The 71,532-nt window shown below is 47.7% G+C and overlaps 1 protein-coding gene and 2 long non-coding RNA genes across 3 annotated transcripts; 2 read left to right on the forward strand and 1 right to left on the reverse strand.

The window, feature by feature from the left end:
- Positions 1 to 21,244: 21,244 nt before the first annotated feature.
- On the forward strand, positions 21,245 to 28,759 carry LOC117795936. Its single transcript, XR_004620129.1, has 2 exons — positions 21,245 to 26,387; positions 26,868 to 28,759. It is a non-coding gene; the product is annotated as an uncharacterized LOC117795936 (long non-coding RNA).
- LOC117795937 lies at positions 24,913 to 26,249 on the reverse strand. The gene is made up of 3 exons (XR_004620130.1): positions 26,200 to 26,249; positions 25,939 to 26,011; positions 24,913 to 24,991 (listed from the first exon to the last, which is right to left on the reverse strand). It is a non-coding gene; the product is annotated as an uncharacterized LOC117795937 (long non-coding RNA).
- A 28,857-nt stretch (positions 28,760 to 57,616) lies between the features above and the next one.
- Positions 57,617 to 71,034, forward strand: TSHZ1 (teashirt zinc finger homeobox 1). The gene is given in 4 exon segments (XM_034642170.1): positions 57,617 to 57,653; positions 66,530 to 68,706; positions 68,708 to 68,946; positions 68,948 to 71,034. Coding segments are annotated over 4 exon segments (3,195 nt in total). The 5' UTR covers positions 57,617 to 57,631; the 3' UTR covers positions 69,705 to 71,034.
- The last annotated feature ends 498 nt before the right edge of the window (positions 71,035 to 71,532 follow it).

Raw genomic sequence — 71,532 nt, forward strand, 5'->3', positions numbered from 1 at the left:
AAGCCAGGACAATTTAGGTAGATTAGAGCAAAGGAAAAAAAATATGTGCATAGGAAGGGTATTAAAGCTGACAGATGAACAGGGCGAGGGACAAATTCTCCTGCAGCAGCTGTGACTGCCGCCGTAATCTTGACAGGTGTCAATTAAGAATTACTGCCTGCTGGAGCCATTTCTCCAGCCCAGCTGTCTGCGTGTGAAAGAAATAACACTTTACCCTTGTCACTTTGTTAGTTCTTAGCTATAGCCTCAAAATGAGTGTTGGTGTGCTAATCGATAACCAGTGTATTAGCAATTTTGCACATTGATTTATGAAGGGGGAGCAGCTCCTCCTGTACAGTTATTAGCTGCTGATTAAATGTGCCTATGCCCAGCTAAGGGTGGATATATGTTCCCTGAGAGGCCAGGTCTAGAACAATCTTCTACGAGACTATGGTTGAAAACACGTTCATCATTGTAGGTCGTTAACAAGACAAGCCCCACTTAGCCAAGGGCAGGAGCCGCACCTGTCCACGGCGGGGGCCGCGGCCGAGGGTGAGCCTCCCTGTCCTGGGCAGCCTGCGCCCACGTCGGCCCCTTATTGTTTTCTTGGTTCCTCTCGGAAAAGCCTATAAAAAGGAGATGGTAAATTACTCCAGGACAAGGCTCAAGTTCACAATGGACAAAGAACGGAAAGCATTTTATTGGAACTTTCTTGGGAATGAGGGGGAGCCTCCCTGAGACCTACCTGACCATGAGGGAAGCCAGGCAGCACTCCTTGCTGTGGGGACTGTGTCCTGGGTTGGAGGAACCATACCCATGGAGACACTTTGCTTTTTATTCATTGTTTTTTTGTTTTGGTTGTTTTTTTTTTCGGAAAAATTACAGTAACCACAATAAAAATAGATAATGGTATGCAGGATGAAGAATTAAGATAACTGAAGACAAAATTTATTTGGAGAGAAGGGTCGAGAATATTTGTGAATACCTTTGTGGTGATGTGGTGGAAAGAGCTGAAATAATTTCTAAAATGATACAGTACTTGGATTGATGTAGGGTAACAGTAGGCTGCTGGCAGAAAAGAACACTGAAGGGGAGAACGTGACCTAAGAGATCGGGCTGTAAAATGTAAATAGCAGTTAGAACGTTTGATATAGTTAATGGAAAGGTGTAGCTGGGCAGAGAAGAAACAGGTAATTTTTTTAGTTTTTATCAATAGGCTTGATAGAGGATGCCCTTACCAACAAAATAAAGTACCGCTGTATTTTTCACCCGGGAAGGTATTTATTTATTAAGTTGATAACATTTTGAAAAGCAATGAATATAATTTTTGGGACAACAGTTTGCTGGAGCGATAGCACTCCTTGAATTGTATACAGCCCTGCATGATCATTTGTCCTTGAGATACACTAAGCACCGTCGTTATGACATCAGTTAGGTGAAGTAAAGGTTAAATCGTAAGTAGTTCAGGGTCTTTTCTTGCTATAGAATAATTGTCGTCTTTGCCATGCAGTCTTTGCTTTTTTATATAGCCTTGGATTAAAAAAAAAAAATTGTTGAACTCTTTCTTGCAGACTTCTTTTTGGAAGGAAAAAAAAACACCACCCCAACAGCCCAGGATTCTTTGGGAATGCAGAAGCCCCTTAGCAGCAGTGATATTTGATCCTGGTCTCATTGTTGGGAATTTTTCTAATAATGAAATAAGTGATGGGGGGTCATTCTCTGCACATGTGGTGATGTGTGTATGGTTGGGAGTGTGCCTTGTACTATGCAGAGCGTGTATGCCAGGCTGCTGACGTGCACGCGCGTGTGGGACATACTTGCCCACATACCTGTAGATATGGAAATACCTGTAATTTATGCACAGCCACACAGGCAAGTGGCACATCCCAGGTTTGCTGTGATGCCATCCCGTCCCACTGTTTCCGGAACCCCTCCCAAAATGTAAAAAACCCCCAGTACTGTCAGGAGTGAGGGGCCTCACACACATTGCACAGCAAACTGCACACAGAAAAGTTTGGCTGCATTTAAAATCCAGTTTGTTAATATTTCCTACTAGAGGAGCCTTGTAGAGGCATGAAAATCTGTGCTTACAGGCCGGGTCCTTCTGCATTTACAGCACTGTGTGCTCTGTGTGTGAATAAAGCGATAGTTGACAGTGACTTAAAAAAAAAAAGATTAGGGTTTTTTTTATATGCCTCTCTTCTTAGGATTCATAGAAAACAGTGAATTGTGGATAGATAAGCAGCTGAACCAACTCCCTTTTCCATTTTAACTTCACTGGAGAAATATATTGTGAAATTTATGTACTTGGAAAAACCCAACAGAGCTGCTTACTGAGAATTGGAATAAACAGGCCTCCAGTTACCATTTTTAATGGTTATTGTCAGGCAAGGAAAAGAAGATCATTCCTAGAGAGGTTTTTGAGCTCAGTTATGGTTTGGTGCTTTCTTGATTCAATCACCTGCTTGGATTTTCTGGTTTGGGAATATCTAGATTGGATTTCTATTTTAATTAGCGTTAAATTGTTTATAGATTCCATTGTTTCACAGGAAAATCAAACTAACACATTAAGGTCGAATCACAACTTTGATGTTCTTTTCACTTCATATTTCCTAGGAAGGCCTATTAGCTAAACTGCTTGCTTAACCTTTTCGTGTTTTCCAGTCCCTTGTTTCTGGATCTGCTTTTGTTGCCCATGCACCAGACCGCAGCAGCAGTAAGCAGTTTTTTTTTAGGTGATAGACATTTTTTTTCCTTTCTATGTCCATTGTGTCTTTCTGAAATTCTGTGCCAACACGAACAAGGATTTGTCTCTTGTTTTTAAAGGAAAAAAGTCAAGAATCCGTTACCTTATTGTAGATTTTGCCATTTCTATTTTCCCGGCAAAATGTAATACAGGATTTCCTGATTTTTTGTGATTGCGGCGCATTCTGCAGGAAAATAGCCAAGTAGACTGTCTCCCAGCCACCAGTCACAGGGCTGCTCCCCGTGCCTGCGTTTCTGCTTCCAGCAGGGCCGCTGTTAACCATCTACATATTGAACCCTGTGCGCGCTTCCAAATTTGAAATACGGGCATTTCTGCCCCAACTTGCTAGCTGCAATTTTTTAAAGGTGTGTTCCATGGCTCCTTTCTGGAGAAAATTAGCATATGGTAAATATAGGTCAAGTACTTACATGCTTATAAATTCCACTCTAAAGCTGGCTTGGAGGTGTGGATATATAGGAGGGGATGATGAGCTTGGACTGAATGGAGGTTTAGAAAATTTGGTTGTAAAAAATATCCCCAGTTTTTAGTGAAAAGTAAAGTGCATCTTCAGCAAGATCATATGACGAAATAAATTAAATCAGCAGTGAAGGTCAGTATACATTCTGACTTGGGAATGTGAACTTTTCAGAAACCTGTATTTATTACATTTTACTATTTTTAAAAGCCAGCTGCAAGATTCATAGCAAGAAATGGCACGACATACCAATGAACACTGCACCGAAGTGAGGGCTCTTTTCAAAATGGTTAATACGCCTTATTGGCAAGACATCCCTGGCGCTGGTGTCATTGCTACAACACGGCTTTAAAATATATGGATTTAAAATGCAAGTATCGTGACTAATATTTATTTCAAGTATAGAATGTGTCACAGCACTGGGGCATCCTACTATCAATGCAGTAAACTGTGTAATACTCTGTAAGAGCCTGCCCTGCTCCAGTTCTTAGCCACATGAAAATAACAGTAAAACATGTCTGTTTTTTCCTGCTAAGCTTTATTGTTACCTGGGAAGGTACTGGCATCGAGAAAAGCCAAATACGGACAAATAATGTGACCATAAACAATACCTTAGCGTTACTATGCTGTGCAGAAATCTCTTCAAACCACCACCCCCAAACTTGGACTATATGTATGTACATATATATATACATATATATATATTTTTTTTTTTAATTTAAAAATTTTAAAATTGAAGGAAACTGCTCTAACTACAGAAAGTAATTGGAAATAAACACTCTAATAAATATTCTAAGTCAGCCAGGAAGAAATTCAAATTGTTGGTACTCGGTGAATTGTGTAAGAAGCACTAATAATATTAATGAACACAGTGTGTTGGGGGTTTTCAAAGGAAGAGGCTCACAGAGGTCGGTGTGTGCCTGCGACCAGGGAGGGGGCTGCCTCACAGAGTGTCATTTCCTGCGCCAGGAAACTTGTCCTCACCTCATTCAGCACTATTGAACTTGTATTGCTTGTCAATTTCAAATCAGTAATCAGCACATATTTTGGGAGAAGCGAGCAAGATGAGTGTCGTCCCCAGGCGAGTTGGAAAACACATAGAGGTGGTTTCGAAGCATGTTTTTACCCACTTTTCATGAACTGGGAAAATGCGTGTCCCCAAAGCTCTGGGGGAAGACCCAACTTGGAACTGCGTGGATCATAAAAGAGCCTTGTCTCCTTCCCTGTGCTGCATCCAGGGAAGCCCCTGGGGTGTGTGGGGGGGGCGTGCTGGCTGGGACCCTTGAGCAGTTCCAGGTTCATTGCTGTGACACCCACTGTGCCAGCCCCATGGGGAGGTAGGAGGGCCTGGCTTTTGCTCCCTTCTCCACCACCCCTCCCCCCACCACTTATTCTGAGTTGCCTAATGGGAGATGCTGAGTGTTTGCAGTAGGTAGGCTCCATTGAAAGGAGTCCTCAGACTCCCCACTCACCCCCTAATTTTTGTGGCAAGAAATCCAAATCCAGTAGGCGCTGCGCACATGGTAACCGGATCCCGAGGTTCTCAGGCAGTTTTCTGAAAGTGGGAGCTTGTTGTGATGTTTGGCTAAATTTCTGGGAGTAGCTGGCTGAAGGCATTAGGCTGCTGAGAGGCTGGCTTATTCCCAAGGGGTTTCTGCAAATTAATCACCCTGTGAGCTAAATTTGTTTATAGACGTATTTGGAATGGAGGAGATCGCATGGGACGTATCCTCTGCATTTGTTCTGTGGAGCACCTGCTCCAGGTACCACGGCACGGCTCCCCATCTCCTCCGAGTGATTCAGGACCTGATACCTCGTGATGGTTGCAAGGGTGATGACAAAGATAATCATACATTTATGCCTCCGTTTTTCCTCCAGGGAATTCAGGGCACTCAGTTATCTCAACCAGAGTTGAGTTGGTGCAAGGGATTTAGGGATACGTGGAGATTATATATATATAAATTTGTTTGTCTGTTTCTATAGCAATTGCTTCTTAAAAATAATTTAGTAGTTTAATACAAAAGCAGTAGATGGGTTTTATGTGCTCGTATAGGGAAGATTTTTTTTTTTCGGTTTCACACATGTTCAGTTTTAATGGGTAATAATTACATCTTTGTGTTTTGATGTCAGAGGCTGGTTATGAGGCCTAATTCTGCAAGCAGTCTCCTCGTTGATTTGCTGGGAACTGCTGATTTCAGAGAGAGAGAGAGGGTTGCAGCCTGGGAGCCCTTCTGTTTTCAAGACAAGTTAATACTTACATGGGTCCTCAGTCTCCTGTCTACGGACACGGGTGCTTCCCTGGCCTTTCTTCTCCAGGCCCTGGAGTCCAACACACATATGGGGTTGTGGTTGGGTTGTTTTTGTTTTTTGTTTTGAAAGGCGGATCCCCCACCCCCCAAAAAACAAAACAACCCCTCCCCACTGACCGCCGCCCAGACCAGCCCAGTTTGCAGGCACCCTCTTCCCAGCCCCTGGCTCCGGCGTGAGGCGTGCTGGCCTGATTGTGGAGCACGGCTCTGTATGTGCTGGGAAGGCAGTAAAAATGAGCACTAATCAATCTTTCAGAGAGAAGCAATGGGCATGCGGAGGCCGCTATCCTGTGACTAAACACACCCCTTTTATGGACTGTTGCCACTAATAAAGGCAGCTGATTATGGAGGCAGAGACCAAAGCTTGGATGAGGTCAACCCTGACTGACAGTCATCAGTCATTCTTAATGATACTTTTTCCCGTGCTTTCTAAGGGATTCTGAGCAGAGTGCAAATCATTCGGGGTCATTCATAGTTCATGTACCCACAGATGGCAAAGGTTTTGAAAGACTTCGGTTTAAACTTGTAAAAAAAAAAAAAAAAAAGATCCTCACTTTTTTTTTTTTTTCCCAAGGAAGGGAAATACCCCAAAACAAAACATAGATTTTTCTTATTGGAACGTTTTCACGTTCTTTCAACCTCATAGATGTTTTACACACTACAGTGCTTGTGCGTTATTCAAAGAGACATAAATTTGTGTTTTATGACGTCTGTCTTCTTTAATTATCACCTTTGATGTCTATTGGTGACTAAAGAGAGCTTAACAGGATTTCTGTCTCTTCTTAAATTTCGTGTCGTGAAACCCAGCAAGTCCCTGACACATGTGTGTTCCTCACCTTCAGGATTATTTTATAAATCCCTTTCTGATGAGCGGAAGTGTCAAATCAAGGACAGGTCATAAAGTAAAAGTATAAACCTTTTAAAGAGGGACCTTGGTAATATATAAACATTCTGCACACTATCTGAATTTTTTATGGACTAAAGAAAAATTATATTTCAGCTGGAGGAAGGGAGAAGTTTAAACATCAGCCTGTGTTTTAATGTATGATTCCCCCCCACCCCCCCAAGCTCTTATTTATAGCCGAGGAAGAAACCATTGGCTTTAGGGGCTATTTTAAACATTTGACTCGATTTGGAGCCTGCCTGTTAATTGTACAGGTTTAAATTCAGAAGGTTGACTTTGAATAGATTGTTGAGTACAGTGTCCTCTAGGGGGGAACGCTGGGGGTGGGGCAGAGGTCTGGGGCTTTGTTCTTTTCCAGGTTTTTTCCCTTCCTTCCTGAAACCTTAGTTTCCTTGTCTGCAAAGGAAGGGTTTAGATTATTGGAGGATCCCGAAAGCATTACTGCTCCGCCACCCCGCGTGTGCCTTGAACCCATCTCATCGACCCTTGAGTTGGAGGAAGCAGTTGTCATGAAGCAACAGCTGTCCTCTTCTGTTTAAAAAACAAAAAACAAACAAACAAAAAAACTGGTTGTGCTCAGCGAATTTGTGTTTGGTAAAACTTGAGTGCATTTTTACATATAAAATTGGAAGTAAGCTGAAATCAACAACTTCTGGGCCCTTCTGCCATTTTCATGTCAAGGCATATGGAAATATGTCACTGCGCGTAAGACCCAGAAACTGCACCAGGTGGAAGCATTGGGTGCAGATGTGCGGGATGGCGGTGCGCTGGGCTTCGGAAACGCTTCCTGGGTTCACTTCCTCTTAAATCACACAAGAGGAGCCTGGACTTGTGGCTGTAGCTTTTTAAAGAGAAATGCTTCCTTGCCTTTGTTACGGAAATATGGGGTATTTTGAATTGAATTGAGCAAACATATCTTGACCATCCACCCTCTGCAAGCAAGGCATGGCTCCAAGTGAGTAAACCCTGGGGCTCCGGGGGATGCTGAAGACGTGGCTTCTCGTGGCTTCTCGCGGCTTCTCGCGCTTACCTGTCAGCGTGGCAACGTGACTTTCCTGACTGGGTGGGTCTATTCTCTGCATGCTGCGTGCCCTGCGACCTCAGTGTGCCCTTTAAACATCAGAAATGGCCTCACAGTCTCAACACATCTTCTGGACACGAGGAATTAGGATCCCACGGTCCTGGAAAAGCAGGGCTGATGGTGAGCTGCTGACAGACTGCAGCTCTTGCTGCTGGTAGGGCAGGGTTTTCTAGGGGAGGGATGCGTTGAGGGGTACCCTCGTGTGCACAGGCAGAGGGGTTGACGGAACCCTCTATCCTGGTGGAGGCTTTCACTTCATGGTGTTATGAAGAAGAGGGATACCTCCCAGCTGGAAGAGGTTGGTTTCTTCGTTGTGGTTTTGGTTTTTGTTGTGGTGTTGTTGTTGTTTTTGGTTTTGTGTTTGGTGTTTGTGTTTAGAACTCAGCCACATGAGAGCCACTTGATTGAGGGGAAGGTTTGCACTTCACTCTGTGTGAATGTCAAATGTCAATTCATTTGGTAGAATGTGAGGTTTAAGTGATAATCTGTGGTAAACAATTAGTTTGGGAATAAATGCTAGGTCAGGGAAAATCCCCAGGGATTAGATTTGAAAACTGTAATTTAGTAGTATGGGGGGAGCGCAGATGGGGGGAGGCTGAAAACCAGCAACACATTTTCAAGGCAAAGCAATATGTACAAGCATAAACATTTGTTTGTAGTATACAAATGCCTTGGATATCCAGAGGGAGTTAAGCCCTGATAGGAAGGCAAGTATTTGGATGTGGCTGTTACATTTAATTTTCCTTGTGCAGTCAGCAGATACTGTGTCTCCAAGGAATGAGTCTTTCCCTCTTTCCTGCTCACTCCCCTCTGTTTCTCTAGAACCTTCCAGCCCTTCCTATTGGTGAGCCCACTGAGTCTTTGATTCCTTCCTGATTGCCCTCTGGAAGACATCTATCAGACACTGTCTTATCTGTTTGTAAGGCAGCTCAGGCCCCAGATTTAAGTCATGGGTTCTGGCTACAAGTTAGAGTGTGATTAATAATTGACTAATGTAGCTTTTATTTATCACAGGCTAGCACATTTCGCCATTACTGAGTTAATTTATGTTAAGTGTAAGCTGTCGTTCAATCTGTTTTTCAACTTTTTTTTTTTTTTAATCCTAAGTCTATCTTTCACTTTTTGAGAAACAAAATCCTTATACAGGGCACAGGCTCACTCGGTGCCAAAAAGTTGATTTCCTTTTCACTGGAGCCATACATCACCAGCCCTCCCAGCTGCACTGTCAGGCTGTGACAGAATGACATGTGTCATTTATCAAAGGGGCCAGGCTGGGCCTTGGGAAACGCTGCCGACAAAGCCTGAGAGAGTTCATTTTGCAGTCCCCTCCTACCCTCTGTAAGCCCCTTGCCAGGAAAGCCTGTGATGTTTCTGTCTTCACAGCATTACTGTAAGTCCTTCAACCTTCACGGAGTTAACCCTCCCCACCTCGGCAAGCAGCAACTGCTGCCCCTTCCTGCCAGGGCGGCTCTGAGACCCCAGCGAGCCTCTGTTCCTGTCCAGGACCCCCCCCCCCAAGTCGCTGAGTCCCTGCACCCCACAGAGTGCGTCTGCCTTGCTCTCCCCACTTCCTACAGCAGGCTCTAAGAATTCAAGCTCCAAATCTCCCTCCGTGAGACAAGGTCAGAGACAGAAAGAACAGGGATAGAGTTTCCCTTCTGTCGTCCCCAGCAAAAGTTCGGTCTTCTGTTTATCTTAGGGCCTCCCTAATAAGTGTTTTACTCTAGGCTACTTTGGAAACCACCCAAGAAAACCCCATAGATGTTTCTTCTCTGTTCCTTAGAAGCCGTAGCCCCCTTCCTGCCCTCAGAAAGACGGTGATGAGGTTTGGGTCTTGCACTTGCTCCAAAGGGTTTTTTTTTTTTTTTCAGGAGGCAAAGAAAAGGCCGCCCTCACCCCCAGACTGTTTACTTTTTAGATGAGTCCCAAAACAACCAGAAAAGATCCGGAAAGTGAAAAGGAAAAAAAAAAAAATGCGTCAGAGGGGAGCACAGTGTTAAAATATAAAAAAGCATTTGGTTAAAATGTTTCTTCCCCCCCTTGAAGGGAAGACTTTTGCATTTTAATCATGTGTGAGAACGTGAGAAAAGTTATTGTTTCTCCCATCCCTACCCCTTTGTACTTTGTATAGTCCCTAGTACTGAAGTTATTTACAGCTTCAGATATCATTTAAAGAGATAGCTAAGCAGACTGTTGCCTCAGCCAGGAACTTTCCAGAAAGAAGTCCTATAAATTAGCCATTGCTCAGGAGTGGCTGTTTCCTAGGCAGAGCTGGCCCTTCATTTGTCTACATAAGGCTAATTTATTTTTGCAGCCAGATGTGAGCTGACAGCCATCACTCAGAGCTTCCTTCCCCCACTGTCACGAGGTCGGGAAAACAGTCACGTTTCCCATTTTACAGAATCCCCATCAACATTATTGAAGATGGATGTATCTTTAAAGCAAAGATTGATTGTGGATATCGGAGTTATGGTGCCATTTATCATGGTGAATATTATTTAGACTTGGGTTGTACAAGGCTGTAACTTGAGACCCAGCCAGGGGAGGGACAATCTGGAAACGCGAATCCATGAACTTTAATGGATGGATGCTTTTTTCAAAGCTCAACTCACTATAGTGTGATTTACTTTTCTTACAGAAGGGAAACAAGCATTCCGGTTTTAAAGGGACAGCATCCCCGACTGTCCTGTTTGGAGGGCCCCCGGCCCCCACACTGAGGATAGTCAGGGTGCAGGCAGAACTGCTCTCGAGTGCGGTGGCACAGCCCGTGGCCATGCAAACGTGTGTCAAAGACCACTTTCAAGATCTTCCTTGTCCATTAGCACCCTGATAATATTAGACATCCAGATGCACCCCACAGCTTACCACTTTTGGGGACCCAGGAAAGACTATGTATTTGAAGCCAGCTCACCTCTCCTAAGGGCTACAGAAAGCAGCCTTTTATATGTAAGAGCCAACGAAGAAGGAACTCCTCTTCCTTGTCGGGAGCATGAGGCTTTGGCCAGAACGGGTGGTAATCTCCAGATGCCTAAAGGTGGAATCATATGCAAGAGAAGTAGCCCTGTCGACCTACTTAATACCAGTCTTTCTCGTTTCGCTTCCGTATGGCATGGGTATTGACGTTTGCTCAGCTGGGAGTTCTAAGGAGCTTCCTGCATAGGATCAGTGCCTCAAACGGTGAACCTTCCAACGATTGGTTCTCATATCCTCTATTCTTAGAGAACTGTAGAGCTGGACAGGCTAGTGAATTTGTTTTTCCTTCTCAGGGCGGGGATCCCAGAAATTCACACATAATTGCATAAGCCCAGGAGCCAGGGGAGACTCCCTTCCTCCGATTGATTCAGCATTGCCCCGTGTGCTGCTGCTTGGGTCTGCAGGACCACTACCTGGGTCACGGCTCCTTTGCCCTTCACTCATGATATTCGTGGCTAATGTCTCATCCTTCCGTTTTAGGGTTTTGGGCTCATAGAATGGAGAGGGGAGCTCCTAACAATGAGTGGAGGGTGGGCTGAGGTTGGAGCTGGGTCGGGCAGGTGCTAGGTAGCTACACCCTGCCATCCCAGCGCCGGCCCGACACGGGGCCCCAACTCCGGGCGTTCCTAGCAAAGCTGGATCACGCTGACCTGCACGGGGCTGCCACCACTGGCCCCAGAGCACCACGTGCCATGGCAGCTATGATGCCGCTTGTGACTTCGAATGCATGCCCTCCCTCCCCCTTTGGGCTTTTAAATATAGACAGTTCCTCGCGACTGTGCAGCCTAGTGAACAAAAAGTAATTCTTTCTTTCTAGCATTGGAAACTTTTCAGCGTCTGGAGGGTGCATAGTCTGTCAGGGTGAATGTAACGGCAGACAGGACACATGCCACGTGACAGGGTCCGTCAGACCACAAATCTCTGTGCGCGAAGCTTCTCCCTGCTGTGTCTGTGTCCCAGGGGACACTAGGCTCTGTGGGGGCAGGGCTGCGCAATCCTCCTGCCCCCGGAGCCTAGTACCGCTCCCCATCATGCTTGTCCGGTGGCTGAGCGTGCCCAGTACAGAAGCTGGCTCCCACCAGGACAGCTGAGTGGGGTCTGAAAGGAAACGGGGACCCTTGTGCATTGAGAACCACTAACCCACGTCTGGTCATGGGATGGTTCTCTTGGAAGCAGCTGTCCTTATAACATTGACACACCTTTAAAGAAGATAATCAAAGTCCACTGTAACAAAAAGCAAGGGACAAAGGAAGGGTGCAAAAGATTGCTGGTCCCCGCTTGTGAACATTACGTGAGGGGGTGGTGAAATGAGACCTGGAAAAATCGGGGGTCTCTTTCCTCGCCGCACATCTCCGGGTAGACTCGCTCAGGACTCTGCTGACGTTGGAGGTTTCACAGGACGCGTGCCAAGATCTCCTATCAGTCTTATCATGGTGGACAGGTCTGTGTTTATTTGCAAGTTAAAAGCACATTCTTGGCCTTTTAGGAACATATGAAATGTCTGCAAACAGGAAGTAGTCCGTCACATTCGTATGAATCACGGCATCCATAATGTGGGCTGAGGTCAAGTCGTTACACTAAATACATTGTAGCCATTATGAATGCATGGGGTCCTCCGGCACGTTGGTGAGGTGGGACACGGGGTCCTGGCGAGGGTGGCCGGGCGGAGCGGTGCCGCTGCGGGACTGGCCGCGCCGGGAGCCGGGGATCCTGGGGCCGCGGGCGGTGCGTTCACACGGCACACCTTCCCCAGGGCCCCGGGCGCCCGGGAAGACAGCAGGCGGCAACAAAAGTGGCAGGACTTCGGCAGCCACAAGCGTGCATCCGTAAGGAGGCCAAATTTATCACGGCACATTATGGAGTGCAGCAAATGTCATGAAAACCATTGTTTTTTAATTTTTTTCTTGGAGCATTTGAATGAGGTGATTTATGGTAGTTATCCATCTTAAGGGTCATCCGTCAGTTTTTAGTTGCTAGGCAATCAAACCAGCAGCTGTTTGCTTTGAATCAAGCTGAAAAGTTGTCAGTCACCACACGCAGGTATGACCTTAGTGGTTGAAAACATCATGTGTGCAAAATTAAAGAGACGTCGTCTTTCTTCCCTGATTCCCCTGACTGCCCTGTCATTTGTTGGTGTAGCACGAGCCCTTCCTGGCTCCTACAAGAAAAAAAAAAAGAACAAAGGAATGGATGGAAAATTCCTTGACTGGAAACTCGAAAATACCCTTAAACACTGTGTTTCACCCCTTCTGCGTTTGTGCAACACTTACTTAAGTGAGCACCACGGGGGATGGGAGGTGGACCCCATGATTTTTAAGATTTCAATCAGCCAGTTACACACACGCACGCGCACACACACACGCAGAGTTCGCTGGTGGGGAAAACCAAACCCCAGCAATTCTCAGTGTGTGGCCGGGTTGGAGGCCTATCTGATAGCATTTTCAGGCTGGCCTGGGTGCCATGAGGTGAACTGCAGTTTCTGTCCTGTCGGTGGGACCTTGTTGGGCGCTGGGTGGAGGGCTGCCTGGAAGTGTCACTCCACGATGCCCGCTGGCTACTCAGCCTGGAGTGGACGCCAGGCCTCTGTCCATCACTGGATACCTTTGCCCGTCTCGCAACTATCTGCTCCTGCCTGGCCCGTGTGTCATCTGCGGCCATTTGCCTGGCGCTTCTCCAACACAGGACTTCTCCCAGATCCTTGCTTTTCTGTCGGTCACCCTGGAACCTCTTGAGTCTCTCTGAAGAACGCTTCAGCTGACACTGAGAGAACATTTCTTGGTATCAGTAGCTTGCTAGCTCCTGTGTGAACCGTGTTACCTGCCCGTACCCTGTAATTTTAGATACTCACAAGACCTTTAAAACTTAGCCCTAGTAAGGAAAATAAATGCATAGTCAAACCTATTTTTAGTAATGGAAGCTAGATTTCCATTATTTGTTGAACCTTCCACGTGGGAATTTTTCCTTTGTTTCTCAGTTGACTTTGTAATGTAACTACAGAGGTAATTTTTATCAATAAGGCCAAATTTGGGGGAATCCATGTGTCATAGAATAGTATCTTCTTTATTCAGATTTACCTGGGTGGTTTCTACTTACTTGACTTTGCTGGTGGATATTTAGCCCATGTGGCTGTAAGATGTTTAGCATGTGTTTTGGAAAGTCTAAAATAAATTTAATTTGAGAATTAGGTTTGCCTTACTTAATTTGTCATCAATTATTTTGTTTTCATCTATTCATTTGGCAGGTGTTTCTGAGGGTCCAAAACATTCCTTCCAATAGCTAATTCCGCACATTGGAAAAGTATTCCAACTTAGGTTTCTCACGTACCGGGTCTCTACTGGACTCCAGGGAAACTGTGAGGGGAGCCCTCCATTCACGCCAGATAGCGGACGGGGAGGGACAAGGGAGCCCCCACCACCCCTTACTTGAAGTCCTTGAGGCCGGATATGTTCTGGAATTCAGAATTTCTCAGATTTTTGAAAGGAAATTTGGTGTATGTACTGTATATTTTTGCAGCATCCTCAGCTTAAAGAAACATGAATTTTTCTACAGCAAAGTGTATGATTATTCACACGGCATTGGGTGAGTAAGACATAGACACGCTACCGTCCATTCAGGTCAGGTTCTGGTGGACTCAGATCAGGTTAGATTTGCTGTCATCAAGTCAGGAATCTTTGTTGAGTTCTCAGACCTATTCGGATCTCGGAAGGAGTCTCGGGTCTGTGTTAGAGCACAAACCCATTTCACCGGGCTGCCCGTCTCCTTAGCAGTTGTGAAGTTCTGAGCCGGCCTCATAGCTGACTGTGTGGTAGGAGTTCTCTTTGAAGTTTTTCCTCCCGCACCCACACAGAAAAGTGATCCTCGTTACACCTGCAGCCTCCCCAGCCCTACCTGGTTATCTATTTAAAACTTGGAACTATAGAAGTGTATTTTACTCCCAGTATGTTCTCGTGCATCTTGTCAAGTACGGTCTTTTCTCGCTTTGTGGGGGCATCTGGGATGAGTACTAGCTCACAGTTCACTTAGGAAGAAAAAAGTGGAAAACTTCCCTTAACGACGCTGCAGTGTTAACGTCCATCTCCATGGTGCATATATAAATAGAGTGCGAGAAGGAGTACTTGGCCAATGATTCCAGCTCTGGAAGAGACACACCAGGGTGCCCGCTGCGCTAGGCCTGTGGGTTCTGGATAGCCCGTGTGAGCACGTGAGAATCACACACGTGCTGGCACCGCTCCTGTTTCTTCAGGGTTGGGGGGAAAGGTGGAGTCTGCCTGGTGCACTGACAGCAAAGCACTGCAGTGGCTCACAGACTCTTGGGGCTTAAGGAACCCCTTAAACAAACTTCCTTTCTGAGGGGTCATACCGGCCTGCTTCCATTTTTCACTTAGAAAGACTGTTGCATACTTCGAATTGCTGGAGAGCCTACGTTTGCAGGGCTGTTCCGCGGAACACCTGCGTGCCTGCCTTGCTCCCCACGTAGGATGCAGTTCACCGGCTGGTAAGACTTCCTTTATGCAGTCAGTTGGGAGGATTGATTATTTGATCTTTAAAATACTTTAAAAAACCCTTTTTTTGGAAGCACTGAGTGTAGGGTTATTTGTGCACATATGTAGATCCATTTTTGTTGTGGTTGTGGTTTTCAGAGCTCTTTGAAATGCAGGGCTACACCTGGGGCTTTGTTCTCTTTCCTATTCCAGGGAGTATCATTGAGAAGCTGCTAATTTTAGAAGGGCCTCTGTCTACATAGACAGAAGCTGAAACATCCTGCGTAAGTCTGGGCGATCTTCCGTGGGCCGGGCACCTGTAGCGCCCGTAGAAGAATGGTGGCCGGCCTCGGGGCTGGCCGAGGACAGCCAGAGCCAGACTGGGGAGCCTTGACTGGGTACTTGAAATTCCAGTTGCTCGTTCCCTGCACCCCTCCTCCTTCCCTCTGGCTGCCCTGGCCCCTCTTCCCAGCCGCTGCTTCTTCTCCTCCTGGACTCTGTGTCCATTTACGTCTCTCCCCAGCCCCTCCACCCGTGCTCAGGGACACTTGGCTGTTCCTCATCAAGTTTGCGCACAGTTTAAAAGTTATTTTGCAGTATCTTGAGCTCTTCAGAGGACAATTGCTCTGAAATCTAATAATTCATGATAAATACAGTTCTGGACGATGGAGTAGCGGCGATGCGTTGGGGGTAATAACTGCTTTGCCAGGGCTTTTGGGTGGTTATTTGAAAGGTTTTTTCCCATTAAATTTTGTGTTTTTTGTATATGAGATGGCTTCATGATGGTGCTTTTATGCTAGTCGGTTGGTTACCAACTCAAATTAAGAAAATACTGTGTGACTCTTGATATTTCCATTAACTTTTCTAAGTATGACATACTCATACACACACGTTTCTATAAACTTAGTTCAAGGGTATCAGGAAAAAGGTGTTTTTTTTTTTCTCCTCACATTTGCTGTCCATAAAACACTGGAGGGACAAATATTTTAGGTGGTTTTTAAAATAAATTTTAGATACTGTGCTGTGTGCCCTACCTTTCATTTCGTTTCCTCAGTAGGCCCAGCACATCGAAAGATTTTTGTCTCTTGAAAAATTGCTTTTACTGAGTACTAACTATTAGTTTCTTTCCCTTTGTCATGATAAAGGTGTGCACCCCAGCCCCCTGCTTCTGGGCCCTGTGGGTATTTAGTGATCCACACCGGCGTGCGGACACGTTTGACATGCACTCATGTGAGTGAAAGTGAGCCTCAGTGGGGCCTTCCTGAGCATACATCAAGCTGCCTTAAATCCTTCTTGGAATAAGGTGGGGGAGTAAATAAATAAATATTGACGTTGAACATATACTTCTCTTGGCTTCTTGACATGTGGACTTGGGTCACTGACTCTCATTATTACCTTTCTGGAACTTTCTGGGGGGACCCTGGTTGGGCATCGATGCTATTGGGTAAAGAACACTGGCGTGGCTTTAGTCTCAACCCCAAAACCAACTGGCTCTGTACCCCCAGAGAGGCCACATCTTTTCTTTCAATGTTAGATTTCTCAGCTGAAAATCAGGACTATCTTAACTGGCACGGATTCCCTATCTCCTAGAGTTCATTTGCTCATTTCTCCAATTGTTCATTCATTGGTTTATTTATCCAATAAATACTTATTTTGAGCACCTGCTTGTTTCCAGACAGGTCTAGGGGAAAGAAAAATAACTAAGAAGGTCCTTGAGGTAATGGATCTCATGGTATAGTGAGACTATTTTGAAAACTAAAGTGGTTATCAATATTAACTTTATATAAAATATTTTATTATGCATCCCATGCATGTAAAAATTTCATTGAGTAATGAAATAAATGTTATCAGGATTGAATATGGGAAACAAAAAATCCATTTTGCGATTTATCTCAGCTGTCTTTTCTTCTCTGCCTCCACATAATTCAACCATGGTCTGTGCGTGCCTTTGCCATGGGCGGTAGGACAGCTCATCTGCGGCCTTCAGGGTCTGCCCTCAGGGCTTGGCCCCTTCACATCTGCTGTTCCTTTACCAGGTGGGAAGATCTCTCCCTGCTGCGGTATGGACGCCCGTCATATTCTCTTCAGATGCCACTTTTTGACCTTTGCTTCTGTATCTTTCTGTAGAAATTCTGTGTACTCCAAGGTGTGCATGTGTTCAGTCCTACAAGTGCTGGTCACCACCCAGTGGCCCCTGTAGTCACCACCCAGTGATCCTGCTGGTCGCCACCCAGTGATCCTGCTGGGTCACCACCCAGTGGCCCTAAGGTCACCACCCAGTAGTCCTGATGGTCACCACCCAGTAGTCCTGATGGTCACCACCCAGTGGCCCTGCAGTCACCACCTTGTGGTCCTGATGGTCACCACCCGGTGGTCCTGCTGGTCACCACCCGGTGACTCTGCTGTTCACCATCCAGTGGCCCTAAGGTCACCACCCGGTGGTCCTGATGGTCGCCACTCGGTGGCCCTGCGGTCGCCACCCAGTAGTCCTGATGGTCACCACCCAGTAGTCCTGATGGTCACCACCCAGTGGCCCTGCAGTCACCACCTTGTGGTCCTGATGGTCACTACCCGATGGTCCTGCTGGTCACCACCCGGTGACTCTGCTGTTCACCATCCAGTGGCCCTGCGGTCACCACCCAGTGGCCCTAAGGTCACCACCCGGTGGTCCTGATGGTCACCACCCGGTGGCCCTGTGGTCACCACCCAGTGGTCCTGATGGTCATCATCTAGTGGCCCTGTGGTCACCACCCAGTGGTCCTGATGGTTGCCATCCAGTGGCCCTCCTGGTCACCACCCAGTGGTCCTGCTGGTCACCACCCAATGATCCCGCTGGTCACCACCCAGTGGCCCTGATGGCCACTCTACTGGTCACCACCCGGTGACCCTGTGGTCACCATTCAGTGGTCCTGATGGTCACCACTCAGTGGCCCTGCTGGTCACTCTGTTGGTCACCACCCAGTGGTGCTGCGGTCCCCACCCAGTGGTCCTGCTAGTCACCACCCAATGGCCCTGCCTGTCACTCCACTGGTCACCACCCAGGGCCCTGCTGGTGTTCAAGGGGTGTTGGTGTGTTTCGGTCCTTTCCCATCTGACGGGTGTGTGGCACTCCTGTTCTTCCCTGTGGCCTTTCCTGGAGTCACTAAGGTAGGTAGGTGGGCTGGGTTCTTTGGACAGACCCAATTCTAGCAAATTCTCATCCCTCTAAAACACGCCGCTCCATAGTTGTGTCCTCCTCCTAATTCTTACTGGGGAAGGGAATACAGCTGTACAGGAAGGTGGAAAGCTTGCTGTCAGGTCGCATGGCCTTTATAACAGTGGGCCCAAAGTTGTACGTGCGCCTGGAAACATTAGATCATAAAAAACATACTTAAGGGACAAATTTAATTATTTGGTTATACATTAAGTCTGGCATTCTTCTCAGTGTGCATTTGCAAATGGCAAAATCTGATGATAGTAAAAATAATAATAGTAGTGAACGTTGTCTCTATAATTTAAGCTTCATGGGGACAGAGGTTTTGTTCATGCCGCACACACAGTACCTGGAACAGTGCCTGGGAAGTAATAGGTGCTCAGTAAACCTGTGTAGAGAGACCGAATTCACTCTCTTCCTGTGCACGTGTACTATGTTCTTTAATTTTTATCGCGATCTTACTCTTATCTCTGTTATGCAGAGTGAAGCTCTGGGAGGTTAAGATTGTCATGTGGTCGTGTGGAATAAGGTAGAGGGCTTTGAAGTTAAGCCTGGGTAGGTCAGACTCCTTGACCTCCGAAGCCATCCACGGGTTGGCATTAGCGTTTGTGGTTGCCGGGGTGCTGGGACTGGCGCTCTGGATGCCCGGGCCATCCCTGGTCCTTCTGCCAGCAGCCACGGTGCCGCAGTCCTCGGGTGCACACCGAGGGAGGTGGACCAGAGGATCCCCGACATCTGTCCTCGGAAAGATGCATGTCCGGTGGCCCCTGCACCTCACTTGTGCATTCTCCTGCTGCTGTCATGCTCCCCGCATGAGATCGGAACAGAAATCTCGCCTCTCACATGCGTACACGTACGTGTGTGTGTAAACGTGCACACACTTTTTTGTTTTTGTTCCTCCAATGGCTGTAACGTTACTTTGTAGGAGAGACTGGATGACAGCCATTACATCAAGCTCCAAAGGTTAGGGATGTTTTTAGAAATACTCCTCATTTCTAAATGACTCATCCTGTGTCTCACTTATTAATTTATCTGAGGCCTTCTTGAACAATTTTTTTACTTTGTTGTTTACTCTTCCAAGCTCCCTGCTGGTTGGTTGTACCTGGCAGCCTTGTTGGGGGGGGGCAGCAGGGTTTGCGGAGAGGACAGGGAGTGTGCGGAAGTGGTGGTGGCTCCGTCGCGCCTGTGACCGGGTTCTCGTGGACAGCCCCTGCGCGCCCCTGAACTCCCCGGGCAGAGTACAGACGCCCAGTGGGTCACCCCCACGGCTACGCATGTGGGGGACCTCGGGAGCGCTCAGATTTCTAAGAATTGGCAAAGTGGATCCTTAAGTCACAGTGTTCTGGGGGAAAGCCTACGCGGGGAGTATTTGGTCTGTTTGCTGTGCAGGGTGGCGTGGTCTTGGGTGAGCCTGAGGGAGAAGTCCTTCTCGAAGGCAGGGACTGGGCTCTGAACCTCCACGGGCCTCAGTGAGGCTGAGTGAATGACTCCCCTTGACTGTCCTCGGGAGGCCGGTGCCGGGGAGAGGAGCCAGGGCTTTCTGGAGGGGAGGCCTCTCAAGAAAAAAAGTACAAAATTATAAACACCAAGTTAGGTACGAAGGTGGCTAGTACGAGAAATGACATCACAATAAACAGCAAGTCTTAAAAACCTGAGCAACATGACAAAATCCAGAAGAATTGCATGTTTTTATTAATTAGTTCCTGACCTAGCTGTTTTTCTCCATGTTCTGTGAGGACAGATAATCTCGTCATTCCTCTAGAATGGGTCATGGGAGGGGGTCTTTGATTTCTGATGGGTGGGATCCATGAAGCCTGTGACCTCCTGCCAGCTCAGCTTCCTCTTATCCACTCTAGAGCATGCCACAGGGCCCTGGCCTCTTCTCTGGGAGGGGTGGCGGGAGCGGGGAGCCGTGCTGAGGGCTCGGACAGCAGGCTCCCGGCCCCGATGGGAGCGTCCTACTTCTGCAAAGGGTCGGAGGCCACAGGGATTCCTAGGGCTGAAGAAAGGGCCAGCACGAGCAAGGGGCCCGAGGCTTTGGGGCGTCATACTAACTCCCCTGTTTAGAACCCTGTCTAATGAGATAATGGTCTGAATTAAATGAATAGTTGATATTTCAGTCCTAACATTTCATTTATTTATTATTTTTTTTGATTAAAATTTCAAGGGAGCCTCAAAGCTCAGCTCCTTTTGAACTCTTGAAAGAAACTTTTTTTTGGCATTCCCGGAAAAGCGTGGCCATATAATGATTTCGTTATGGAAGAATATGGACACCTTGACCGGGAGCTTGGGTTTGTTCTGTAAAAAAGCACCCATCGTTATGCGAAACATTGTGTAATTTCATCGGCACAGAATTACCGAATAATTACAAAAATAACAAAATTATGAAAATAGCTTTTTATACAAATTCTAATTTGCTTAATTAAATTTTCATTTTAAACTGCCAGCTGTAAGAAAATTCTCAACCTCTTGAATGTATCTTTTTGAGAATAAAGTGTCAGTTTCTTTTTATTTTTTTAAAATAGATTCTACCTGTCTTCTTCCCTGCCTGGGATGTATACTCTTCAGTGAGAAGGAAGAGGCCCAGAAGCAGAACTATGAGGAAAACGCTCTCTGCACGACACGGGGAAAGCCCGGCCTCAGTTTCCCCTGTTTTGAGGAAACCCAGTGTTTCTGGAGAGCCGAGCATCTGGGGCGGGTTGTGGCCGTGGCTCCCTGCCCAGCTTGGCTCCTCATTGCCAACATGTGGACAACATAGGGTCAAAGGGCCTGACGCCCGTGCTTGAGCCACCCCGTTGGTAGAACTGACCCTTTAAAGACAAGCTGTACACTTTTGACCTTAGGAAGTAGGCATATCCTTGGAGGGTGTCATGTCTAAAAAAGTACATTGTCATTTGACCAAGCAAACGTAAACTCGTGTGCTGCCGGTTTTAGTAGGGGTTTTCTTTAAAGGCTGCCCGCTCTTCTTCTCTGGTTCATGGCTTTGGGTACGTCACCTCCCCCTGAAAGTGGTGACTCTGCAAATTTTAAGGACAATGACTTGGCTTTTGAAGAGAGAGAGAGAGAGAGACATTGCTACCNGAGAGAGAGAGACATTGAGAGAGACATTGCTACTTTTTTTTTGGCCAAGTTTGGAATTTGTATGAGATATTTCGAGAATGTGTGTGAAAGTTCCAGGGTCCCAGCGTTCCTGAGAAACTTGGTGGTTTACAGATGGGTCAGGTCCTGTGTGGACCCGCATGGTCCAGTCACTGGAGCGTCTTGCTGTCTTGTGTGCAGAACCCTGGACCGGGTCTGCTCCTCGGGCCGCACGAGCTCTTCCTTGCCGGGCAGCGTTGTGCCAGGCCCCGTGCACACGGGCGTGTTCTCCCCCAGCCTTGGCCACAAACCACAGATTCCTGTTTGAATGAAGACGTGGCCTCCGCCGCAGCCACCTGCCCTGATGGGAGCCCCGCGTGGGCCGGCCGGGCCCACCCACGCTAGGATGTGGCCCACAGGGTCCTCTCTGGGGACAGCCCCCTGCTGCTCAGGGGCACTCGCGGTGTGCCACTGCTTTCTCTCCTCCCCTGTTGTAAGTTACTTCAACAAAAGGATCCCATCCCACAATTTTGTAACCATCACAAAACACAAACCTACTCAATTTTGATCGTCGGAGTCACTCAATAATTTTTAACAGCCAGTCAAACCTGCTATTTAGAATAATGCATTCAGAACAGTGGCTCATTTACTGCGTGTTTTCCGATTTTAAGCGAGTGTTTTGATGTACGAAGACAGCGCTCAAGTGATGCGTGCTCCGGCACCTGGGCCGGCTGGGCAGGACGCACCCTGGCTGGGGTCGCGTCTCCTGTTCGCTCTTCCACTGATGGTTTCCCTCTCATTGATCCACGGATGCTACTGAGTGCTTGTTGTTTTCGATGCCAGGAGCAGTCGTGAGCACATCACATTCCCCATGGACATGGGCCACCTCTCCAGGATGCGGCTTGAGTGTCCTGCAACATTTGGATCTGTGGGTTCCAGATTCTAGGGGGGGGTGGGTGGTCTGCCCCGACAGTCCAGTGACACTTCTGGGCGTTAGCAGAGCTGTGCTTCGCCCCCTCCCTCCCCTTCACAAACTCTAGCCCTGTCACCAGCTTGCAGTTCAGGATTCACTGGCCAAGGCCGGGCTCTACTGCCCCATTGGCTGGCCACTTACTTTGCTGAGTGGAGACCAGGGTGGTAGGTCTGCCCTGAATGATTCTCCTCCCTCCCTCCTCCCTGGGTCAGGGACTGGGGAGGTGTGTGCTGGTAGGTGGGACAATCCCCTAGGCGTTAAGGACCACACATTTCATTGTATAGTCGGGCAACTAACATCTATATCGTTTGCCTGTGACTCTCTTACCCAACTTCTTGGATTTCTTCCTTGTTCAGTGAAGCTCCTTAACCAATAAGTAAAAATTAAAACCTAGAGGGAATTTAATAGTTAAGCCAGTAGTTACAATGATGGGAATTCATTTCTCGCAGTTCTGGAGGCTAGAAGTCAGAAATCAAGGGGTCAGCGAGACTGTGCTCCTTCGGAAGGCTCTGGGAGAATCCTTCCTCGTCTCTTCCAGCTTTCTGTAGCTCCCGGCAATCCTGAGGGTACCCTGACTTATGATGGTGTCCCCCCAGTCTGCCCCCATCGTCACATGGCCTCCTCCTCTGTGTGTCTGTCTGCTCTGTGCCTGTGTGTTCTCTGGTTATAAGCCACCAATCACTGGATTTAGGACCCATCCTAATCGATGGGTTGCAACTTAACTTATCTACAAAGACCCTGTTTCCGAGTAAAGTCACAGTGTGAGTTTCCAGGAGGACACGAATTTTGGGGGACTCTCTTCAACCACCATAGGAGAAAAATATGCCTTATCGTTTGTGCAGCAGCTTTTATTGAAGATTGAAGGTAGAGACATAGTAGACATACAGCCTACCGTGAGTCATATGTGTGCTCGGCATGCTTTGTAAATATTAGATATTGATAACCGATATCTTGATTGTTGATAATGAATGACTGACAGTGTCATCTTGGCCACTCGGTGGTTCAAGTGTGGCCATCGCTAATCCCACAGTGAGAGGAAGGAATGGACCTGTCCTCCCGGACTTGCCCTGGAAGGGTAGGTGCTTACTGATCAGCTGTGAGGAGCCTACAACTTGACCATCCGGGAGGGGGATACTGAAGAAGGGTCCCCAAATAGCTCATGCTCCAGAAAGTTGCAATACTGTGATTCATTGAAGCATCTTGAAACAAATTGAGGTCAGTAAATGAGTGGAGCGTTAGTCATGTGGAGTGTGTTTCCGTGACATTTGATGACTGAATAGCAAAATATTCCTCCCACTTGGTTTGGGTTAGAGTGTATCATCTTCAGTCTGGAGGGCCGCTGCCCTGTCTACGCGCTGTGGAGGCGCCATCCAGCTGCGAAATTGTCCTGCAGAGGGCCCACCATCTACAAAGCAAGTGGCCCTTGTTGGATGTGGTGGGGAAGGGGGTGCGGGCAGCTCAGCAGTGAGCAGCCGCTAAAGATGGAAGGTGGGGAAAGGGACGGAGCTCACGGCTGCTTGGATTTCACAGCCCTCTGCTTGGCTTCCCGCAGCTCCTACCCACTGCCCTGAGGTAGATCTGCCCCTCATATTGGGGTCTCACCCTTTTCCTTCCCAGTGGTGTCTCCCTTCTACCATGAGGGGCCTCATCAGCAAGTGGGAGCCACTCCTGCCCAGTGGGGGGGAGGCATGTACTCTGGGGGGCCCACACCAGGGATGCCGTTGTCTGCAGGAGACGCAGGGGCAGGACCTGTGAGGACTGGCAGTTGTCCTGGGTGTGGTCTTGGTGGACCTCTTTCCTTGGGGTTCTGAGGATGGGGTTGGTCCGAGGGCCACTCAGGGACAGCACAGGCCTTGTAAACCCCCCTTTACCTCCTGCTGGACTTGCGTGGCCTCTGGATCAGGTGATCAGTTGTAGCATTAGTGGTTGTGGGCAGTGTGTTTGCAGCGACATTTGTCAGCAGGGCCAGTAGGAATAGCTGAGGAATCTTCAGATGTAGGAGAACGACACACGCCATATAGTTTCACTTTCAACACCAATCACCAGTAACCCATCCTAAATTAGCCCAGGAGTCCAAAAAGTTTTTTTTTTTTTTCCAATGCCTTTTTTATGCACACAGTTCCCCTTTGAGTTTAATTTGAATGGTTTTGTCTTTTCTTAAAATTATGAATAGGGCTCTTCAGGTGTGGTACAGTGCGGGATCTTGGAAGGAGCAGGGCTGATGGAAAAAAGAGGGCCAGGGGCAGACCATTCAAAACCCACGCAGCCTGGGAACCAGAGCACACGCAAAAGAAATCATCGTAAAACAAAACAAGTTTCTAATAAATAAAGAAATACTATAGTAAATATGAGGCTCTACATTGGGGAAAAGGCGAGCAACAGAAGCTTGTTGAGATGCGGGGAGGAGCACGGAGCCGGGCGCAGAGGACTGGCTTCCCTGCGCACACTGCATCCGGCTGGCCAGCTGCCAGGGCTGCCCTCTCGCCGGGCGCGAACGTCCACGTGCTGCAGGAACCGGTGGGAACCATGGGGCGCCCTTGTGAGCTGGATGTGGTTCCTTGCTTGACCGATGGAGGACGAGCTGGACGCTGGCTTTCTCCAGCAGAGCACGGGTCGGTCGGGGCATCGCGGCTGTGGGTCTTCTCTTCGGGGCTGTTTTGCTTGGTCAATCTCGGGCCTGTTTCAGTCCCTTTTCCTGGTGAAGGATGCGCTCTGGGTGTCCCACGCTCTATGGCCTTGGTTCGATGTTGGCTTTGTGTTCCCCCAGATCTCACTTTTGTGACTTGGAGACAGTGGATACTAGTTACAAAAGGAGGTCTGAGCTTAGTAGGAGTTGATAAATGTAGCTGAAAAAACAAAGATTATTTGACCTCATTCTTTTCAAAGATAATAATCCGGCCCTGAATATGGGAGAACTCCTCTTGGTCTCCATCTCCCCTCCCCTCTGTCTCTCCACCTCCATCTCTGTCTGTCTGTCTCTCTTTGTTCCCCATGCCCTCTGTGTGTGCGTGTGCGTGTCTGCTAACACTATAGGAGAGAATTCTTTTAAAAGTTAATGAAGGAGTTGCAGTGGAACCCTATTAGATTTTCCTTCCATTAAATGCCTGCTACAGACTTTTAATGGATGTTTTTAACTAGGCTTTGTTATCAAAAGGACTATTGCACAAATTAAAACCAGGCCTACAATCTGTGAAGAGAAACTGGATTTACTTTTTGCCTTTAGGTAAAACAGAGAGGAGCTGGGAGGAGGTGAATTCCACATTGGTATTTTGAGAGGTTGTATTCAGGAAGATAGCCAGTACTACCTAGAGCTATGGAAATAGTAAAACACTTTGCGGGGGTCTCTCTTTGTGAAATGAAGGCATTAACAGGAACCCTGGATTTTTAGAGGTATGTGAATGTTAATTTTAAGCTATTATATTGATATTTAAAATACCTTCTTAGCTTTTATGGGGCTGCACTGTGCTTTCTGTATTTAAGCATGTGAAAGCTGTACTAAGAAGGGAAGATTGGACTTTTCTCCTTACCATAACCACAGTGTACAGACTTGCTAGAAACGGCTGGATTTTTAGTTTCTCATTTTAGTCCGATTTATTTGATCTCAGGGTGTCTCCCCCTTTGGCCCTATACAGTCTGTTTACTGAAACTGCAGAACTGCAGAATTTGTGTTTCAAGCTTGGGAAATTCTTGTCTTATCTGGGGGTGTACCAGAGGACAGGTCCTTGTTGGAAGAGACCATCACTCACATTGTGTCTCAAATTCTTCATAATCTTGGCACTGAGCAAACGATGCCAAGTTCCGTAACGCTGCCCGCCGCGTCTACCATAACGGAGAAAAGTAATGAGTTCTTGTACTCAGCGTCCTGATTATTACATCTCAGCTAGCCTTTGTCTCTGACTTCTATTAAGACAGTTTTCTGAAACAAAATCCGCGGCCTGGAGCGCCCCGCCCCCATGAATGTGTGCGCCCATCCTGTCCGTCACCACCAGCCAGGGGGGCGCCCTTACCTTATAAGTATCCCACCAAGATGCGTGTTTCGAATTTTACTTCCCCTACGCCAGACGTCTTGAAGAGAAGGTCCAACACAGAGCATTTGTGAGTTGGGCCTTTCCCGCGACAGACAGGATCCAGTTCTCCGGCGGGAAGTCGCCGAGATGCGTGCACCGCGCGGGGCTGTCTCGCTGCCTGCCACAACGTGAGTAACGTGGGCGTGTCACCTGGCAGAGGAGGAGGAGGAAGTGCTGTGGCTTCTTGGGCTGTCCCTGCTCACCTCAGGAACGTGGGGTGACGTTGGGAGTCCCCGATCTCTGTTCAAACGCTGATGGGGCATCGCAGATATCTGTGGTGTTGGCACACAGACCTGGATGGGTGTGGGGGTGTGTGTGTGTGTGTGTGTGTGAGAGAGAGAGAGAAAGGTAGAGCCCTTCATCAGGTCCATCGAAATGTGCCCCAATGCAGAGCTGTCCATCACTGGGCTGCCGGGGAGCTCAGAGCACACAATTAGAGCGACTGAAATCTCTGATAGTAGATTTAATTTTATGAGCTGTATTATCCAAGGGTCCTAAGCCATTGAGATCATGTCCGAGTCACAGAGTACAAGACATGATGCCTTTGATTCTTTGTGTGTGTGTGTGTGTGGGGGGATTAAAAACCCGTGGCCTTTTTTTTTTTTTAGGCACAAAACTAGTGTAATTGAAAGAATAATTTGATCTGCTGCTGCTACAGGAGAAGAGCTTGAGATGTGGCAAATTTTCTCTCCTTTCCTCCAAATTCAAGAATTTAATGCTAGCAGGTGAAGTTCTGAAGGCTACTATCAAGTATACAGAGACAATAACTGTCTTCAAAGCGGAATTTTGTCAATATTTTTTGCTGTGGGCCAAAGAACATTCACGGTAATGGAGTACTGAGGCTCGACATGGAGATGTTGAGGCGAGCAAGGGCCTGGAGGATTTATTCCGAGTTTGAGCCCGCAGTAATTTGGCGGTATATATGGCTTCTTCAGAATCTTGGCTCTGGCAAACGGAGGCGCCCGAACACGGTGCTGTCTTCGGCCAGCGCCCTGGCAGGTGTGCTGCGCGGGGCCGGCGAGGCGGCAGAAGGCCCCCTGGCTGGCAGCTTCTCTTCTGACGGTCCCATCAGCCCACCGCCGGCTCCCCAGCTTCAGCAGGTGCCAGTGTTTGTGGACGGATGAAGCACACGGCACGGGTGCCGGACATCGGCCAGGCCGTGGCCGTGACCTTGTGTTGGCGGTCGGCGGTGCAGCCGCCTCTCCTCCGCACAGCTGCCGGGGCCGCGGTCTCCCCGGCTGGCTGAAGCGCCATGTCCCTGCTTCTCAAGATGCCATCGTGCCAGGCCTTCGTGGGAAGTTGGTTGAAGAACAGACGGCACAACCCACAAGATCAAATGGCCTTTGTGACTTAAGACAGATGTGAGGTTCAGGGCACCGACGCCCTTGCCTCCTGAGTTACCTGACTTCAAAAGGAGTCACCCCTCCAATTGCAGTTTGGAAAGCACCCTTCCCCTCGCTGGGTCTGTGAGAGCTGGTGTGTGCACGGTGAAGGCCCATCTGGGAAAGCAGTTTTCTGATACAGAGGGGATGCCAGTTTTGTCCTTTTGCTAATATTCTGTGTATTTAGTATAATTAGGGAAAGAGAAGAGTAGCCACACATCCACGGAACAATGAAACAACAGCTTGGTCCTTCTCTTGAAGTGTGAAAAATAGGGGCGACTTTATCATTAAATGTGCTTGTTGCTGTGCTCATTTGAAATGTTTAGACTTTACCTTTTTTTTTTTAAAGCTTCCTGTTCATTTTAATGGAAAAGGGTGATAGCTGAGGATTTTATTTGTTCAGAGCCACGGTGCTGGCAAAGTGAAAGTAAACCGTAGACTTCCGGCTGCATTTAAAACCCAGAAAAAACAGAACTCTGTTTTCTAAGATACAAAGATAAGGGCAGTAGTCAAATGCATTTTTTGGGAAGAAATTTCAAACAACAGAAACCACCCAGAACTATTTTTTATTGAGGGTAGCTATGAAAAATATATGCAAGCTTACAAAAATGTTTCTAGCCCTGAAAAATATGCATCCACCCACCAGACAGGCCGTCCATCATGCTCGCGGACGGCGTCCGAATCGTGGCTCATCGCCATATCAGTGCCTTTAATGACTGCGTTCTTGTTCACGTGTCAAATTCTTACTTGGGTCCGACTTGATAATTCTGCTGGCTCTTAATGAAGACTTTTTCCCTTCAGAAGTATCATGGCATGAAGTTTCATGTGGAATGTGATAAAAGTGTATTCATCCCTAGGTTAGTTTAGAAAGTACGAAATTTGCGTCCACATATTTCTTTTATGCTCATATTCATGTGTGCATTTCAGACACTAATATGGGATTGTTTGGTACTCCTTTATCATTATGTGTCATTCGAAGATTATTTATCATGATGAGGTAGAGAAATAGTGAACTCAGAAATGTGGAGACTAAAAATATAAATTTATTTCTGTAAATACAGTGGATAGTTAATTGGCCTACATTAATGGAGGTCTGAAGTAAAAGAAGATAGAAAAACTACAGATTCTAAAAAATGTGTTTTTTTTTTCTCATCTGGAGTCCATTTTGTATAGGAAGTTCGTGTTTCAATGAAGTATGACGTGTATGTATATATTTACTTGCCTAATTTTATTTTTCCTGTTAATAATGCAGCCGGATTGGTCTAATGTGTCCAACTTCACAAACTGTGATCATTTAATTATGCTGTATAGGGTCCGCATTCCTTGCTAAGTCTTGTGTGATGAAGCTGAGAATTTCTGTAGACAGTTAAGAAACAACAGCGGAAGCAAGGATTCAGACATCTGGTGTGTTGGGGAGCAGGTGGAGTCCTACACCAGTGGGATTAAGGATGAGCCCTTTCTGTTTTGGAGGATGGACACGTGCTTTCCAGTGTGGAGGGAGCCGTCCCCATGCCTGCAGCTTGTTGGATGGGGAGGGGGCAGGACAGGTCTGGTTAGGAGTCCCGTGGCTGTCCCCTGCTTAGAGGCGGAGCTAGAGCAGACAGCACTGCACCCCAGGGAACCTCGCTGCTCCCCACTGGCTGTGCTGCCCTCCTTCTCTGTTCACAGCCTCCTCAAGGGTGAAACTTTTAGAGACTTTTCGGCACCTGCCTTCCCCTATGCTCCAGGTCACCTGGGTCTCCAGGTTCTGGTTGTGTTGTTTTTGCACACGTCTCTGCAGAGGACTCTCCCCCCACCCCTAATGCACCCCCAAATTTGCTTTGTCACCAGTACTTCATGCTGGGCCAACTGCCCCAATATTCCTCTCCGGGGTAGTCTTACGTGTAGCTCTTTCCACAGTGATCCTGGGGAACGCTGTCCTAGAAGAGGTTAAGAATCCCAAGTTTTTTTGTGACAACCCAGTTGTGGGTCCTTGGGAAATTAAGGTATCCTGCCCAGGCCCCAGTTTCTCCATCTCTGAATTGAGGGGGTGGGGTTAGAAGCAAGCTCTGTTCTGTCCTGGGCTCTGCCCTGTGCTCCACCTGGGTCTCCTTCTTGCTCCTCTGTCCATCAGCGATGAATCCCAGACTTTGCTTTTACATCGTTCCCCTGGGGCCCCCTGCCCGGACTGAGTACCTGGAAGGACTTCCCTGCACTGAGTTCCTGCCGTTTGAGGGGTCTTTCCTTCCAGTGCAGCTGCCAGTATACACCCCCCTCTGTTCCCCGCGTCTGGCCCTGTTGCACTGGGTCTGTGTTCCTTGCTACAGTGAGGATGCCTTGAAATTGGAGCTGCCTTCCCTTTGCCCCTCCACTGCCCCGCTTGGTGCCCAACGCACAGGAGACCCTGAGTCAACTTTCGGTGAGTGAATGAGTGAATGGGCAACCAGCCAGCCAACAAGTAAATGGGTCATTCAGTCTTACCAATTCCTCTGCTAAGATCACTCCTTCCTGGAAGCTGAGAAAACAGTCCCTCAACAGGAGGGCTGTAGAGCTCTTTGGTCTTCATAGAAGGCTTGGTCACTGTAGGGCTCCAGGCTTAGGTCATTGCCAGAGTGTTAAGTTCCTAAATGAGCTTATGCGTCTTTGCATCAGAGACGTTTCTTGACTAACTCACCAGATGGAGTAACTCAGTGTTACTGGCCATGTTGGAATCACGCATTTAGGGATGGGGGAAATGGAGGTGGTCTTCGATGGGATTCCTGCAGTGCATTAGGAGCTGAAGGAACCCAGGCCGGCTGGGCGGCTGACGGTGGCAGGTGAGGGCTGTGGGCTCCGACTCCGGCTCTGTCTCTTGCAGGTGCCCTAGATGGCGTAGTGTTTGCAGGGGAGGGGCCTCTGCGGCTCTGCCCAGTGGCTCAGCTGTCTTTGCATTCCCTTGCTTTTACCAGCCATCTATTTTTTCTTCTTTTTACTGGCAAACTCCATTACTATTACTTTATCTTCTTAATTTGAGAGAAAATTATGGGGAATTCACTCCTCTATTACTGAATGTTTTTTCTCTTTGTGCAAGTGTTCGTGTGATATGCAAAATGTGTAAAATATAGATAAAAAAATCAAAAGCATCATTCATGACTACCCAGATGTAACTACTATAAACATTGTACCTGAATTCCTCTAGGATTTTTTTTTTTTTCCCTACAGGTATTTTTTTAAACAACAATGGGGTAATGGTGGTATTTATCTGTTTACTCACTAAATGGTGAACAGCTTTTTATACGTTATTCTGTACATTTTCATGATGAGTTCTTTAGTGAAAAAAATTTTTTTTGACTTGACATTGCTTAGTCAGCCTTTGGTACCTATTGCGAACGTGTCCTCAAAATATGTCAAGGTATCTTTTCATTTATAGTGCATGGAAATGTTCATGCCTTTGAGCCATTTCCAACACAGGTATTTTTAATTCTCTGCCAATTTAGTGGCTTTGAAATAATATCCCCACATTGTTTTCATTTGTATTTCTCGGGTTCCAGGTGAGAGTGAACGTTTTTCCATATATTTTATTAGACAAATGTATTTATTAGACAAAATCCTTTTTTAATTATTTTTGCCCGTGTTCATTTTTCTGTTGCTTTGTTCATTTTTTTTATTGATTTGGAAAAGTTCTAAAAAGGATGTTCAGTCATCTTTCTAGTATTTCTATAGTAGTAAACACTTTGGTTTGATATCAAAAATTAGTCTATGGAGTTTTTGCCCTCTTCTGTTATCTTTTGAGATTATGCAAGTGGTATATACATATATGCCTATGTGTATATATATAACTTGAACAGAGAAAAATAAATTTTAAAATAGATGAAGCTTATTTGAAATCCTATCCTCTAGAAATAACCAAAGTTGATATTTTGGTGTATTTTCTTCTGGGTCTTTTCCTATGCAAATATATACATATAAGTATTTTACATGTATTTTTACCAAAGTGGTTTCTTCCTACATATTTTGTTTGATAGCTTATTTTTTAGCTCGTAACATTTGCCATGTAATAGAGGCCTGCTTTGTCATTTCAGGTACTTGCATAGCATCCCACTTTATTGACATGCACAATTTAGTTGAGAAATCAACCATTGTTGGAAATTTCGTTCTTGCTCAGTTTCACAGATGTAAACAACTGTGTAATTAATATCTCTGTATGTATATCTTGGCAATAGTATCATCATTTCCTTGATAAATTCCCAGAAGTAGAATTACTAGGTCAAAGATTTTGGCTGTTTTAAATTATTTTGGTACATATACTGCCAACTGGCCTTCTGGGAAGGCGTGTGCATTTCCAGCCCCACCAGCACTATGTGTTTCCCTGGGTTTTGGCATTTTTTTGATGGACTGAGTTGTTTTTATGTAGTTTAACTGGTCCTTTCCTGCATAGTTTCTGCCTTTGAAGTAATGTTTAAAAGGTGCCTTCCAGCCTTCAAGATTATGTAAATATTCGGTTTTATTGTCTTCTAGTACTTTTATGGATTTATTTTTTATATTTAAATATTTAGTATATCTGAAATTAATTTTGGCATATGGTGTGCGGTGGGCATCTGACTTTATTATTTGTTTTCAAATAACCAGTTTTCCCAGCTCTGTGTATTGAATGATGTGTCCTGTCTCCACGGAATTCTCCTGCAGATGCTCCATCATTGTGCATGGAGTTCTAGCATGCATTTGGGGCGGTCTCTTCAGCTTTCCCTGTGATTTCAGCCAGCAGTCTTTCGCTTCCTGACTTGTACACCCCCCACCCCGTTTTAATTACTGTGGCTGTGTAATATAGTTTGAAATAATCTAAGCTTTCTGTCCACTCCCTGTCCCCCTTCTTCTTCTTCTTTCAAAGAATATTTTTTCTATTCTTCTCTATTAGAGGAAGTTTGGAATCATTTTTGTCAGCTTAAAAAAATAATACTTTAGGTAGTGCGATTGGGATGAAATTAGATTAAGAAATTAATTCAGGAAAACAGCACCTTTTGATAATAGTTTCTCATTCTAAAAATAAAAATGATATATTTTGAAATATATTCAAGTCTTACTTTTTTTTTTTTTTAGTGCTTCTATGAAGGTTTGTGGATTTTTCACATAGGCCCTTGATGCTGTGTTTTTGTCCTGTGCTGTCTCCTAGGTATTCATTTGTTCAGTTTGGGTTGTTGCTCTCAGGAATGGAGTTACTTTTCTGTTCTGTTTTAACTGGTTATTATGGGTGGATTGGATAGCTGCTGAATGTTGATAACTTTCTAGCAAGCTCTTTATATCAGCACATGGTGTTTACCTTTGCATACAGTGGTTCCATCCTACATCTTAGTACTTTTTTTATTGCTACCTTCTCTTGTGGCTTTTTTCCTTTCAGAAAAAAACAAAAACAAAACAAAAACAAAAACAAAAAAAACCACAGCTCGTCAGCATTGATGAATGTTGGAGAATTTTTGGATTTTTTTTTAAGTCAAATATCAGTTGAGAATGATGCCTTCAAGCATCTTCTGCAAATAAATCACCGAGGATGAGAACACCCCAAGCGAGCGGCGTCTGTACGGGAAGCGGGGGAGCCAAGATTTCCCTCCGCTGGTGGAGGGTCAGGCAGATAGTGGGACTATTTAGCCTGAAAAGGAAACCACCTTCAGGTCTGTGAAGGCTAGCTGCTTCAAAAGTGAAGTCTTTTCAGAGTGAATTGGCAGGAAAAGGGGCTTAAACATGGAGAAATAGTGAGAAGGCCTCTATTTGAATATAAACAGCAACCTCCTGGAATAGGGGTTTAGGAAGGGAGGGAGAGGACCTGATTTTTAAGAAGTGTTCGTAAAAATGCAATCTCTCGGATTCACCCACAGTCTTCGGTTGTAGGGATGGGCTTTGGCACATCGCTGCCACATGTGCCACTTTAGAACATGCACGTTTTTTCAGTGCTATCTGGTGACCGTGCATGAATCTTTAAAAACTTCTAAAATCAGGCAGGTTTGCCTTTGTAGTGTTTCGTTTTTGTTGCTCATGCCTAATTCCTGCTGAATATCCTGAAAATCTTCTAGTGCCTGGGCCTGGGCCTGGGCCTGGGCCTGGGTAGCATCTACTGGAATATTTATGCTTTTTGGGTAATCTCCCATGGTCATCTTTAACCTAATGTAAAATCCTTTTTCTTTTTTCATGATTCTATTTGGTTTTAAAATGAAATCTTGGTGTGTTGTATTCTGTAGAATAATTTGGAATTTACAGTTGTGCCTTTGTTTGGCTTTCAGAATACGTTAGGGTCCCCTCCCTATCACCCTGTGTCGCCCCTACCTGTGGAAAGGGAATGCTTCCTGCTTTGAGGGACTCTAGGAGGACTTGATATGATCATGTATAAATACGGCTTGGAGACATTCATAAGCATATATGTATATCATTTTGAAACAGTAAAACCTCAGCTATCTTGAAACCAATTAATTACCATCTTTATTTTTCCGGGACAGAGTAAAGAGTCAGAGGGGATAAAAGGACATCAGGCATCAAAATCCATGTGCCGAATTCATACAAGTATTAATAGAAGTATCTCTAGGTCCTCCCTCACCGTGTGAATTTTATTTTTCTGTTACACACAGGTCTAATAGTCACAAATATCTCTTCTCCTAGGCTACCGCAAATTAACAGTAGCAAATTGGAAGTAAGGAAAAGCACACAGATAACAGTGGGAAATGATAGCAGAGGACTGAATAGTAAGGGAGAAGAAAGGGGGGAAAACCTGTTGTAAAAGAATGAATCACATGAAAAACACAGCATTGCAGGCCACTTAGTGGAAATGGAATTGTTCTCTGCCCCTTTGTGGTCGGTACCAACTGTTCGCAGTTTTTGTATCTAGTTGTCAGGCAAATGTTAATAGTGTACAGTATACTTCAAGTAATGCGACAAAAGCGTGTCCATTTTATGTAGATTTTCCAGTGTTTAAACGTTTTTATAAAATTCTGCTTAAAAGAGTAAACCTTCAACTATCCAGAACACCCAGCTTCCCCAAATGGGTCCTAAATACTTGCGGTTTTCAGTCAATAATGTATTTTAAATCATTGATGGGATAAATTCTTTTTGTATTTTTTGGAAACGCTTTTGCGTATAATTTCACAATGGTTAAGTCTGCTTTCTGCATCTGTTTTAATGTATATATATATTTTTAAGGCGAATTGGCTGGAAACTATTTGGTTCTGTTCTTCTGACATGCCTATTTCCTTTCTCCCTCCCCCACCACCTGGGATGCTTTCTGTGATCCCGCCTTGGGAAGAGGGGAGCGCCTCTTGCGTTGTTTCAGCTCGCGTGGGTCTGGCTGCACCCGCAGCTGCTTATTCAGTCCATTCACCTCCAGTCTTTCCATTTGCACACTTGGTGGAGGTGAGGTGCTGGGTGCTCTGCCAGAAGGAACTGGAGACAATGTTACCAAGGTGTGCGAAGTTGACCACTAGGGTACCTTTAGCTCATTAGGAAACAAATAACTAAATATAGGTGTACTACTTACCCTTACACTTACACGTAACTTTTCTGTTCTCTATTTTAACCAATCTTTTTTTTTTTTTTCTGACATCACTGAGGTTATGGTACAAGCCAACTGCTCCTTCTTAAAAGGTAGAAATGAAGTCTAACATATGATACAGTCTCTAAAAATAATCTTAGGAAAATGCTACTTGTTTTTTCTTTTTTTTTTTCTTTTTTTTTTTTAGTACCTATGTAAGGTCTAGCTTTTAACATTTCTAAGAAAGAACTTTGAAAATAGCCACCTGGATTGTTTGATTGCTAGTGAACACGGTGGGATTGTTGCAGGGATAACTGTGGTTACAAACACAGAAGGTAACAAGTAGACCACCTTTTGTGTATTTTACTTGTACTCGGGAGGAGACTGAGCTAATAAAGAAAAATAACATTTGAACTTCTGTCCTAGAAGAATGTCACAAGAACTATTTATTGCTCACTAAAGAAATTAAATTACTTAATGAAGGTGAATTATTAACTTAATGTATTAGGAATTTAATTTGGGAGCTATTTTCATAGGGATATTGGCCAGGGCATGAACGATAACACTTTAATGCATAAAGAACCTCGAATGACTTTAAATAGGCAACTAAGTGTATTTCAATAGAAACTGATATTTCTATGTTTTAAGTAATAACAATTCCTCAAATAAGACCTATTGTCAATATAACTTTGCAATCAGTAAGGAAGTATGATTCCTTTAAGGCGAATTCATTTTCAAAAGGCGTGTTGCTGATCAATGACAGGCATTGTGACGTTACTGTCAGTGAGGTTCCATTTCTCAAACAATTGCAAAGTTGTTTCTGCTCATGCCGTAGCTGTGCACTGGTAATATTGAGTCATTAAAGACCAGAACTCACACTGACTGACGTGTCTCGGGGTCTGGTCATAGCAGACAAGCTGGGTCACAGAGGCGTCTGAACCACATAACCCATATTAGGTCACGTGTCTGTGCGGTGATTCCAGATCTCAAATCAAGTCTGCTTTTCCTGGCCTTAAAATAAGATGCGTTTGTTGCTTTTACTAGAGAGTTTCTACTTTCCCCTTTTAAAAACACAGTGGGGTGAGGGGCAGACTTTTATATATCTGTGTGTGAATTAGTGATTCGGATGAAAGCCAGAACTGGTAACTTAGGGACAGTTTACTGGAACATCATCATGTAATCATGTAATCATTGTTTTAGCGATTCATGAGTTAGGTGGGAGAATTATGAGAAAAAATATCTCATTCTCTAAATAAACTTGGTTTTTTTTCTTGGAAATTTTTAGTGATTTTAGTAATTTCCATGGTTATATGCAATATGGGATCTTTCTATAATTTCTAAAGCAGCACATCTAATGTAAATACAGGAACCCACCAATAGTGTGCATTTTCACCTGCCCCTTTCCCACATGTAAATACAGCTAGTGAGGTCAGAAGAGACATTTTTCTGTTTGAAATCAAGACTTTTGCTTTATCTTTGAGCTGTGGCATTTCAGATGAAGTAATTTACTTATGACAAACTTACGGTGAGATGCTATTCTTTTAAAAATATCTAGATAACTTTATTTTATTGCCTATTTATCAGAAAATAGTGGTGATGTGTATTTATTGCCTCAAGATGTATATGAAATACCCATTTACATCTGCATGCCTCATGGAAGGACCCAGACTGCTCTTTGCTGCAGTTTTCAACAATTCAGTTAAAACGCTTGATCAAATTGGGCTTCAATTGGGAGATCATTAATGAACTAATCCTTTTATTGGCAGATCACTCAAGACCCCAAAGAGCGTGTGATTTCTTGTGTTCTGCAGTAATGCGTTGGAAGCATTTACCAAAACTCCCAATGTGCATAGAAGCTGCTACACTGTTCTTAAGTAACGGATCATTCTTTGTTGCTGTTCTAAACCATGCTTCTCATCATGGGCCAAAAAGAAGCACACAGTTTGGTTGACGTTCCAGAACCCTGACTAGGACTAAGCACAGGAAGTAAGACTTCAACTTATTCCTAAGAGTAAGTGCTTCCTGTGAGAAAATGTTTTTAAGGTTTATTGATTGAGGCTGTTTAGTAAGTTACTAATCTAGGAAATTGTTCATTTAAAAAAATTTAGTGTTAAGTTGCTTTAGATGCTCTATGTTAGCAGGGAAGAAATGGCTGGTATCTGTAGATAAAGTAATGAAAGTCTTTGCTTTTGATCCTGGACTATTTCTGTCTGATTGGGTGTCTCTGTTGCGGAAAGCGTCATCCCAAAGCACCCCAGTCCCTGGTCGAATCTGTATTCTCTGTTCCTTATCCTCATGGATTCAAACAGCACTCCTAATTTCAGCTCCTTTACGCATGTCCCTTTGGTCACAGACACTCAGCTACCTCCTAGCTGAGGCACGCCATTTGCCTCAGTTGCTTTGTAAGATGATGGAGTTGTGAGGGGCAAGGGCCGTAAGATAGCTGACGTGCTCCGGACGGGCTCTGGCACTCAGTGCCGTTGGAAGTGCCGGCTGCTGTCATCATTCATGGGGGCGTCTGGAGAGCACAGTGCACCCGACATTATTATTAGCGCAGAAAGAGAGGAGGAGTTCCCCGAGCACGTGGAGCAGTGCGCCTGGAGGCAGCTTGCACCTGCTCATAGGACTTGCCTGCCCTTTACCACAAGTGCAGCGCAGGGTGTCTGCCGGCTTATTGTGGTGTGGGAACACCGGCAAGGCGGCCCTTCGTCTGTGCTCCTCCGCGGTTACAACTCAGGATGGATTGTTGGGGGAATGGGTGGAGTGTGCGTGGCACACGCTGTCATGGTCCTCTCTGCAAGCCCCCCTCCCCCACTGACATACATTTTGTATGGAAATAGCAACTCCAGGGGTACTAGTCAGCCTCTGATACCCACAGGCACTTCATTCCCCCCCAACCACAGGCTAATGTAGATGTTCTGAGCACGTTTAGCGTAGGCTTGGCGAAGCTGTGATGTTTGGTATATCAATTGTATTAAGTGAATCTTTGACTTATGATAGTTTCAATTTAGGATGGATTTATCAGGATGTAACCCCATAGTAAGTCAAAGAAAGCTCTGTATATTCTGTGCCATTATAAAAATGCTGCTAAATTGATTTTATGACCCATTAAGGAGTTAGAGCTCTCAGTTTGAAGAACATTGTCCTGGAGTATCCATTTAGGATTTCCTTCCTTATCTTACCTCACAGTGACCTCAGGAAGGGTGATTGTGCTAGCAAATCATAGATGGTGGTGATGATGATAGTGATGATGGTGGTGATGATGGTGATGGTGATGATGATGGTGGTGATGGTGACAATGGTGATGATGATGGTGATGGGTGAAGATGATGATGGTGATGATGATAGTGATGATGGTGGTGATGATGGTGGTGATGGTGACAATGGTGATGATGATGGTGATGGGTGAAGATGATGATGATGGTTGATGATAGTGATGATGGTGATGATGATGCTGGTGATGGGTGAAGATGATGATGATGGTGATGATGATAGTGATGATGGTGGTGATGATGATGATGGTGATGATGATGGTGGTGATGGTGACAATGGTGATGATGATGGTGATGGGTGAAGATGATGATGGTGATGATGATAGTGATGATGGTGGTGATGATGGTGGTGATGGTGACAATGGTGATGATGATGGTGATGGGTGAAGATGATGATGATGGTGATAATAGTGATGATGGTGATGATGATGCTGGTGATGGGTGAAGATGATGATGATGATGGTGATGATGATGGTGGTGATGGTGACAATGGTGATGATGATGGTGAGGGGTGAAGATAATGATGGTGATGATGATGGTGGTGGTGGTGATGGTGACGATGATGATGATGGTGAGGGGTGAAGATGATGATGGTGATGATGGTGGTGGTGATGGTGACAATGGTGATGATGGTGATGGGTGAAGATGATGATGGTGATGATGATGGTGATGGTGATGGTGACAATGGTGATGATGATGGTGAGGGGTGAAGATGATGATGATGGTGATGATGATGGTGGTGGTGATGGTGATAATGGTGATGATGATGGTGAGGGGTGAAGATGATGATGATGGTGATGATGATAGTGATGGTAATGATGATGGTGACAGTGATGATGGTCATTCAGCTACCACTTATTTGCATGGTCTTACCTTATTTTTCAAATTTTAAAGAAATACATGCTTATTTTAACTAGTAGAGTAGAGGTGTATAAAATAATTAGCATTCATAATAAAAATGGCTAAAGAAAGTTATTAATCTTTCCCCTTCTCTGCTTCTCCATCTGCCCTCCCACAAAGGTAACCCATGAAAACAGCCTGGTTCTGTTTTCCTCACCTTTCTCTCTGCTCTTACGTATGTGTGAAAACATGTACTACATGTGGGGTTATCTTTATTCTCTGAAGAGTAGAATCCATCTGTGCGGTTTGATTTTCTCACTTAAAACTACGTCCTGATCACCTCTCGGAGAGACGTCTTAGTCTGTTTTGAGGCTGTAAACTTTTCGGGCTATGGCTGTCCCACATTTGTTCAGCCCCTAGCTTATTGGTGGGTGTTCAGGTTGCTTCTGGTTGTGGACCACCCCAAACCATGCTGCTGGATGTTTACGTATTTCAAAGGACAAGCTCTCCAAGTAGGCTCCTTGCGGTGTCAGGGAGTTTGTCGTTTTCATTGTCAAATTGCTTTCCAGAACAGTGTCATCCAAGTCGGCTCACCAAGCGTGCGACGTCCCAGGCTCAGTATGAGCCTCTCACGATGCTCGGGCCACCGGGGCCTCACACGGCTCCGTGCTTGTTTGTCCTGGCAGAGTCCTGTGTGTGTGGGGTGCACGGGTGCCTGAGTGTGTGAGCATGGGCCTCGGAGGGCTCCTTCTATGTCCCCACCCAGCTTCTTAGCCTGCTGCTTCTCATGTGTCCTGGGCGTTGCTCACTAGGGTATGAATTTACTTCAACAATAAGCGTTCCTTCATATCTTCTTGGGCAAGGTAGGGATTTCTTCTGCCCTTGCCTTTTCCCGAACACCGGGTCTGCAGCTATGGGAGAGTGCTTCCAGCATTTTGTTGTGCATGAAAACGAGTTGAAGGTATCCTTCTCACATCCTACCTTTCAGTTCTGTGAAGACAAGGGCTGCCTCTCCCTCGTGCGTCTCTGCAGTGAGTAACCTGCCACCAGGTTGCTGGCGCTCAGTCCACGGCATCAGAGCACGCAGAAGTGTGTGGGCAGAGGCTCTGTGTCCATGGTTGTGGACAGTCATCTCCATCTGCCATTTTCTCATGCGTCACTATGCCGCCTAGGGTTCCCAACATCTGTCCTGAGATGGGGAGGCATAGGCCAGCTGCTGATTCCCCTGGACCAGGCTTTGTAGAGGAAATAGTGGGGTGGGGCTTGACAGCATCCTGGCGGTCACTTGGGTTCCATGGATGCTGAGCAGTACTGCCTCTATGGCACCGTCGTCTGGCCTGAAACAGTATGCGTTCCCTGAACGCCCAGGGACCAGACACAGCTGTATCGCCGTGACACATGCCTGTGCCCGGGGAAGCCTTCATCTCCCAAGTTTGAAGGGACACCGGTAGATTGGCTTCAGGTAATGTCGTAGGTTAATACTTACTATCTCCATAGTACCTCTGATGTCAAATGTAATGGATTAAAATCGCCCGGTGGACTGAAAGTGTACTTCTGTCTCCCGTCTGCCAGTCTCGGTCTGGGTCTGCAATTCCCTCTCTCTCTGACCTCATTTTTCAGCTGTCCTCGAAAGACTCCTTCCTGGAGGTCCTTAGCCTGCTGAGTTGCTAAGGTGATGGCTGTTGCAGCCCAGCTCGAGAATGTGGGGTCTGAGGGACGTGAGGACTGTGTCNGGTGATGGTGATAATGGTGATGATGATGGTGAGGGGTGAAGATGATGATGATGGTGATGATGATAGTGATGGTAATGATGATGGTGACAGTGATGATGGTCATTCAGCTACCACTTATTTGCATGGTCTTACCTTATTTTTCAAATTTTAAGAAATACATGCTTATTTTAACTAGTAGAGTAGAGGTGTATAAAATAATTAGCATTCATAATAAAAATGGCTAAAGAAAGTTATTAATCTTTCCCCTTCTCTGCTTCTCCATCTGCCCTCCCACAAAGGTAACCCATGAAAACAGCCTGGTTCTGTTTTCCTCACCTTTCTCTCTGCTCTTACGTATGTGTGAAAACATGTACTACATGTGGGGTTATCTTTATTCTCTGAAGAGTAGAATCCATCTGTGCGGTTTGATTTTCTCACTTAAAACTACGTCCTGATCACCTCTCGGAGAGACGTCTTAGTCTGTTTTGAGGCTGTAAACTTTTCGGGCTATGGCTGTCCCACATTTGTTCAGCCCCTAGCTTATTGGTGGGTGTTCAGGTTGCTTCTGGTTGTGGACCACCCCAAACCATGCTGCTGGATGTTTACGTATTTCAAAGGACAAGCTCTCCAAGTAGGCTCCTTGCGGTGTCAGGGAGTTTGTCGTTTTCATTGTCAAATTGCTTTCCAGAACAGTGTCATCCAAGTCGGCTCACCAAGCGTGCGACGTCCCAGGCTCAGTATGAGCCTCTCACGATGCTCGGGCCACCGGGGCCTCACACGGCTCCGTGCTTGTTTGTCCTGGCAGAGTCCTGTGTGTGTGGGGTGCACGGGTGCCTGAGTGTGTGAGCATGGGCCTCGGAGGGCTCCTTCTATGTCCCCACCCAGCTTCTTAGCCTGCTGCTTCTCATGTGTCCTGGGCGTTGCTCACTAGGGTATGAATTTACTTCAACAATAAGCGTTCCTTCATATCTTCTTGGGCAAGGTAGGGATTTCTTCTGCCCTTGCCTTTTCCCGAACACCGGGTCTGCAGCTATGGGAGAGTGCTTCCAGCATTTTGTTGTGCATGAAAACGAGTTGAAGGTATCCTTCTCACATCCTACCTTTCAGTTCTGTGAAGACAAGGGCTGCCTCTCCCTCGTGCGTCTCTGCAGTGAGTAACCTGCCACCAGGTTGCTGGCGCTCAGTCCACGGCATCAGAGCACGCAGAAGTGTGTGGGCAGAGGCTCTGTGTCCATGGTTGTGGACAGTCATCTCCATCTGCCATTTTCTCATGCGTCACTATGCCGCCTAGGGTTCCCAACATCTGTCCTGAGATGGGGAGGCATAGGCCAGCTGCTGATTCCCCTGGACCAGGCTTTGTAGAGGAAATAGTGGGGTGGGGCTTGACAGCATCCTGGCGGTCACTTGGGTTCCATGGATGCTGAGCAGTACTGCCTCTATGGCACCGTCGTCTGGCCTGAAACAGTATGCGTTCCCTGAACGCCCAGGGACCAGACACAGCTGTATCGCCGTGACACATGCCTGTGCCCGGGGAAGCCTTCATCTCCCAAGTTTGAAGGGACACCGGTAGATTGGCTTCAGGTAATGTCGTAGGTTAATACTTACTATCTCCATAGTACCTCTGATGTCAAATGTAATGGATTAAAATCGCCCGGTGGACTGAAAGTGTACTTCTGTCTCCCGTCTGCCAGTCTCGGTCTGGGTCTGCAATTCCCTCTCTCTCTGACCTCATTTTTCAGCTGTCCTCGAAAGACTCCTTCCTGGAGGTCCTTAGCCTGCTGAGTTGCTAAGGTGATGGCTGTTGCAGCCCAGCTCGAGAATGTGGGGTCTGAGGGACGTGAGGACTGTGTCGGACAGAACGAGCGTACAGTAACAACCCCCGCGGCTCTGCGGGTCAAGTGACTGAGCTGGCTGTCCCGCTCATACTCCTCGCCTGTCTCTGTGGAGGCGGCTAGGTGCCCGTGCTCAGGCGCTCGACTGATGGGCTGCCACCATCTGGACCATTGCTGGTCACTGTGGTGGGTGGCGTACACACCCGCTTTAAAGGCTCCCCGGATGGAACATAGCGTCGCTTCTGCTCACATGTCCTCAGCCGCGTCTGATCTCAAGGAGGCAGGGGAGGGTGGTCTGCAATGTGCTTGGAAAAGAACTGGCTTGCAACCCTCATGCTTGCTACGGAGGCCAGGTAGGAAGGTGGGAAGACAAGACAGAGGAAAGGACAGCAGATTCTATGACTGTAAGGAAGAAACTCTTGTCTCGTAAGAGATGAGCTGACTAATTCTGCCAAAGAGAAGTTCCAAAAATGCTCTGATTGACGGCAGCATCATTGTAACAAATTTATGGCCTCCTGGATTGCTTTGAAGGACAGCAGTCATCTCTACAGAAAGATGTTCTGTAAAGAACGTTGAAGTACTTGTCAGCTCATACTGGCATCTTTAATACTTGGCCTGACCCAGGCACCCATTACCATAAACTCAACCACAGGCAGATATCTGGAGGGGAAGACACCTGAGTACTTCCCGGGGGGGCCATGGGGAGCGCGCAGGAAGTGCTGTTGGCAGGGGGGCTGCCCCAGCCCACAGGAGCCTTGCCACTTCCCAGAAGGCTGGGAGTTCTGTTGTGGCTTTCTTCAAGACTTCTGGTTCTCTCGACCTTGTTGAAATCATAATTTCTCATTTCATAGTTACTAATGTAGTCACTTCTTGACTGTAACTGATAAGAGGGGGAATCATCATGTGTCTTTCACAGCTGCACTGTTTCAGTGCTGGGGAATCTTTGGCTGAAAGGAAGAGCCTTGCTTTTGGAGGATTTGAAATATCAAATAGGAGTTTCGATGTGGGGGAGCTTGTTAATGTCCATATAGGGTGATTTTACAGATCAGCTTAACAATGTGCAATAAACAAGCAAATGAATGGTTACCACTCCTGTGGGATTTGGCCACCATTTGAAGGAAACCCTTGAGTTTGTGTCCTCCACAGGGAGGAGGAGCCCTGCCTTGTATTACCTCCGGGTGCGGGGTGAGGCTCTGGTCTCAAGGGAATGGTGGCCTCCAATCCAGTTGAGAGACGCAACACTGGGTCTCTAAGGCTTTTGTGTTTTAGAGAGAACTTGCCCTGAAGTAACAAATCTCCTTGATTTCTCAGAAGGCATTTGCGTGCTCCCTGGTTGATCAGGAGATTCTGGTTACCATCTGCATTCTCCTTTTGTTGTACTGTGAAGAAAAAAAAGGGCAGAGACGATGACGTCAGGTAAGAACATTGTGCGACACGATATTGAGTCAGACTAAAGGCAGTAATATGGTTTTCTATATTCTTTTATCCATTCAGTGAATCTTTATCGAGGGCCTGCTGTGTGCTAAGCACTGTTACAGGTGCTCAAAGCTATGGCCAATATGATATGGTGCGTGTGACGGGCAGGCTTATGGTATACATGTAATTGTCAAATTGCCTCTTGGCTAGGGCCGTCGGGTATGTCCCGTTGAACCTGAGAGAGCAGTGCACTGGATGAGGCATACATCTTGGCCTCAGCATTGACCCTGTTGGAAGGAAAACAAATGCAGTCTTCATATTCTGGTGGAAGCAAGGCCCTTTCTCAGTTTCCAACAGCCACGCCTCTGCTCATGTTGCTCCCTTTTGCATCTTTCCTGCCCTTTGCGCCTTTGGAAATCCTTTTTGACTACTTAGGGCAGCTCAGCGTTTTCTCTTTGAGAAGCCCTCCTACTGTCCCCTCCTCCTTTTGGGGAGCAGAAGCTCTTCCTTCACGGTGTGGCCAGGACCCTTCCCTCAGCTGGTTCAGCACGTCCCTGTTTCACCCTGTCTTGATCACTGTCTTCTTACCCGTTGTCTCTGCCTGCATGTTGCTGCTTCTGGCCCTCAAAACTCGAAGAACATTTCCAGGTTGGAGTGGGTTTTCAGGATTATCTGCTACACCCCTGCCTTTTTCGTAGATGAGGAGAAGGAGACTGAGGGCAGCTTCCAGATACCGGTCAGGGTTTCCCAGTGGTAACGGTGGTAGAAATTAGATGAGAGGAAGCTCCAGTCTATTCAACGTGCAAGTTCACTAAATACTTGAGTGAATATGTTACTGGCAGTCGTATCTTAAAAAAAGAAGAAAGAACTTGCAGTCATTTGTCAGCAATGTCATCTGTCAAAGTGACGTTACTTCTGTGTCACAATCAGATTCATCTTCTATCACTTTGACCTAAGATGCTTTTCTGAGGACGAGAAGGTGCTGTAAGGGTGGGACCTACCTGCATTTCCGTTCATGTTACTGCCTTTTTCACCCTCAATCCATGTTGTTCTTTCTTGACCTCTTAGACAGATACGCACTTCTGTTTTGTGTTAAATGCCCATATAAATAAGTTATCAATAATCAATATATTCTTCTGACACCATGTTGTATATTTTACAAGTCCTTTTTCTTGCAAGCAAATGTTAGCGTTCCTAACTCTTAATACAATTAAATAAACTGAAATAGGTATTAAGCCGTTGAGGACATGGTTTGCGGGAGTTACGGGGCCAAGTAACAGTAACTGCATTCAGTATGTCTATGTTTCTTGTTGCATCTTGTTGCAACTAACCATAGAGATTGTGGTGGTTTTTTTTTTTTTGTTAGTTGTGGTGTTTGTATCAATATTCATACAGATACAGTAATTCAGTGTGAAGGAAAATCAGTGTTTTCTGAGCTGATTTGCATATGCGTGTCAGATCTNTAACAGTAACTGCATTCAGTATGTCTATGTTTCTTGTTGCGTCTTGTTGCAACTAACCATAGAGATTGTGGTGTTTTGTTTTGTTTTTTTTTTTGTTAGTTGTGGTGTTTGTATCAATATTCGTACAGATACAGTAATTCAGTGTGAAGGAAAATCAGTGTTTTCTGAGCTGATTTGCATATGCGTGTCAGATCTAGCTATGCCGTTTTTATGGCATGGAGGAAAACAAAATGACCTTTTACCAAGTTTTTGATTCTAGAGGATTCTGTGTTTTGAGTTTGGAGGGAGGGGCTGCAGAGGAAAAGGGAAGAAGCAATTGTTGATTTATATCATGATGCCAGCAACAGTCAGGAACCTCAGATGCTTTTCAGTTATAATTGTATCTTTGCTCAAGGCTACTGTAGTTAGACTACATTAAATGCCATTGTCAGTCAGCTCTAGAGTTTCAAGGAGCTTGTGCTAATGCTGACCATAGGATGGTCCCAACTATCCTTTGTGCTTCTTCTCTTGTTGTAAAGTACAGTGTTATTTTATACACTGGAGATAGTGCATCACGAGAACACATTATATCACTCATTGATAGGATTATGGCACAGTAATCAGAAATACGTGTCAAAACTTATCTAGCTCGCTACCCTCTTCAAGTCCTTGGTTTTCATTACAATTATTTTCCAAAAAGAAATCGAAAATAAAATGTCATTGTGAATAGCATATATCTGAAATGGATAGTTTACCCTTAACAGGAATAGTAAAACACAGTACAGAAGCTTTCAAGTGGCTTCTATCAAAATAATTATCTTAGCAATTATCTCTGCCATTCAGTTAACTTTTGCATGCGACTGGCGTTTCTGTGTCTCTGTCTTATCAACCTCGCGCTTAGAGTTCTCCCAGGAACTATTATACTGACAGATTTTATTTTATTATTAGTATTATTATTACTTTATTTTATTTTTTAGTGCAGAGGGAAAAAAAGAGAAGGGGCTATTTAACAGGAATTGCACCAGGATACGTAAGCAGATAGTACGTTCCTTGGAGATCACGGTGGCCGCCTGCGCTGGGAGGCGCTGGGCAGGGTCTCCTGACGGCGATCGCACCAGCCAGCCTTGTAAGGCAAAGCCCTGCGGGGACGCTGGACGTTAGAAGTCACTCGGGAGAAGCCCACGAGGACGCGTGTACTTGAGCGTCTTAAAAACTTTCATCCCTCCACTGAACTCACAGGTCCGTTTTTTGAAATTGAGGGGCAGACGTTCTCAGTTACCAACTCTTCCGTTCAATTACGCTTGAGTCAGAGACGCACCAGCCCGGCGAGACCAGGGTCTGTCTACTTCCTGCTCTTCCTTCCTCTTTCAGGGAAGTCGAGCACACAGGAAGTGTTAGGGAAGGGGTTTCTGTTTGTTCGCTTAAGTGAATACATTAAATTGCTTCTGCTTTAAAAAAAAATTTTTTTTTTCACTTCATGGAGCAGTTTTCAGAATGTGATCCCCATTGTCCAGATGTTGGACCATGGTGGAGAAATGGTTTGGGAAGAAGCCTGCTTTGATCTCTACCTCCCTCTTCCCCCCACATCTGTGATTTTCAGGCAGAATTGTTCTGCAAGAGAAATGGATCTCTCAGTGGGGTAACTTTCTTGCAGTTCACTCACCACTGAGGTGGGACCCCTTTGGCTCGTCTTGCGGTCTTGCGTGTGTACTTTAGGGAGTAGAAACACTTTAAGAAAAGTAAACTCCGTGCTTTTCTACTGTCATATTTGATTTGAGCTCTGCTCTGATGGTTGTTGGAAGCTAGCATGAAATGCGGTGCCTGCCTGACCCATTTTCGCAGCCCATTATCATAATTTCACTGTCGTATGGCCACTGAGTTAATGTACTTACAAATGACAGAGAAAGTGTGTTACATGACCTTAGGGTTTTCAAAAATTAAATGACGTGGTAGGTCGTATTTCAAAGAATAGCTAAGGAGAATGGTTTTCTTTCCTGCATAAAGTGTCACTATGCATAGCAACAGGATATTGTATTTCTTTTTTATTACACAAAAATGTGAAGCTTTTAAACTCCTAGATTCCCCACATAAAATTTAATATTGGGGTAGGGAATGAAATATCCAGTGGATAAATCTGCTTCCCACCCCCCCCCAACCCATCTCTACCCCTCTTTCTCTCCGGATGAAGCACCATCAAAACTTAGAGATGCAGAAATACTTTGAAATTCTTGTTTGGTGATGAATTTAGTATTTCCCCCCCTAAACAAATCCATGAATTCCCAGCCAAAAGGCAATGAAGTACTTAGATTTACTAAAACATGCTTTGTTGGGGTACCTAACTGTGGCTTATGGTTTTTTTTAAGTGCCTTAGGAATTACTTTTCATTTTAAAAAGTGTTGTTTTTTGTTCGTTGTTTTAAAGATTTGAGTCTTTCTGCGTGAGGTTAAATGAGATCTGGAGGAACTTTTAATTACAGCAAGTGATACTGGTACATCACGGAAGGGGTGGCTGGGGATGAAGGGCCCGAGGGACACGCCGTGCATTCGGAGACGTGGGACAGACCACAAACGTGCAATCCTGGGGTAGGACCTCCCCCTGTCCTCACCTAACTGTGAGAATCAAGTCACTCATCTGTTCTCAAATTCTCTTTCCAAGTACAAACAATGTATGCCAGGTAGCTCTCTGAAGGAGCCCTCAGGACTTGAAAAGCCACAGACTGACTTACAGATCACACGCACCTGGGCCTCCACGCAACAGTAAGAATCCAGAGTTCTTTGCAAGCTGTCTGTGCAGCTAAACGTAGGGCCTGGGTCACAGGGAGGCGGCTGTGTGGTGTCGAGTTGCAGACCCACCTTGACTGGAGTTTAGTGAACACAGACCTGAGTGGTCTGTGGAAGAAATAGTAATTATCGCTGTCCTCCAGAAGACACCAGAATGATGGGAAAACAAGTCACAGGCTTATATTCTGTTGAAACATAAGGATATCCTTTGAAAGTCAAAAAGTGGGACTAAAATTGCGCAGTTTAGACTTTCTTCTGGCTCCTATCTGCAGACTGTGATTGATGGCACTTGAGTCACGAAGTATGGGCGCAGGCGCCCATCGATCTCCTGCAGGACCTGCGGCCCGAGTGTGGGAGGGACTGCTGCGCGTCTGCTCCATGCACCACGGAGCCTTCCAAATGTCAGGTCTGGTGAAGCCCCTGGCAGTGTTGACATAAAGAATATTATTTAAAGTTACTAAAATTTGATGAAGCTTCTAAATTTAGTTTGCACTCTATTGTGCACCAAAATTAAATTGCTAGGGAAAAAAAGAGGTGGTGGCAATGTGTGTTCAGAAATGACTTGTCATAATTAATTTTTTTTAACCCAACAAATCAGAACATTTAAACATTTTTCTGACATAGCCAAAAAGTTTTTATTTTTTATTACGGATGTAGCATCTCCGAAAATTGCTTTATTTCCTTGATTTCAGTGGGCACTAATTGCATGGTTCTATCTTTTCTTAAAACTAATATACACCATGGATACGGAAATATTAAAACGTCTTCCTCCCCCCGGGGGGGCGGCATGTCGTTTTACATTGCCGCTCTGCCCACAGTCCTGCACCGGCTGATCTCCCGTTCTGAATCAACTACGCCAACAGAAAATATAAGTTCGTGCTGCATTTCGGCCCCACGGGAGGGTGGGAGAACAAGGGGACTGCATTTCACACACACTGGGTAGGGGCCACGCTGCCACGCTGAGCGGACTCCGTGGCCTGGCTCCCCTCTGGTTCTGCGTGGAGTGAGAGGCAGGGCTGGGAGGCCACGAGGCAGAGGGCCGCTCCTGGCTTCCAGAGCTCAGACAATGGCCAGGCCTCCAAGTGGGCCCTGCAGCCTGGGCAGGCAGGAGGCTTCCTGTGTCTGCTGGAGGGGAAAATACTCAGGGAGAGGAGAGAGGAGGGAAGGAGCAAGGCACTTCCTCTGAGCATGGGCTGGGGAGGGGTAGCCTCTAGTTAAAGGATGCTCTCGCCCCTTATTAGGGAGGCGAAGCTGGGCAAAGAAATGTTGCAAATGGGCACTCACCTCTTAAAGGGAGAGATGTTTTGTATGCATATTCAGTTCTGACACAGGCTTGAGAAAAAGACGGGGGGCATTTTGCACATGTGGAAATGCATAAAATTGGGCATTCTAAAACAATAACAGCGCCGTATCCTGCATGCCATTCTCCCTCATCTTACAGACACAGGGCAGGCAGGGCTACACCTTAGGGCTGTAACTTCCCAATGAATCTCAGGGACAAGGTTAGAGCCCCTCCCCCCCAGAGCCAGCTTCCTTAAGGAGCAGTGGGGATGAAGGGGCTTATTAGTACCATAAATCGCCTCTCCTGTCAGTCAAACACGGAGCAACGCACGACATGATACTGGCCGTTGGTGTCGGAATATAAATCACTGAAGATTAAATTATTAGATAATTTGGAAACTTAACAGTTTGCATTTTACACTTGGAATTGTTTTGCTGACTTGCACTTTTCTTGGCTGTCCGGGATTTTATTAACCGTCTTTAAGACATCTATCACCTCCCTCCTCTTCATTTTCCAATGGGCAAATTTTCCCAGGAAGGAGAGTTGCAGTGGTGATGCCTGCAGTCGCTGCTCCAAAAAGATTGCTGTATTTTCATTGACATGCAGTGCATTACCATAATTGGCTTTTCTACATGATAGGAGAGAGGAAATAATAATGTCATTTTATTTACAGCCAGAGTGTCGCTTTATGAGACTTCTCCAAGTTTCTGCCATGCTGTGTAGGTCAAATGACATCTTTTGATCAGTCCTGTCCAAAGACATCAAAGCTGAGTGGCATGTAATGGAGACCTAGTGACAAACCAAATCTAGGAAAGAAATAAGACTGCCAGTTTCCCATTAAACAGCGTGCTAAACAGCACAGCTTCCCCGTGTCGGCTACGAAACCACTCTGACCACCTAAATCAGGAGAATGAAAGGAAGCTGAATTGGACATTAGTACTGCAAATGACTGCAGTGATTGTCACGACCGCCCTCCCCCCCAGCCCACCCCCCCCCAAAAAAATCAGCAAGCAAACCATGCGAGTCACAGTGGGGCTGCTCTGTGCCCATTCGCCTCTCTCCTGCCACTTGCTGGTTTTCTGATCTGGTTTATTTAGGTTTGACATCAGCCAAATGGTGTAGCAGGACATCTCTGACAGGTATTCTTCCTGATTTAACGGAGGGAGGCACGGCTCAGGAAATTTGGGTCTTCTGAGGCAAGATTTCAGAGCGGTGCACTTCCCCTCTTCCACCCATTTTCTTTTCTCTATGATCCCTGTTGGGGTGGTGTTTCCCATGCCCGGTCAAATCCCTTAGGGCCGCCAGAACTTTGGAGGAAGTGTGAGTGACTCGGGGGAGGCTTGGTGTCCACGGCCACACACAGTGCAGATAAGGGGTTTGGTTTTTTGAAAGATATTTAAACAGGCATTTTATACTAGAGTTTGAGAAACGAAGTTATTTCTGCTCCATGCAGTGAGGTTCACCTTCCCAGGTGATCGGGCCGCGTGGAAACGTGTACCACTTGTACGGACAAAGCAGCATCCTTGGTGCGTCCGTCTCTGTCGAATGGCTTTGGGCTACACATAGTGTCTCCAACTCCTTTAATTCCTCACTCCAGCCGGTCACTATCGCACAGAGGTCTGGGGCCAGGCCGCGTTCTAGCCGCCAGGAGCCCAGGTCTGCTGGGATGTGCAGACAGGCTCAGGAGAGCCGGCCCCGCAGGAGGACAGCTCACTAGGCCCGTGACGACCTGTGCACGGGTGGGAGGGTCCCGGAGGGCTGGCAGGTGGCAACGCAGTATTCTCTGGTCAGGAGGCCCTGGGTGGGCGGAGACGGAGCCTCAGTGGGCATGGTTACAAACAGATTTTTTTTTGGTCTCCCCCCTTTTTTTTAACGGTAAAATGTGCACAACGCAAGGTTTACCACTTTGGCTCTGTTTAGTGGCATCTACATGGTCACACAGCCGGGACCCCCACCATCCATCTCCAGAGTGTTTTCATCTTCCCAGACTGAAACTCTGTCCCCACTGAACGCTCACCCCCTTCCCTCTCCCCAGCCCCTGGTCACACCCTGCGACTTCCTGCCTCTGTGACGGGCCCTGGTCCACGTGGTTGGACGTGGATCCCAGCGGGGCCCTGCAGCCCTCCCGTGGACAGCAGTCCCTGGAAAGCCTGTCCCCGGAGCCTGTCGTGGCCGATCCAGATGAACACAGCTTTCAGGCAGATCTGCCCAGGAGCAATTTTGCTGACCTTCGTGCAGATAAAGATCTGATTTTACAAACAGCATATTCTGAAGACAGGATTCATTTTAAACGCATGCCGCTCACGGCTCCTGATAGAAATGGTTCCGGGTGCCGGTATGGGTGCGCGTCGGGAGCCTAGCTCCACAACAGACCGCCGGAGAGGACCCTGCTCGACGAGCTGCCGCTGCTGCGCTCCGGGGCAGCTCACGGAACCCCTGTGCCTCGGTGTCCCCACGCGGAAGTGGACAGGAAGAGTGGGCGTTGCCCTTGTCACTGGGGAGAGCCTAACGCAGTTAATACATGCACAGAGCTTAAGATAGTGTCTGGTCCTGAGAAAGCGCTCAATAAATAGTACCTCGTATTAGTCAAGGATGTTTTCATCCAAAGCATATTGCTGGTTGAGCAGATATTCTATGGGTATGAAATACTTACCCAAGAACAAGCAAATTATGTCTTTCAAAATAATAGTATATTATTAATCCCTCCAAATAAATTTCTAGTGTGCCAAGAAAAGCCCTTCTCTCTACCTAGGTGGATCATTATCTCAGAGTATATTTTTTTCCTGTTTGGGACCAGATTTAAGTGTTGTCATGGAGAAAATGCTGCTGGTGATCATGGTGGGCTCTCACCCTTTCCGTAGAGAATGTGTGCATATGCGTGTACCTTTTTCTTTTCAGGCTCCCTTGCAGGGATTTGAGAACCGTTAGCGGTCAACAGCCTTTTTTCTACACGTGACTTGGCTTTGCTAGTTTCCACTTTCAAATCCTCTCCTATAGGGTAGTTGAGATGCGATGTGCTTTCCTTGTCCCTCTGAATATTTTCATTGCCTTTTCTTGGCTTACTAATTTTAACGTGCCCAGCATTTCTTTCCAAGTGGTTTCATCCCCAGAACCAGCGGAGACAGAGAGGAGGAGAGGAACATGGAAACTGTGAAGTCGGGAGTTGAGTTTCGTCTAACCGCTCTTAGTGAGAAAGGCTGTCCGGTCGGAACAGTTGGAATAGAATTTGTTTTGTCTTTTCCACTCCACGAACGGATCTTTTATTTTCAAACCTTTGCCTAGAAGTGATCGAAACTTGTACATTCTCCAAGAATCCTACCTGCAGCCAGGGCGCCTAGAGATGTGGTTGCTGGGTGGACTCGGGGGGGCCACACGCGGCCTTCGCAAGAGGTCAAAGAGCAGATGTCCTTAGACTGATAGGAATTGCTGTTGTTAAATTTCTGAAAAGGGAAGTCATAACTAGTTTAAAGGCCCTGAGTGTCTGCCCCCCGCCCCCCCTGCCCATTTATGTGGAACGTCCTCTGGCTTCTGCCTCGGACCTCAGGGAGACACAATGTGAGGAACGCGCTGGGCTCGTGCCTAGACTGGGACCCTGGCGTGTCTTCCACCTTTTTAGCCAGGAGACTGTGTCTCCAGCTCCACTTAAGGATGCAAATGAAGAGTGAAATCCATTCACCTGCCGAATTCCCTTCTCTGGGTGCCCCAGGCATCCTGGGCCTGCAGTCTGCCTGCGCCCCGTCCCCGGTGTGCTCAATAATGCAGTGGGATTTTGCTGCACCAAAGTGTCACCTGTCTAGGTGAGTCGTGCCAGTGTCTATGTGAAGTGACAGCCATCTTTGAGTACCCGCGTCTTTAACTGACTTCTCTTTCATCATTCATGTTGGGAAGGTAACATTTTCGACAAGGTGGTTTCCTCTCCCCACTCTTGTTTCTCCCCACCCCCTCCCCTCGCCCGCGCCCCTCCCCACTCTCTGAGCACACCTGATCAAAACATCATCCCTGACAAAGGTTTCCTTCTCCAAATTAAATGAGCCCAACTAGCCTGGGAATTTTCATGAAGAAAGCAAGTGAAATGCTGATGTGCAAAGTTAATGAATCTGGTAACAGAGAGAACATTATTGAGCCTGGATAATATGATCTAGTCTCCTCACACTTCCTGTAAAGAATGTATGGAAGTCAGTTACGTGGCGTGATTTTAACATCTGTCCTGCCCCATAATGGTAATTTGTATAAGTAATGGAAACAGGTTAAATACTTTCCATTCTAATGTTGCCGGCAGGGATGAAAATGAACATTTCAATGGAATCATCTCGACAGGGCAGAGCGGGGAGGGGCCTGGACTGATTCATCTCCATGCCTAGGGTGGTGGAGCCCTAATAAGAATGCCTGCACGGACGCGTGTGTAGTTCATCAGAGAGAAGGGGAAGGGCAAGGAATCCTCCAAGATCAGAACCGCACAGCCACGCCAGTGCGGGGCTCCGTGGTCCCCCACGCAGACCTCCGCTAACCCGTGCTCCCCCTTCTGAGGGGCCGAGGGGGTGAGGAGGAGCCGGGGCTCTTTCCACCTCTCTGTTGGATGGCTGGCAAGGGGAATCTTTGGCTGGCGAAACCCAAGGGTGGTCTCGAGATGCCTCTAGAACCCGGTTTTGAAAACATGAAGAGACAGAGCAGAACCTGTGTTTTCTTCATTTCCCTGTAATTATAAATGGTCAGCTTTTTGGATATTTTTTCTTTGCCTAAAAAGTCATTTTCCATCCTTGGTTGTCGAAGAAGAGCCATTTTATTTGAGTAGTTGGTGCAATTTCACATTTTTAAAGAACTGGAACTCGTTCCTTTTCACGTTGTTCTATACATGTGACTTGAGGTCTAGAAAAAATATCAGGGTGTCCAGCAAGAGACGCACTCAGTTATGCCCAGTGTCCCTTAATGTCCTTGTCACTTCAGCTCTGTGAATGTGGATTATTCAATGTGTTTTCATACTGAAATGCTGAAGGTATGCATTGCATTTTCCAGTATCACTGCCTTCCTCCGATCTAGGCATTATTACTTAAAATCCAAGTGAGTTAAACATGGCAACATTGAGTCGGCCAGCCTGTTATATGAAATGCCAATATCCGAATGATTCCAGATATTTAAATTGGGGGGCGGGGGAAAAGTGGAGCATCTTTTATCGAAAGGACACATCTTTCCTTTATATCAGGATATTTTGTTACCAGGTAGGAACAGACGTGGATGGGTGCTTGTCACCTTGTGTGAATGGGTATTTTGAGTGACCTGCTAGATTTTGAAGCACAGGCAAAGCTGACTTTTAGAAAGCAAGTCCTGTTCCGGGGAAAGCCTTTCTTCTGTTGCTTCAGCTCTTCCGGCAGGCAAGGCACCCACACTTCTGTTTATCCATCTGAGGAACAAGGATCGCGAGGAGGCATTTTTCTGGAGCATTCACCTCTTACGGAGTAGGAGACAGGATGGTTCAGGAGAACACCTTTCTGTTCTGTGTGACTGGGGAGGAGAGTGAGATGCAGGCTGGGGGATACGAACCTAATTGCTCAGAGCCAGTGTTACTAAGACTCGAGGGAATTTGGAACTTTTCTACATTTAGCCATTAAAAAACAAATACAGCTGTCACTTCTCACCATTCTTAAAATGACTGTTGAATAGAGCAAATCTTGTTATCTTGAAAGAAACAAAGATGTTTTTAAAAATGTTGGGCTGCAATTTGAGAAATATAATTTTTATCTAATTTGCCAAAGATAAGATGTTTGTGCCTCGTTGTAGAATTGCAATTTGAGATGAAAATATTTTTTCAGACAATATGTGTATATTTACATTGTAAAGCAGCAGGGCACACATTGTTGGTGTCAGATTAAACTCTAACAGGGACCATATACATTGCCTTATGTCCACTTGCATTAGAATGCACAGAATTTCATGTTGCTGAAGATGACAGCACATCTTTAGGGACACATTGGCATCCAGAAGGCACATTTTATGACAAAAAATATTAACAGGATTTAATTGTTTTTTTTAAAAAGTGAAATCCAACCATATGATCTGGTTGTTTCATTCCCATTTTGGGAATGATAAGGTCTATGTATTTTTTATTTTTTTATTCATTCACACATGCAGATGCACACATGCACACATGCGGATGCACACACATGCACACGTTCACACACACACATGAACGCATGCACACACACAGTTCATATGCATGTACACATGCACATGAATGCATGCATGCACACACTCGCTCATGTTCATACGCACACACATGCAGACACCTGCACACATTCACATGCACACACATGGACATGCACGCACACACGTGCACACGTTCATGTGGATGTGCACATGAACACATGCATGCACACGGCTGCACACATTCACACACGTGCACACACATGCACACATGAATGCATGCACACACCTGCACAGGTTCACATATGGCACACATGCACGCACACCTACACACTTTCACATGCACACACATGAATGCACACACAGACGTGTGCACATACAGCTGGCAGCATCTTCTTTCCTGCCTCGCGGGCGCTGGTGTGCTTGTTCAGATGTTCTGTGTGGCTGCTAGGCGTGTTCTTCCGCTGACACCGGGACACACCGCGTGTGCTGAGAGTGTCACACTCCACACCGCGTGCTAGGCTCAGGAAGGGCGGGGGGATGATGGCAAAGCTGTTTTGACACAAAAAGAAATGGCAGAAGATGATTTGGAGTCTTTGTTTTATTTGATGGGGAGAAATGTCATTTATTTCTGTAAGTAATTGTAAAAGGAGAATTTTATACAGCAGCTACCATTTCCAAGCTTACTCATTCATCAGATTTCCATGAGGGGGGTGGTGAGGGCGGAGGGGAGCTGGCGGCGCGGCGGGGTGGGGGGGGTGGAGCAGACGCCTCGGCGAAGAGCTAGCTCTGTTTTCCGTGTGGAGGTAGCTGCTCTCACGGAAATCTCCTAGGCTAAGACTTTGTATTCATTCACCGTATGAAGTACAATGTTCTCATGGTTGCATCACGAGAAATAAAACAAATACTATATTTTGGTACATTTGTACCCATGTGGATTTTCAGAAAGTTGTAGCTCGTAATGAAAACAAAAGATCATCACAAATAATTGCCTAAACTCAGAAGTTTTTATGAGTCAGTCTCCCTCTCTCTGCCTCTGCCTAGGTAAAAATTTTTAAAGGCATCTAGGAAAGCAATTATGAGGATTTACTGATAATAGGAGAAATAAAGCCCATTACTATGATGAGAGAATGCTACTTTCAGTCATAGTAGTGATTTAGTCACCACTGTTGTTCCTCGGGGGTTTCAAGGAAGTCGGCTGTTGTGCGACCGTCCAGTCGGGTGTAGAAATTTTCATGTAGGGTCCTGGGGCTTATGCTGGATCCCAGGGGTGCAGGATGTATGTCCAGCCATAGCATACTTAAGGATAAAAATTCTGACTTTCTGGTAAGAGTCACCCTGTCACCGACATCTGCAAGTCTGTGTGTCTCTGTACCTGATGACATCATTGCCCCAACCCCCCAAAAGTTCAAGTTCCCATTTCTCCTCTTCCATCCTGTGCATTTGTGAGAATGAAACACCGGATTTGAAAGTGGGGACACATTTCTGAGACGTGAGCCCTGGGTGGGTTGCAGAGGCTCTAAAACCCCTTCTCTCCATCCTCACTCACTTGTGTGTCCCAACACCCCTATTTAGGGAAGTTCACTCTAACAGGAAACGTGGTTGAGGAACTGCAGGGGCGCACCGTGTCTCCGGGACGGGCAGAGGCTCGCTACTGGTTCTCCGTGACGGCTCTTGTGGGAGCACAGGGAGGTGCTCGAGCCGAGTTAATTTCTCGTAATTTCGGCCATTTGAAGAGAGAGTTCGTGCGCAAGTCTCCCCTCCTGATTGCCAAATGTCATCTGCCAGGCTGAACCTGACCCTATCTGATGAAAGTCCTTCCTGGTGTCGGTCAGTAATACCAGGTTGGAGCCCGGTGTTTTGGTCCTGGTTTGCTGATGTGGGGTTTGTAGTCCCAGACTTGTCAGACTGCCAGAGAGCGGTGTCCGTCCTTCCCCAGTGTGGAGGCAGGCACCGAAAACACGTGATGTCCCCATGCGTGGCATTGGGCATGCACCTGTTGGCGATGGCAGACTTTTTAATTCATGCAACAAGAGAACATGTGCAGTTTACTGCCATGCCGTCCGGCGGTAGTGACGTACCGAGAATTGTTGACTTCTTGGTCTTCTCCATTTTAAGTTCTCTTTTAATATTGCAGGGTTCTTACACATTTTTCCTCTCTTTCTTCCTGATATCACTGAAAACCAGTGGAAGTTTGTGGTCTTGTCATCAGGCTTAAGCTGTAATTCGTGCTGTTCCGCTGGCTCGGCCGCGTGAACGTAACGGGCGCAAGGCTCATTGCTGGTGTGCTCATTGGGAGGAGCCTTGAGAGGGCGTCTCTTCTTTCTCCTTGAACTCGACACTGAATTCTGGGGTAGCAAGGAAAAGAAGAAATTACAGCTAAGGAAGTACCTGTGCATTCCTAATTAAAATTCGAGATGGGTAAAAATTACAGGCCATTGTTTTTACAGACTCTGCCGTTCTTAAAAATGGCTTCTATCGGGTTTTAAATTAAGAAATGACTCCAGTGTAAATCAGATGGTGTAGCAGACCAGTACTTTAGTGATTGGTACCAGGCAATTAAAATCTGCCAAAGCGATAGAAAATTTTTTGCTCCTATCACATGTGAGCAGAAGTGGCCTTTCAGCTTTGCTGGCAGAGTGTCAACCTTCCTGCAAAAAATCAGAACTTATGTTCGTAAATTAACATATATCCTGCTTGTATTTTAATGTCCTTTTCAGAGTAGGAAGGAATGAGCTCTGTACCTATATCTGCTTTCTCTGCATTTTTTATTTCCCAATATATTCTAACTTTTATCAAAACCACCTGCTCTCTTGGTAACAGAGGTGAAGTAACTTTACAAGTGATCAATTATAAATTTGGAAGAAAGTGTGTTTTGCAATATTCCACAATGAATTGCAGCTGTACATTTATCACTTAGGTGTGTGTAAGACCCTTCTGTGAATTGGCCCCTTGGAGTAAGTGTATTTTGATATAATGGCCATCTGTTCACGGATACCACACTTGCCGGTCTAAAACCTAGTTTGATGTACATAAACATGTAATCTGGTACGATTGTATAGTTTCACCAGGTGGCAATACGATAGCAAAGTTTGGTATTTACTGCAAGCCAGTAAGCAAGCAGGGACGAGACCTGTGTGTGATCTTTGTCACTTTTAAATATCCATTTTCCTCATTCACAGCCAACTCTCAATTATGTGTGCTAATGAGGAAAAGAGCTTGGATAAACAAAGTTTGCCAGCCCGATTCTTGTCATTTGTTTCCACCGCCTCCCGCATCGGGCCTCAGGGAGAGCTGCTAACAGGAACCCCGCTTCTCCTTGTGACTTGTTGCCCCCCTTCCTTGCTCTGTTCCCTGGTGGAAGATGTAGTCATCAGGGAAACTGCAGACAGAGGGGCCCGGATGGTGCAGACATTAAAGAACAAACTTCCCAAATGACCCCCTGGTCCGAGTTTGAGTCTGGTTGTTAAGGGCACCATCTGCCTGGTGCTCAAGGCCAGTGATGGGTCGGCTCTCATCGGGACAGACGTGCCTTACTTTGTCCCGACTGTTCAGAGGTTAGCCACAGCATGTGAGGTGGGTGCGAGGCTAAGCGGGGGTGCCTCTGACCGTGTAGGGGGACGGCCCCTGAATACGCGTGTCCCAGTTCATTTTGCACCTGCAGGGTGTGAGAAGGATGCAGAGGGGCCGGCAAACGTGGACTTGGGCTTGGTGACGACGTGCCACCATCTCCGTGAGCACTTCCTAGATGCCCCCCCCCGCCCGCCCAAAAGACACCAGTAGTTGTCATGAATGCGGTTTGGGGAAACTGAGGTCCTCACAAGTGGGTGAGTGTGTGGGGGCCACACTGTTCATCAGTGACTGGTCTGGGGCTCCTGCCTAGGTGTCTCATCTATCTGTCTTTCCCTATGTCTGTCCTCATGTCACAAAAATGATGAGTGTCTGTCCTTTAAGAGGGGACCACAACAGTGGCCCCATTAACCTGGACCCTCTAGAGATAAGTAGGTGCAATGTCACCCTCCCCCACCTACCCTGGCCTCCAGGTCCAGGCTGCCCAGGTCACCCCTTCCTTCAATCACCCCTTGCACCCTCTATGTGCACCTGCCATGTGAGACAGATGTGGCTCAGGGGGACTTGTCTTGAGAAGTCAGTCAACCCCTTCCTCCAGATCCAGACGTGGCAAAACCAAAAGCCTCCTTCCCTGCCTCCTGCTGAAGCCCGGTGTCCGGTTGGTCTTTTCAGGCACCGTGGGGTGGGTATGGTGTGAGAATTTCCTTGTTTAGGACAGCCCTGTCCTGCAAGATCCAGCCTTCTCATCCTTCCCAGGCCCAAACTCTTATATTGAAACTCAGTAGGTTTTAGAGCCTTCTGAGGGCTCTGACCCTGGGATGTGAGTGCCCTTGGCCTGAGCCCAGATTTGGAAGGCAGGAGCCATTGGGGGTGGCCTGGGGGGCTCGAGCATTGCTTTTAAAAAGGGCCAGGTCTGTAGGCAAGGCAGAGAGGGTCGGAGCCCAGCCCTGACCCTGGGGGAGCCTCAGGAAGGTCTGTCCATCAGCTGCCCAGGGGTTAGGTGGAGAGGACTGGAAGATTAGGGGTCACGTGCTGGGTGGGTGGTGGCCACTGGTGAGCACGCAGGCGGTGCTGCTCTGGAACTTCTACTGTGTTTATTGTCATCACTAGGCCTGGGGCCCTGGAGCCAAGCCAGCCCTTGAAGTTTCTCAGAATGGAGGGCAGAGGGGTAAGGGAGGCTGGCCTGATGGCTTGCAGAATCAATCTGGAACATTCCGTGGGCTCCCTCATGCCTTCCTTTGTGTGGAGGTCGAATCCCTTGCATCCGTTATGTGCTGTGGCCATCCCACGTGACCATGGGTGCCCTGACCTGCGTTTCGGCTGGCGGGCCAGTGGAATGGGCCACTGGAATGCAGATTACTGGGTTATGTGGATGCACTGTCTTCAGCAGCTAATTTCACCCTGCCCGTCTCATCCTAGGAGGGAGCGGGAAAACAACTCTGGGGGCAGAAGGGTGTCAGGGTGCGGGCTCAGGGCGGTTGCCCCCCCCGCCCCTCTGGGTCCACGCTTCCTCCGGCCCCTTGTTATGTTAGCACTGAAAAGTGAACTCATTCAAAGCGTAGGTCAACAGGCTAAAACAACATGGCAGAAGAGCAAAAGAGCCAGGGAATTTCACCTTATCAGGACTGATACGCTGGAGGAGTAGATGGTGAAAGCGTAAACCTTAACGTTCTAGAACAGGAATGTTCTGGAAAGCTGAAGCGATGCAGCACGAAGACCGTTGAGCTGGTGGGCTGAGGGCCGCTGAAGACGCCCTGCCCCTGCGCCCGTCCCTGGGACTCCGCAGCCCTCTCCAGGGGAAGGCGGGACAGGGAACACAGTGGGGGGGGCGGTGCATTCCAGGAGCAGGAGACCCTCCTGGCAAGCTCAACCCCTCTTACCAAAACCCAGATGCATCTGCACCTCTCGCTGTTCCCACCCTTGCCCTTTACTTTTTAACATGTTTTGAAAAATAACAATTAACCAAGCCCTTTGCACATTTCCGCCCCCAGGCTGAGCCCTGCCCTTCTGGGGCCCCCTGTTCCCAGGGTCCGACTAGTGGCTGCTAGGTGCTTGCCGAAGGTCTGCTGCCAGCTCTTTTATTCCAGAAACAGTCTGGTGGCTAATCCTTGTTTGTTGAGCTGAAAACACTGAAGACGATTTTGAAGATAGAGATATTTATCAAGAGCCACGTCACTCAGCAGAACTCATAGATATTCATTACCTAGAAAAAACCCACTATTCTTTTAAAAGAATTTTCCCCTTGTTTTTGTCTTTTGCTTTTTTCACTTAATAACTTTGCCCATGTCATTAAAGATACTTTTTAACGTCTGAATAATAGTCCGTCCTTGGAATCAACTACAAATCACTTGATGGTCTTTTCTTGCTGACGATTTAGAGCGTGGCACGTTTTGTCTAGAAGGATACTATAAAGGACATCGTGTGTAAAGCTCTGTCTGTATTTCGTACCGTGTTCCTGGCCGTACGTCCAGAAGCAAAGTTATCGGGCCTAAGAGTGTCCGCATTTGAGACTCTGTCCTCGTGCTGCTTTGGTTGGGGCTGTCTCAGCACGGCTGGCGCAGGAGAGGTGTTCTGCATGCTCCCTGCCGAGAGGCTTGGGTGGCCGACGTCCACGGCATTTTCTGGATGTGCTCCCTGGCATGGAGACGTGACGGGCGGAGGAAAGCAGCCTCATCCCGAGGTGGCTGGATGGAAGGAGCTGCCTGGGAGTCGGGGAACCCACACGTGGACACCGCGTGGTTGTTTCTTCCCTGGGCGGCCTGGGGGATGCTGCTCAGCTTCTCCGAGACTCGGCTTCCTCATCTGCAAACAGGCATCTCCGTGATGCTGCCTCAGAGGCTCGGGGGGTGGAAGGAGGTGATAAAACGAACACGGCCCCCGAGTGGCCGGTGGCATGGCCTCAGCAGTGTGAACGGAGTGAAAGTTCACAGTCTGACGGAGAGGACGGGCAAGTGAACATCTCTCAATCCTCCAGGCGTGGTGGATTCTGGCAGGGATTAAGAGAGACATCCCGACGGAGGTGACATCCAAGGCTCCTCGGGGATAAGTGTTGTTCACAAGGTGAGGGTGTCCTGCCCGGGACCAGGTTGCACCTAAGGCTGGATGCGTGGCAGGGGGCGGGGTCCGCCTGGGGATTCGTACCCCCATGCAGGGCATGGGTTTCATGGAGATTTTAACTCTGGGATTGTGAGAGTGGGGTCCCAGAGCCGGCCCCAAGGAAGAAGGCTGCAGGACAAGAGGGCGAGGCCTGGCTGGAAGGCTCTGCAGCGCCTGCTGGGGGGTCTGCATAATGGGGGCAGGGGCAGTGCTGGATGCAGGGCTGGGGAACAGGGACAACCGCTGCTTGGAATGGGTAACTTGCTTGGGGTGGTTCATAATCACTGATTTAGGGGATGCCTAATTCAGGAGGAAGTGTGCTGTTATTTGGGGAGGGGACAGGAGGAACATTCTGTTTGCACATAATTGGCTTGGGAGTGTCGGGAACTCTGACATCAGGACAAATTCACGTCATACCAGTTGGAGCTCCTTCTACATGCCACACACGTGGCTGCTCTGAAGACATGCGGGAAGGGAAGGCGTCACCAAGCCCAGCCAGGCTTCACATGCTGTCCCCTGACGGGGCCTGGAGGCGGGGGACACGGGTTTGGTGGTCATAGGCTTGCACTGGAAGACTCCTGTGGGATAGGCAAGAGCCACGGGATGGGGTGGCCGGAGGCAGCTGGTGTGCTGGCCCCGGGGCAGGAGGGTCAACACGTGCTGTCCGTCCCTAGGAGCGTGGCTGGGGCAGGAGGGACCTTGATGCTGCTTCCCCACAGGGGCTCTTGGGAGGGGTGCCTGCTGAGCCCGGGTCAGGAAAGCAGGTAGGATCCCAGGCTGCACCTTAGAGCGTGCCAGGGCTCCCTTCCATGAGTCCAGCAGGGCAGGCACGTCAGGGATCCCTGCTGTCCACACCCCACCTCCTGGAACACCGTGGACGTGGGTATCCGGGTGGGGGGAGGCTCAATGAAAACCCATACCTCTCAGGAGGGTTTCCCTGTGGAAGAGGCCGGGTTGCTCTGTGGGGGTCCACCCGACACACTAGTAATGGTTGCACTGGGCTGTGGCGTGGGCAGCAAAACTATTTCCGCTCACGCCAGGAACTTCTGGGTGTAGACTGGACTGCCTCAGGAGCAAGTCGGCCTGGGATGGCGTGTGGTCTGATGACACCCCGCTCCGCTGGGGCCGGGGGAGCAAGTGCCCGAGGGAGCAGGCAGATGCCAGCTTAGTCGTGTCTGTGCCCTTCCAGACCCAGAGAAGCCACCTTGGAGGGTGAGGGCCGGGGGTGCTGGACAGACCCTCGTGGTGTTACAGGGGATTTCCATTTCTGCATGTCCAGAGCCGAGACAGAAGTCCTTTCTTTATTCTGCACACACGACGGGGGCCCACTGGGGTGGAGACAGTGGGCAGCCGCCCTTCTCCCATCCTGTGAGGGAGACAGACCAGCTGACAGGTGATGCCGGGTACAGACCCACAGTGATGGGCCTCCCAGGCTGGGCCAAACTGGTTCAGGTAAAACCTTTTCTTGGACGCCTGGGGGCTCAGTCGGTGAAGTGTCTGCCTTCGGCTCAGGTCATGATCCCGGGGTCCTGGGATCGAGTCCCGCGTTGGGCTCCCTGCTCTGCGGGGAGCCTGCTTCTCCACCTCCCTCTTCCTGCCACCCGCCCTGCTTGTGTTCTCTCTCTCTCTTTAAAACAACAACAAAAAACCTTCCCTTGAAATTCGTTTTAATTACTTGCTAGGGCATGAACATTGCTTTCCCAGAAGTGGATAGACCACGTCTAGCAGGCAGCCTCCTCCCGTGGACCTGTTTGTGGAGCTGCCTGACGGCGTGCCACGGCAGCTGCTTCGGGACGGCTCCGTTGGCCGGCGCCCGTGGGACTTGGCGCCTGCATCTTCACACGGACTCGGCCCTGCCCAGACGGCTTCGGAGCCTTAGCTGCCCCGTCAGAAGAGGTGGCGAGGCTGCCTGGGGCTTCTGAGGTGGGGCCCTCGGCCGGGGCCTGAGCTTCAGACTTTCAGAACCCCGGACCGTCCGAAACCTTAGATAATTATAGACAAAATGAAGATGACATTCAACTTGGCGGTCATGTTATTTTTTTAAATTTTATGAGCTTTACATTGTACAGGAGGGCCGTAGCAGAGTCTGGAGCACAACCCGGATGCCTGCGGTTACACCTGCTGCCCTCGTGGCTTGTTCGTGGACGGCTCTTCTGTGTGGGATTCTGCTGGGAATCACGTGCACGCTCGTGTTCCGACAGCTCGATGGCAGCGCCCCGGGGTGGGAATGGGCCCACAGTGCGCGCAGGGATGCTGAAGGGTCCAGCAGAGAGAGGCTGACCGAGTGACCGAGTCGGCGGGATTCTGCGCGTGCGTGTGTGTGTGCACGTGTGTGCTTGCGCGTGCATCCTCGGGGGAGTGTGTGTGCTCGTGCCCACGGGGACTTGCCGCCGCCCCAACCCCACGCCCTCGGTTTGCAGGTGCTGATACTCCCCTGTCCCTTCCTCCTGCCCCCGGCGTCCACCCCTTGGGCAGCTGGGATGTTCTCCGTCTCTCCTCCCAGACACTCCTGAAGACACGTGCTCTTTGCCGTGTTCCCTTAGGATCGGGCTCTGATAATGTGATAATGAGTGATCACATTTAATGAGACACCCCTCTCGCATCATATCAGTGCTTTTTTCTAGGGGCTTCCTGGAAAATATCTTAACCCCAGATTTCCCAAGGAGTGCATGGAACACTGGTTCAGCTAGTTGTTGCCTCAAAAACAAAAATTAAAGATAAATAAAATTCTGTTGCTCAAGTAAGTGAGGAGGTGGTGCGTGCAGTTAGCTCCCCTTGGGGATTAACGAGGTCTGTCATATATTAGACGATCTAAAATGCCCTGCAGTAAAAAATCGGGTTTCATGTAATGATTTGTGTGCCCTCCAAACCTCTCATTCATGTGACAGCTGTCCGTGTCCTGTAGTTCCTCTGGGAGGTGATGCCTTCAACCCCAGAGGTCGCTGTGCTGTGTAGCCCGAGGTGGGCTGTCGTAGAGAATACTACCGGCTCTGGTAAAACTTAAAAAAAGTTATTGTGGTAAAATATTCATCACATAAAAGTTAACATTTTAACCACTTTCAAGTGGACAGTTCAGTGGCATTAAGGACATTCACACTGTTGTGCAAGCACCCCCACCATCCGTCGGCAGAACTTTTTATCTTCCTGGGCTGAAACTCTGTCCCCATGAAACACCGCGTCCCCATCGCCCTCCTTCAGCCCCTGCAAACCACAGTCGGCTCTCTGTCCCTGCGAAGTGACTCCTTATCACAGTACTTCATGCAAGTGCAATCCGACCGGATTTACCCTTTTTTGTCGCTCCTCCCACTGACCGCAGTGCCCTCCGGGTTCATCTGTGCTGTAGCGGGTCCGTTTCCTTACTCTTAGAGGCTGAGTACTATTCCGCCATGTAGATACGTGTATTTTGTTCGTCCGTTCATTTGTCAGCAGACATTTGGGTTGTGTCCACCCTTTGGCTCTTGTAAAGAATGCTGCTTTGTACGACTGCCTGGTGTCCCTGTGCCGGTGATGTCTGCTCTGTCCAGGCAGGGGGCTGGAGGGGCTCTATTTTGTCCTTTTTAGTGAGTACCAGAGTATTTTTATCTCTTGCTGTTGGGGAGCTCTTTATTTATGGAAACTATGTGATACTGTCTGTGGAACATCTTGCCCTGAAAGTTGACAGGTCCGCCTGATGGGGAGGCATGACGGGCTTGCATGTCACTTAGGGAAGGAAGAGCCCCCGGGAGGAGGTGGCTGGGCTCCCCCTCGGGCCCCGCTGTGGCGGCCAAACTGATGTTTTTAAGAAGGGGGCAGATACTGGCCCTTTAGTGGAGGCTCCTTGGCTGACTTTGTTGGCTCGGGAGGAGGGGGGCTACTGTCCTGGTGGGAACCTTATTTCCACAGGAGCCAAAGACTGGCTTGTTCCACACAGGGTGGGGGGAGCCCTGCAGCCCAGGCGCTTGGTTGAGAAACATCTTTTTAAAGATCACCTAACTGCTGGGGAGGCCGCGTCCTTGAAGATGATTTATTTCTCCTTACTGTGTTTCATTTTTCTCTCCTAGCTTATGTTCCGGAGGAAGAACTGAAGGCAGCAGAAATAGATGAAGAGACCGTGGAGGAGGATGGGCTGTCTCTGGACATCCCAGACAGCGACTACGTGTGCAATGAGGACGCCGAGATCAAGGAAGCTCAGAGCTACCAGAACTCCCCCGTCAGCACCGCGACGAACCAGGACGCTGGCTATGGGTCGCCCTTCAGTGAGAATAGCGACCAGCTAGTGCATTTCAAAAGCTCTGGCTCCAGAGAAGAGAAAGAGGATCTGCAGGGCCCGGACAGCGTCTCCTACCCCCAGGACAGCTTGGCACAAATCAAGGCTGTGTATGCAAACTTGTTCTCCGAGTCCTGCTGGTCCAGCTTAGCTCTGGATTTGAAGAAGTCCGGTTCGACCACCAGCAACAACGATGCGGGCCAGAAGGATAGCTCTACCCCTGCCCCCACGCCCCCCGCCAGCACGGCGGGCACCACGGGCACCACAGCCAGCACCCCCAGCTCCGGCTCCGGCACCGGCACCAGCAGCAGTGGCGGCTCGGGCTACGACTGGCACCAGGCCGCCCTGGCCAAGACGCTGCAGCAGACGTCGTCGTACGGGCTGCTGCCCGAGCCCAGCCTCTTCAGCACCGTGCAGCTCTACAGGCAGAACAACAAACTGTACGGCTCGGTGTTCACGGGCGCCAGCAAGTTCCGCTGCAAGGACTGCAGCGCCGCGTACGACACGCTGGTGGAGCTGACGGTGCACATGAACGAGACGGGGCACTACCGCGACGACAACAGGGACAAGGACTCCGAGAAGACCAAGCGGTGGTCCAAGCCCAGGAAGCGCTCGCTGATGGAGATGGAAGGCAAGGAGGACGCGCAGAAGGTGCTCAAGTGCATGTACTGCGGCCACTCCTTCGAGTCCCTGCAGGACCTGAGTGTCCACATGATCAAGACAAAGCATTACCAGAAAGTGCCTCTGAAGGAACCAGTGCCAGCCATCACCAAACTGGTCCCTTCCACCAAGAAGCGCGCCCTGCAAGACCTGGCATCCCCATGTTCCCCCGAGCCGGCGGGGCTCGCTGCCGACACCGTGCTCAGCGAGTCGGCCAAGGACCAGAAGACCGCCAACCCCTACGTGACGCCCAACAACCGCTACGGCTACCAGAACGGTGCCAGCTACACCTGGCAGTTCGAGGCCCGCAAGGCGCAGATCCTCAAGTGCATGGAGTGCGGCAGCTCGCACGACACGCTGCAGCAGCTCACTGCCCACATGATGGTCACTGGCCACTTCCTCAAGGTGACCACCTCGGCCTCCAAGAAAGGGAAGCAGCTGGTGCTGGACCCTGTGGTGGAAGAGAAGATCCAGTCCATACCTCTGCCCCCCACCACACACACCCGGCTGCCCGCCTCCCACATCAAAAAGCAGCCCGACTCCCCCGCGGGCTCCACGCCCTCTGAGGACAAGAAGGAGCCCGAGAAGGACAAGGTGCCGGCGGCCGGCGAGCCGGAGAAGAAGGTCAAGGAGGAGAGTGAGGACGCCCCCGAGAAGTTCGAGCCCACCGCCCTGTATCAGTACCTCCGCGAGGAGGACCTGGACGACAGCCCCAAGGGCGGGGTGGACATTCTGAAGTCCCTGGAGAACACGGTCTCCACGGCCATCAGCAAAGCTCAGAACGGCGCGCCCTCGTGGGGCGGCTACCCCAGCATCCACGCGGCTTACCAGCTGCCCGGCACGGTGAAGCAGCTGCCGGCCGTGCAGAGCGTGCAGATGCAGCCGTCCTATGCCGGGGGCGTGAAGCCGCTGGCCTCGGAGCACAGCGCGCTGCTGCACTCCCCGGGGAGCCTCACGCCGCCGCCGCACAAGAGCAACGTGTCGGCCATGGAGGAGCTCGTGGAGAAGGTCACCGGCAAGGTCAGCGTGAAGAAGGAGGAGCGGCCCGCCGAGAGGGAGAAGGGCTCTCCGGCCAAGGCCGTGTCCCCCGTGGCCAAAGAGAACAAAGACTTCCCTCGCGCGGAGGATGGTGGCAGCAAGGCGCAGCAGAAGAAGGGCCCCGAGGCGGAGGTGGGCAAGGCCAAGAAGGAGGGTGTGCTGGATGCGCACACCCCAAACGGCACTGAGCCTCTGAAAGCCAAGGTCACCAATGGCTGCAATAACCTGGGGATCATCACGGACCACTCGCCGGAGCCCTCCTTCATCAACCCGCCTGAGCGCGCTGCAGTCCATCATGAACACCCACCTGGGCAAAGTGTCCAAGCCCGTGAGCCCGTCACTGGACCCGCTGGCCATGCTGTACAAAATCAGCAACAGCATGCTGGACAAGCCCGTCTACCCCGCCACCCCCATCAAGCAGGCGGATGCCATCGACCGCTACTACTACGACAACAGCGACCAGCCCATCGACCTGACCAAGTCCAAAAGCAAGCCCCTGGTCTCCAGCGCGGCTCTCCGTGTCGTCGCCGCTGCGGGAGAGCGCCCTCATGGACATCTCCGACATGGTGAAGAACCTCACGGGCAGGCTCACCCCCAAGTCCTCCACGCCCTCCACCGTGTCGGAGAAGTCCGACGCCGACGGCAGCAGCTTCGAGGAGGCGCTGGACGAGCTGTCGCCCGTGCACAAGAGGAAGGGGCGGCAGTCCAACTGGAACCCCCAGCACCTGCTCATCCTGCAGGCCCAGTTCGCCTCGAGCCTGCGGGAGACGCCGGAAGGTAAGTACATCATGTCGGACCTGGGCCCGCAGGAGCGCGTGCACATCTCCAAGTTCACCGGGCTGTCCATGACCACCATCAGCCACTGGCTGGCCAACGTGAAGTATCAGCTGAGGAGGACAGGGGGTACGAAGTTCCTGAAGAATTTGGACACGGGGCATCCTGTCTTCTTTTGCAACGATTGTGCCTCTCAGTTCAGAACTGCTTCTACGTACATAAATCATCTAGAGACACACTTAGGCTTCAGCTTGAAGGATCTCTCCAAGCTGCCACTAAATCAGATTCAAGAACAGCAGAATGTTTCAAAAGTCCTGGCAAACAAAGCTTTGGGCCCGGTAGGGGCTGCCGAGGACGATTTGGGCTCCACATTCCAATGCAAGCTTTGCAACCGGACTTTTGCGAGCAAGCACGCAGTCAAACTGCACCTTAGCAAGACCCACGGCAAGTCCCCGGAGGACCACCTGATCTATGTGACGGAGCTGGAGAAACAATAGCGTCCAGGTATGAGAGGGACCGCGGCACATTGCACTAAACGTTGTCTTTGTACTGCACTAGGCCTGGCTGAGCCTCCGAAATCAGCCTTCCCTTTGTTGCCGAGCTGGCTGTCTGGACCTTGGTTTTTCTTACACATATTTTGTAGTTATATTTATATGCTCTTTGTCCAATTGTGCATGTTATTTTTCTTTTTCCGTGAGTCAAAGTCTGACCTTTATTTTCAACATCTGTTCTTGATGTTAAGCTATCTTTTGTAGGAAATAGTGGGGCACACTACTCAGAGACATTTATTTAGCAGAAAAGAAAGACACAAATAACAATGATAAAAAGACATCCTAAAATTACAAAGTTGCCATGACAATAAAGGTCATAGAACCTAGTAGTGTCAAATTTAACCCTTTGAGGACTGCAATTGCATTTCTGTGCCTTTCACTCAAAAAAAAAAAAAAGAAAAAAGGCTTAAAGGCATTTCATTCAGATCAAAAGCTGTGTCAGACACAAAACTTATTTAATAATTAAAAAATGAGCTTTTATATGCAGAACTGGTTTGTGAAGGAAACATGCATGCAGCTGTTGGAAGATAGAAAGTTGTCTAGGACTCGTGGGGTTAGGAAGCCACAGCTTTACACATTGAAACAAAAAAAAAAACAAAACAAAAAAACCCACCACCGCCACCGCCACCAAACACCCCAGTTGCCACTATGCCCAAACCCTCTGGATGCTGAAAAAAAAAATGCCACTTTCGGCAAAAAAAGTATGCAAGCTATTATTTAAAAATGTGTAAAAATGCTATTTCTTTTTTCCTGTAAAATACTGCGGTTTATAGTTATTTACAAATGTAAGCTTTGGTATAAGCTGACCTTTCTATAGCGTGCTGCATCGGTAAATGAAAAAAACATGGGGCAAACGTTGGAGTCCTTTCCTTGTAAATTGCGAGCATCAGCTTAAAAACCCCTATATGTTACATATCGTACCATTTTAATCTATTCAACTTTCTTTGTACCTTCTGGCTGTATGCTTTCTCTTTTAACTTTTTATATTGTCATTTTATATTAAATTTCTGTGTATATAATGTAAAACCACAATTTTTGAATAAAATTTAGTTCCTGCAGCTTGATTTAAATAGAGAAATTTTACTGGCACCTGCATCTTTCCAGATGCATGTATATCAGACAAAAATAAATAAATGGAAACAAAGCAAGCATTGCACTATTAATTATACATTTTGATGTTCTATCATTAATATTGTACAGTACATTTTGGTTCACACAATTAAATCCACTGTTTTCTCAAATGTAAAATAAACCCACAAGCAGTTCTTGATTTACATAGATTGTCATGTCGTCATTAAATTGCCTCTGAGAAGTTATTTCGGCAGTGAGAGGTATTGCTCATGCAATCAACCAACAAAAATTCTATTCGGGATCCTCGTTTCATGATTTGTGGCTGACGTGCTTCATTCACATGATAAGTATTGCATTTTTTAAAATGATAATTAAAATTGTTAACTCCGCTGGGTGCCACGGATGACTGAGTTGAGCCACTGAGCGATGGTTCTTCTGCATAGACACGGGCCGAGGGGCTTCATTTAGAGGATCTCGTGGGCTGCTTGAAACTGTTTCCGGTTATCCGCAGTGGGAATCCAGGCCCTCAATGAGGGGGTGGAAGGGTAGGTCTTGCTCTAAAGGCAAAGACCCTGGGGGCCTTGGAGCTACTTCTGTGTTGCCCTAGAGAGGAAAGCCCGATTTCTGCACTTCGGACATTCAACAGTTTTGGAAAACTGAGCTGCTGTGTGCCTCCGTGTTGGGGACCCGTGCGCCTTCCTCT

Source organism: Ailuropoda melanoleuca, chromosome 14 (assembly GCF_002007445.2).
Source record: "Ailuropoda melanoleuca isolate Jingjing chromosome 14, ASM200744v2, whole genome shotgun sequence".
NCBI lineage: Eukaryota > Metazoa > Chordata > Mammalia > Carnivora > Ursidae > Ailuropoda > Ailuropoda melanoleuca.